The following is a 72,089-nucleotide window of genomic DNA, read 5'->3' on the forward strand; positions in this document are numbered from 1 at the left end:
TGCAGAATAAGAGCCGGAGAACTTTTATTGGGACGTCCATTTTGAGTCGGAGTGACCTCCAGCTTGTGTGGACGTGATGATTTTACAATGCAGGACAAGCCATAGTCTTTTTGATCCTAGCTGTCCTCCTGGTCAAACTGGACGGCCTGGATCACGGATGCAGATTTCGATCTTGTCCTAGATCCCCGCTGACTCTCGTCTTCACAGCCAGGAGACCCTCTGTATGGGGCTTGTGTGGCCGGCGTCTCAGATCTGGCCAAATCCCGGGCGTTTGAAGCGAGCCTCTGAATCACTGTACCAAGTCTCCTCTGATGCCGCTGTATTGATTGGGCTTTACTGAGGAGGCTATAGCCGCCGGCAAGGTTTAGGTAAAGGCCGTGTTTAGTTATTAGAGTCCGTTCTGTGGCCTGTCTTCCACAGCGGGCTTGTGTTTCTCTCTCTCTGTGTATCTCTACTTGTGGTACTTTATTTCAGAAGTGCTGGACCGTCTGTAGAAGCCCTAGGTGTGAAATCATGCAGTCGGCAATCCTGCGAAGAGCATGGTAATCAATCTTTTGATGTATCCCCAACGAACCGAAGAGGACAGGTCTCCAAGTCGCCTCACACGGGAGCTGTCCAGGGATTTCTCCAGCGTTCTCACTCTCTGACTTTCTCTTTCCAGGTTTTCTGATTAATAATCCCCCGTTCCTTGTGCCTGTGAAAGCAGGAATCACAAGCAGGAACTTCCATCTAACGACTCTTTGGTCCGGGCCAAAGCCTCGCAAAGTCTTGCCCTTTCATTTTCTGCCGCTCCAGCTCTCCATCAGCTCGTTACTCTCCCAGCAGGGCCCTGGATGCTTCCAGAAACACTTGAAAAGTGGACCCTGAGGGAAGGAGCCCCAGAGTACCCTGCCGCCCACAGCCGGTCAAACGAGAGGATTCAGAAGCCACTAATCCCCAATGCCATCTCTGTGAATGAAGGTATGAAAAGACCAAGCATCAGAGCCTTGTTTCTGAGGGTTCCTCTGCTGAGTTTCCTCTTGATCACTTCCCTGTCTTTAGCCCGAAGCCCTGGCCACGGATTTGTCCCTTCTTTCTTTTCCAGAAGGAGATGGTACTGAAAGACGAAGGACAATCTCAGTCGTCCTCTCTTGCCTACCCTTCCTCTCCTGCACTCTTAAAAACGACGGTTCTTTTAGGGTTATTTAGTAAAGAAAATGGTTCTATAAGGAAGCATGAACACTTAAAGATCTCATTATGTGGTTAAAGGGCACTTTGCTCTGTGAAAGCCTTCTTCATATTCATGGAAAGTGTGATAAAGGGTTCTGTACGGAGCCAAAAAGAGGTTCCTCTATAGTTACAGTATCAAGCAGAGAACCGCTTTCTAATTGATGCTAAATAGAACCATCTCTAGCACATTCTGTGTCAATCTAAAGAACCATTTCTTCACTCACACACTCACACCAATGGACAGTTTCACATACTCACCCAGTCACTCACACACTCACACCTATGGACAGTCTCACACACACACTCAATCACTCACACACACACATATGGACAGTCTCACACACTCACCCAGTCACTCACACACACACATATATGGACAGTCTCACACACTCACCCAGTCACTCACACACACACACACACATATATGGACAGTCTCACACACTCACCCAGTCACTCACACACACACACACACACACATATGGACAGTCTCACACACTCACCCAGTCACTCACACACACACACACACACATATATGGACAGTTTCACACACTCACCCAGTCACTCACACACACTCACTCAGTCACTCACACACACACACACACACATATGGACAGTTTCACCCACTCACCCAGTCACTCACACACACACACATATATGGACAGTTTCACACACTCACCCAGTCACTCACACACACACACACACACACATATGGACAGTTTCACACACTCACCCAGTCACTCACACACACACATATATGGACAGTTTCACACACTCACCCAGTCACACACACACACACACACATATATGGACAGTTTCACACACTCACCCAGTCACTCTCACACACACACACATATGGACAGTTTCACACACTCTCCCAGTCACTCACACACACACACACACACACACACACACATATATATGGACAGTTTCACACACTCTCCCAGTCACTCACAGTACCATAACTAATACTAATATATAAATCACATTGAGTATAAAGACATCCATAATGTTGCTGTGTACATTTACAGTCTTCTGCATGTCTTGTTTTTCTTTCTCATTATTATTGCTTTCTAAATCTCTCTCTCTCTCTCTCTCTCTCTCTCTCTCTCTCTCTCTCTCTCTCTCTCTCTCTCTGTGTGTGTGTGTGTGTGTGTCTCCAACCACCCCTCTTTCTTTCAGTCTGCAAGTTGCCTCCTCTGGCCGCGGCCTCAAAGGCACAATTCAAAGCTCCGAAGCGGCTGGCAGCGTAGCAAGGGTCCCGGTCCGTGGGGGGGCTCCTCATCTAACGGCAGACACAGGGAGCGTGGGATAGAGCCAGGAGAGCCGGAGGGGTCCGGCCCCACAGGGCTTCAACTACACACACCACGGGGACGAGGAGTCCAAGCTACGGCGGTGGAAATGAGAACACGCTGAAGAAATCAGGCAGAGACGAAGGAGAGGAGGATGGACAGAGGGCAAACCCTCAGCGCTCTTCAGGGAGGGAAGAAAGGAGTCAGTGAGAGACGGAGGAAAAGGCAGAAGAAAACCCCACTGTGATAGAGATGAGTGGAAAGAAGCATGTCTTAGATGACAGAGCTGTCAGACCAGGCCACTGAGACACCCACACTTTCATTCTCCTGCTGCCGCTCGTCTTTAGAAAACCTGCTTCTTCTAGACATGTGCTCTAATGAGACTCTCCGTGTGATAAACCTGGACTGATTCGAACGAGATTATAAGTGACAGCATGTGTTGCCTGTTATAAGTGACAAATACATGTAAAATCAATGTAATAATGCATTAATAACAAGAATGCGATACAATGGTGGAATATGTAACATGTAACATCAGCGATTTTATTAATGTTATTACTTTTATAAAATCATACAGTTAGGGTTAAAATACATACACATCTAGTACTGTAGTCTGTAAAGGTTTTATTTACTATGAAATACACTTAATTAATAATATATTATAATATTAATATTGTAAAATTTAGGTTTATCTGTGCATTTCCCTATTCATTTATTTATTTTTACACTTGTAGTTGTATTATAATTAGTCCAGTGTGGGTGGGGCCATGCATAATTGGTGAAATTGCAATAAACACCTATTTAATTATCCATCATAAATGTAATGCTATTATATACATTTATATACCTTTGTGACTTTCCTCCATGAACAATAAATACATATATATAGAATATTTCAAACAAAAGTATTTAAATATTTAATTATTAAAAATAATTAAAGCAAGACTATGAAATAGGAAAATAACCAGTGTAAGAAAGTCATGCAATATATGGAAATGCATTCATCATTCATTCATTCACTGTCTGTAACCCTTATCCAGTTCAGGGCAGCAGTGGGTCCAGAGTCTACCCAGAATCAGTGAGCGCAAGATGAGAACACACCCTTTCACAGGGCGACACACACTCGGACACATTTTTAATCTCCAGTCCACCTACCAATGTGTGTTTTTGGAGCGTTGGAGGAAACCGGAGCACCTGGAGGAAACCCACGCAGACACAGAGAGAGCACACCACACTCCTCACAGACAGTCACCCGGAGGAAATCCACGCAGACACAGGGAGAACACACCACACTCCTCGCAGACAGTCACCCGGAGGAAACCCACGCAGACACAGGGAGAACACACCACACTCCTCACAGACAGTCACCTGGAGGAAACCCACGCAGACACAGGGAGAACACACCACACTCCTCACAGACAGTCACCTGGAGGAAACCCACGCAGACACAGGGAGAACACACCACTCTCCTCACAGACAGTCACCCAGAGGAAACCCACGCAGACACAGAGAGAACACACCACACTCCTCACAGACAGTCACCCGGAGGAAATCCACGCAGACACAGAGAGAACACACCACACTCCTCACAGACAGTCACCCGGAGGAAATCCACGCAGACACAGGGAGAACACACCACACTCCTCACAGACAGTCACCTGGAGGAAACCCACGCAGACACAGGGAGAACATACCACACTCCTCACAGACAGTCACCCGGAGGAAATCCACGCAGACACAGGGAGAACATACCACACTCCTCACAGACAGTCACCCGGAGGAAATCCACGCAGACACAGGGAGAACACACCACACTCCTCACAGACAGTCACCTGGAGGAAACCCACGCAGACACAGGGAGAACACACCACACTCCTCACAGACAGTCACCCAGAGGAAACCCACGCAGACACAGAGAGAACACACCACACTCCTCACAGACAGTCACCCGGAGGAAATCCACGCAGACACAGGGAGAACACACCACACTCCTCACAGACAGTCACCCGGAGGAAACCCACACAGACACAGGGAGAACACACCACACTCCTCACAGACAGTCACCCGGAGGAAACCCACGCAGACACAGGGAGAACACACCACACTCCTCACAGACAGTCACCTGGAGGAAACCCACGCAGACACAGGGAGAACACACCACACTCCTCACAGACAGTCACCCGGAGGAAACCCACGCAGACACCGAGAGAACACACCACACTCCTCACAGACAGTCACCCGGAGGAAATCCACGCAGACACAGGGAGAACACACCACACTCCTCACAGACAGTCACCTGGAGCAGGACTCGAACCCACAACCTCCAGGACCCCGGAGCTGTGACAGAGACACTAATGTATAAAAGAATAATAAAGTCAGTATGCAAACTACCCACTTGTAATTGGGGGTCCCTATGTTGGGCTAATGTTCTACTCTGGGCTGAAGGTTCAGACAGAGTGAGCAGGGAGTTCTGGAAAGACACAGAGAGCTCATGGAAAACCTGAGATCATCAGTTTTTAAATGCGATATGAAACTTTAAGTAAAGTGAAGGTATCAGAGAACTTCTCTGGAGCTTGTTAGTGGTTGGAGGAAGTTTTGCTTGACATGTTTTGCTTGAAGCTTATTGAGATTTCCGTGTTTACCTGCCTCCGCCGTGCTCCCAAGGCCGAGAGATTAGGCCACTGATCTGGGGGAGTGAATCAATTAAGCTAACACGCATCCACCATCGATCAACAGAAAGCTGCCGGCAAAAATTTCGCTCCCTTCCTATTGTCAAAACGCCCCCCAAATCTCCTAGACCTTGGGGCAGATGGAGACAGTGGACGGTTCTCAGCTCGTGTGCGATCGACTGAGCTCGGAGGAGGCCCAGGGAGGAGCGGAGGTTGAGGTGCGGGCTACAAGCAGAATCAAAGTCTGGCATTACAGAACGACTGCCAACGATTTCTTGCCTTGCCCTTGGGTTAAGGAGCCTTGATGTATGTTACGTTTTCTTGGTTTTCCCACTGTACATCAGTCTGGCTTGTCACAAGCCTGGCGTCATAGATGGACATGTGTCTGTGTTTATGGCAGGAGCAGTCAATGAAGCATTGATTCAGGCGTCTGAAATGAAGGCTTGATGGATGGGTCTGATTCCTCACAACAGACATGAAAAAAAGGCCAAATCACTGCAGTGAGATTTGATTAGATTTTTTTTCTCTCGTCTGCAGCAAATGCAGCATATGGACAGAGTTTGCCGCTCTACTTTTTTTTTTTTTTTTTTTGTAATTACTCAGTGTTGTTCTTAAGTTCCTTCCACAAGTTTTTACACACACAAAGCCTTGTAACACTGGGAGGGTGAGGAGATATGTACTTTGAGATGCGTGACATCTGCAGCTATTTCACAATCGGTGGACAGCCCAATGTTCTGGAAGAGTGTGATCCCCCGTAGGAAACGTTCACGATTGTGTGGAAACATTAATGTGACTAAAATCACCTGCTATAAACAGAAATATTACACATACTTGAATGCGTTGTTTACGCAGTCATGGACGTTAAGCCATACATCCACTAGAGGGCAGCTCAGAGTCAAAAGATTCCGACAACAACAACGAACGCAATGGAGGAGTTGATAATGTAATGTTCCTCACTACGGAAGAGAGGAAGGAGGCGGCGGTGTGAACAGCGGTGGTTTACTTCAACCATGGATTACACATGGCCCCCACATGGTTGCCAGTGGTACTGCGCTCTGTTATGTCCGTATCCGTAAGCTTTCAGAGAAAAGAGTAAAAGACTGAAGACTCTGAACCACTGGGAGAGCAAAGAGTTACTTCATTAAACGGTTATTTTTATAGAACACATAGAAAAGCCCTGTTTGGTCAACGGGTCTGTGAATGACTAGATCTTCATGCCAAGCTTAAGAACTCTTTCTCGAGCTGGTGTTCTTTAAACGAGGAGCTACCCTATCATGTCTCAACGGAAAATCAACATCTTTACAATAACAGCCGCTAATACCCAGCATTTGAAACGGTCCTTTGAAGGTCGTTCTTGGTTCAAAGATGCGATCATCTCATCCATCTCAACCCTTCCTTTGAATTTAGGAGTTCCTTTGAATCTGTGTTCACCTTTTAGACAGACACCAATTAAAAATGCAAAAAAATACAAATTACTAAGATGTTTGGTTTGGTAATTGTTTGGTCACCACTTCAGACACCTGCACTAATTGGAGAGTGGATATGGCAAGCTGTTTGCCGTTTAACGAGAGAGTGTTCTGCCAGTGCTGATGGGAAGGAGGCTAAACGGAAGCTCTCCAAGGAAAACAAATCACTTCTGTGTCTGAGAGGGATTAAGTAAGTATCTGAAAAGTTTCTGAGCTGCCAGGTGGGTCCCTGTAGGGTCAGCCACATCAGCTCTCGTTATTGTTTGCCTTTGGTTTTCTCTGTAAATGTTGAGTTTGGAGCTCTCTAGCTTTCCCTCAGAGAACACAGAGTTACTCAGTGGAGGAGTCACCGATGTCCAGATGGTTGGCTGACACACAAACACACACACATATATACACACACACACACACACACACAGTTGTGTGTGTGGGAGTCCATCATCTGCCATGACCGTAATGACATCATCTTCCCCTGGAGAAGTGTGTCCATCTCCCTAACTCCAACGGTCTGTTGCTCAGACAAAGCACCTGGCCCAGACCTTTTTGATCCGGGAGCACCGCGGGGTTAATAGACTGGAGCTGCTCCTGTCTCGCGCCACTGACCTGAATGCCACACTCACCCCTCATCCGTTTTCTTCCGGCCCTCTGCGGACCCCGGCGGTCATCATGTGAGGCCCCAGCTGGAGAGAGATGGAGAGAAAAAAAAAGCCGGGACCCTGCTGTAAAAGAGTTAAGAGAAAACAGGTCCAATATGAGTCGAGACCATTTCTTTTTAGAAGTGGGAAAAAGCAGCTTTGGTCCAGGTGGTCACTAGAGGACGCTGGTAAAAAAAATTCCATATGTGGTTAGATCATTAAGTTCACCATAGTCAATCTGAAAAAATGAAAACAATGATACATTTATGAGAACATGTATAATTTATGTGAAATAAGACGTTTTTTTTTTTTTAACAGGCAACTGGTGAAAACAGTGCAGCGCTGGGAGCAGGTCTTTGCAGCTCTCGGCGCTTGTAGCAGTAGGTGAAGGAGGCGTGGTGCTGTGTTAAACAGTGTGTTAGAACTCTAATGATGTGAAGATCAACTGTGTTGTTTTCCTTCAGCTGAGCGTTCTATTCTGTCTTCTCCTGTAGAGAGTTCTCACTTTGTTTCTTTCTATTTCACCTCTGGATTTTTCTCCAGAGGATTTCTCAGGCTTGGCGTCAGCTTTCGTTTTATTTTTAAGAGTGCTCAATGCCAACTGTGGGATAGAAGACTAGGCATTGGACTATGAAACTTACACAATCACAAGCATGGGATAGAAGTAAAATCCCCTACTCCTCCATTAGTATTGCGTATTTGTGCAGTAGGACACTTGCATGTTGGAAAATACTGTACCTTTATGTCTCCAGGCTTGGGTGTCCCCCAGGAGTCCCTGTAGGGAGGAATGGTGCCAGACAGGACTGCTGTCCCCGCTGATATTTGTTACACCAGTGCTACATAGCATCAAATGAGGCTCCATTTCACGGCCGGCTGACCTGATTGAATCTTAGAAGAAGGGCTTAGGTTACAATGAGCTGACATGGCCAGTGATGTTCATTATGTTGCCATAACCTCGTAACCCGAGCTAATTTATTCATTTTCTCCTGGCGATCACTCGCCTGGGAGGAGGGGCCTCAAGCATAACCCACCCCCCAAGGCTTTGAATAGAGAACTTGCTGGATTTCTAGGAGAATAATGTGATAGGATTAATCTTTTGCAGCTGTGTTTGATTAGGTTCGCTGAGGAATGTGGCCATCTCTTTTTCCAGAGTGAAGCTGATTGGTTAGATCTGTTCCACATTATTGAAGTGCTGTTTTGTGAGTCTATATGGCACCAAAAAGTTTTTCTCTATTTTTAGGATGTCAAGTTTGTTACAAAAGAGGAACTGTTTTTGGTGCTGCATAGAACCATGTAGAAACACCTATAGCACATTCTCCATCAATCTGAAGAACCCCTTCACAATGCAATGAACTCTTTGATCATGAAAAAGGTCCTGTATGTGTTCAGGGTTCTATATAGAACCATTTCCTTTATAAAGAACCCTTGCAGAACTATCATTCTTAAGTGTGTATATCACCACAATTTTGGACGTAACTTTAAACCTCTTTTACATTGTGTTGTTTATGCCATGGTGGCTGTTTTCATAGTTAAGGGCACTCTCTGCCTCTCCTTATAAAGTTAACAATTTGGAGATATGAGACCAACCCTGACAATTAAAGCTGAATAAATTATAGTTTCATTTGAATTTTATCATGTTTCTGACTTGTTATGAAAAAAAAAAAAAAATATATATATATATATATATATATATATATATCCAGTTCAGGGTGGTTTCAGAACCTATATATTTTTTTTATGGTTATAATCATCATGTTCTGGGTCTTCACACTGGAGAGGTTCTTTGTCTCGACTGGCCTTGGAATGCCTCGATATCGCCCTGGAAGATCTGGCAGGGGCGGTGGCTATGGAGAGGGAGGTCTGGATTTCTCTACTTAGACTGTTTCCCCACGACACAAACCCAGATAAGTGCTAGATGATGGATGGATGGATGGATGGTTATGGACAGCACCAAGAGGGTTCTTCTACTGTTACAATCCCCTGCTTGTTTTTATAGAACGTCCATAAATCTGAGGAGCCTATTTACCATGCAAACGGTTCCAGAGTCATTACTATAGATAAAGAACACCTTGTCATCATTATAGAACAAGTAAAAAATAAATAAACTCATACCTGGACATGGTGTTACAGATCAGAAACCCAGTTGTAGTGTAAGTAATGAAGTTATTACAATATAATTACTTGTAACTGCACAATAATACATTCAAAATAAGACAAAGGCAAGATTTGACATTGTAGACACTTAGAGCCAAACACGAAGGACTAGAACTGGCTTTGACCATGTTTCATTCATGTTTTAATGTTGGCATTTTACATTTTTAACTGTTTTAACCTAAAATACTTTATACTTGTGGAATCACCTGTAAAATCTACTGCTAAAAGCTTTTATTTTGCAGTCTATACAAAGTCTTACTGTTGGGTTTTCTTATGAGCAAAAATTGCATTTCCAAACATGATCCTCTGTTCCATTTATATATCACTTCACTTTGTGCAGAGGAAGACCAGATCAGACCGGCAGAATTAGAGCACCACCTACTGGATGGCTTTAAATCTCCCTTTATACTTCTCCTAAAGTTAAAATCTGGAAAATGGAAATAATGTGGCTGCATCTTGGCAGAAATAGATCCAGAGGAATTGGTTTGGCTTTAAACCTTTCTGTGAGAGCTGTGTGTCCTTCATCCTGAAGTCATGGCCTGTGATATTCTTGTTAATTATTTATTTACTCCCAATGTTGCTAGGAATACTGGTCATCTGTGTTTAAGCCGTTCCATTTTTTTTCTCCCTGATGACAGTCTGACAGACAATTCCAACACCATCACAGTGATAAATGAGAGTCCTGGTTGTGATTTGCTTTTCATTCACCTTGACTCACTGCTTGAGCTGGAGGAAAACGATGAAATGCAGTGCCTTCAGGTTCCTGTCTGGTCAGATCAGTGCTTGGCAACAACGAAGGGGAAAATATAGCAAGAAAAAAGCAATGATTTCAGTTTTCATTTCATTTGTTTTAGCCTGGGCATTGACCCTATTATGGTATTCCTATTGTCTAATATTAAAAACGGTACCATGGACAGCGACAGTGTCTTTGCAAGTTATTGAATACCCATCTGTTATTGCACTGGAACATAAACTCTCTCTTCTATCTGTACATTTACCTGTTTTACACACCACGCTCTGTGAAAAATCACTTAACGTCTACATTGCCTGAAATCAAAGGTATTCCCTCTGGACTTAAAAGACATTCATATCCATGTTCACTGGCATACAACAGGAGCCAACAGTACATACACAAACACGGGCTCTACACCCTGAAGCTCTAGGTATTTGGAAGCAAACCGCAGCGCGAGAGCAGCTGCACATGACCTGCAGACTTGAGAGGTACAGCCCCTCTGAGCTGTGGGGTAGTAATTTTTAATCCGTGACTCCTTGACAGCTCAACATTTTTACAGATGTATAGCACTGATCTCTGCACAGAGGAACATCTGTGGATTGTTAAGATCTGAAATAAATGTAGAGCTTGATTTTCTCCTGTTTTGTAGCGACAGTTCTGGAGTTCTACCAGGTTTGGCATGGCTGCTAAGGGTTCTGGTTTCCCTCAAGCATTGATACGTTTTCAGCTGCAGTTTGAGTTGAAGAAACGCCATATCATTGCTTTACAAAGAAAAACGTGTCTCAGTGTTTGTGGACGTTTCGTTTACTGCATCATTTGAACACAGCAGCTGTCCTTCCCACTGTGTGTAAATCTCATGATGAATGGACGAATGGAAAAGCTCCAAAATAACTCTGAATAAAATCCTTTTGCATTGGCCTCCATTGAAATTTCAGGAGGTTGATTTGTTTCTTTTGTAAATTTACTATTTTGATGGCAACAGTCTCCTTTATCCTCGGCCTTGTTTAATTTCTAAAATATCTCCTGGAAAATAAACAGCTTTTGACTTAACAAATGGCTGCCTGAAAAAGGAGATGAAATAATTGGTTCCTGACCTTTGTACACCATTTTGCACAGAGAGACTCTGAGCACATGAATGGACACACACTCGTACAGACACAGGTCCACTCTTAATGAAGACTTTACAGTGGAGGAAGCTAAGGCCTATTGAGAGGCTGCTGCTGAACTCAAGCTCGTTTGGTGCCGCCACGACTTCTAAGCACCCACACTGCAGTGGAAATGAAACAAAAAGTGTCCTAGATTTGAGCAGAGAGAGGGAGAGAGAGAATGCTGCGATTCAGCTGTAGTTGTGTCATGTTATTTTCCCCCTCTTTTCTTTCTCTCTCTTTCTCTCTCAATGAAAGCATGACATTACTGTTGACATGCTGAGGATTCCAGCCCTAGGAGATTAGAGCTGGTGCCCCAGTGCAGGTAAATATGGCTTAGTCGCTAAGTCCCTTTACGAAAAACTCACATATCACCACCATCACAATTCCAAACAGATCCAAAGTGCCAGGAAAGTTTCTTCCCCTTGTCTCTTGAAGACTCTTGTCTTGTGGCGGTGGTAGAGGTGTCATTTGTAACTTTTCTTAAAAGAGCAATAATTTGATTTGCCTTTATTACCTTGTAATAAGGCTTAAAAAAAGCATTTAATGCCCAGGAAAGGGGTTTTAATCATATCGTTTCCAAGAACAAATGCAAGAACAAAGGAATGGACACAATATATACCCAGAGGTTTGTAGATACCTTTCCTAATGAGGGATTTCAACCATTTTAAGGCACACCCATTGCATATAATCACTTAGAAACAGTTTGAATAATCTCCATAGTCCAAAAGAACAGAAAACTTATGAGCCTGAAGGCGTATTAGAGGTATAAAGCAGTCTAGAATTAGTCTCTGGAGAACCTGAACGGAGTTCTCTGCAGTGATTTAGCTCTTTCCACTAGCTCAGGAATGAGCTGGAGTGATGTTTGTGATCCAGATCTAATTACCCAACACCGATAGCTGACCTCACTAATGCTCTCATGGCAGAACTCAATCACATCCTCACATCTCCCTTGGGCCTCCTTTTTGACTTGTTTTTAGAGCCTTAAACATTACTGATATGTCTATATCACACACCGCAGAGCCGACTATGACTTTAATTTGCCACAAATTAAGGTACACGCTGTCTGTAGGCTGACGTGGGTTTGACCTACTCCACCTTGGTCATCACTACATTAGGGAAATGAGAACAGCTCCTGCTCATCTAATCTGAAACTGACAGTGGGATAATGACTATGGATTTCTCTGTGAGAGTATCATTAGCAAATCATTAGCAAACACGTATGAAGCCATTTGACGGGACGATGAGCAAGAATCTAGATGGCAAAGCGTAGAATAATGCATAGGCACTCTATGGCCTGTTAGTGGGCACATGTTAACACAATATTTCTTCTGAAAATAAAGAAACTAATAAGTTATTACCCCCTTTTTGATTTGCTAACAGCGTAGGAAGTCTTTAGGACAAAGGTAGGAACATTGTGGTGGGGATTTGATTAGATTGAGCATGAGAGCATATTTGAATCACTTCTGAATCACTGATGCTTCTCCAACTCACCCCAATCTTATTCCAGGGAGCTCTGATTCCAGAATTAAGTATTTCTTGTAATTAGCCAAAGTCAAAGGTCTTTGGTGATTGTCTCTGAGGGTCATTCAGTCCATGCTCATCTGTGGAAATGAGGGTTACTTCACAGCAATTCATGCCAAACCACTGCATCAGTTACGTCCACAGTTCAGCTGACTAAGATAGAAATCAAAACCCGAGACCAGGTTGAGATTTGTGACCCCTGTCTGAATACAATTGAAGGTTCTGCATGCTTTGGGAATGCAATTACACTTTGGTATTCATGAAAGCAGCATTATGCTGCTGGCAAGGGCTTGGATGCCATTTGGGTTTGGATTTAATTGGCTGCAAACAAAGGATTAATACAAAAGGAGTCTTGTTTTAACAAACAGAAGAATGTTATTAAGTGCGCCATGACTGGGGAAAGATGCATAAAGCATGGCTCTTACAGACAATGGGAGAAATATGTCGATCTGCTATTGACATTGCGGCAAAACATAATTTAGATTCTGTACAGGCCTGATTCATTTCTTTCTCTCCCTCTCTCCCTCCATGTCGCCAGGTTTCAGTCTCTCTGTGGGTGGAGAGGCATGTGAACATGGAAGAGAGAAAGAGGGAGACTGACAGGAAGGTCACAGGCAGTGGGGATTGGCCCACATTCTGTTGTAGCTTCTCATTGTTCACATTCTCCATTTCCACCGCATGGGAGGCTTGACCTGAAGCTCAGATGTGGATTGCGGTCTTGCTTCATATCCCACACCCCCACCACACACACACACACACACACTTGCCTGGATTTCAAAATGTAATCATAAACACTGCAAACAATGGCAAAGATGTGTGAGTAAGAAGCGACTGTGTCTTTTAAGATGGAGCAGTGTGTGTGAGTAAGAAGCAACTGTATCTTTTAATGTGGAGTTGTGTGTGTGAGTAAGAAGTGACTGTATCTTTTAATGTGGAGCGGTGCGTGTGGGTAAGAAGTGACTATCTTTTAAGGTGGAGTAGTGCGTGTGGGTAAGAAACGATTGTATCTTTTAAGGTGGAGCGGTGTGTGTGGGTAAGAAGCGACTGTATATTTTAATGTGGAGCAGTGTGTGTGAGTAAGAAGCGACTGTCTTTTAAGGTGGAGCGGTGTGTGTTAGTAAGAAGCGACTATCTTTTAAGGTGGAGCGGTGTGTGTGAGTAAGAAGCGACTGTATCTTTTAAGGTGGAGCTGTGTGTGTGAGTAAGAAGCGACTATCTTTTAAGGTGGAGCGGTGTGTGTTAGTAAGAAGTGACTATATCTTTTAAGGTGGAGCAGTGTGTGTGAGTAAGAAGCGACTGTATCTTTTAAGGTGGAGCGGTGTTTGTGAGTAAGAAGCGACTGTATCTTTTAATGTGGAGCAGTGTGTGTGGGTAAGAAGCGACTGTATCTTTTAAGGTGAAGCGGTGTGTGTGAGTAACAAGCGACTGTATATTTTAAGGTGGAGCGGTGTGTGTGAGTAAGAAGCGACTGTATCTTGTTGGTGTCTGAAGTGTAAATTGTCTTTAAGTGTTTATTCACTGTTTGAATTCCCACAGAAACTCATGTGTAACTCGAGCTGTTTAGTTTTGTAGCACTTTCTCTCTGTGTTTACTTTCATGCAGTTAGCACTCTCCTGAATTTAGAGTCAGTTCCACCTTTCAGTTTTATGTGTTCCTATTTTGGAGAAATCAAATGGCCATGAGTTTGATTGATTGCAAGTATCCTCTACTGAGGTCCTGACAGGTAAGGTCAACTTCTGGAGTACAACTTAATCTTTAGTGCTTGGGACCTATTGGCTAAGCCCCATCTACAGGTCCTGGAGCTAAACAGAAAGACCAGACTTTGGGAGTATTTAGAGTGTCGGAGGTAACCAGTAAAAGATGACATTCAGAGCAAGGAATGACATCATTTTGCCTGAAACAAGTCTGCATTTCTGTGTTGTCCCCTCCCGTTCAAGTTCGGTGCAGTGACTGTCAGGTACCATTTCAGAAAGTCCTCTGATTGTATTTACCATGCTGAGCCTTCACTCTTTACTTGGCACTGCCTTCATTGGGATTCGGGACACAGTGGCTTTGCTTCACCAGGTCCCTGTTTGAAATGAGATTTAACTGTGGGGGAGTGTGGGGGGTAAGAAAAACTAAACAAAATGCAAAAGAAAATGTAGTACAGGGCCCTGGCTAAAGCCATGAATAAAACATGAATGCACACAGACCTTCTAAACAAACAACAGGGCATAATTAGTTCTGATTCACTTTTTGGTATTGTTTTTTTTTTTTTTTTTGATGACTTTTCGTGCAACCCACGTCTTCTTCCCTGAAGGCTTGGCCTCCCTCACTTTTTTCTCAGTGGAGATGGACCTTTGTTGGTTTTGCTGGTGCACTTTTCAGGCCCGGTGGCATTTTTTGATCCAAGTCACACAGCTTTCTGGCATTTTTCACCTTTAATTTAATTTAGTTTTTTGAAAACATTAGGTTCAGCCAAAAAAGTTATTCTCCAGTTCTTCCTGAGAATTCCATCTGTGTTCCTTAATATTTACAAACACATCCAAAGGCCTGCAGCCATTAGGACTATCAGGTTATTGGCCATGACTGCCCCTCCATTCCCAATCACTGCTCACATTTACATTACCGAGATGTTTCGCATCCCGACTCCTCCGACTGTACCATGCAGAAAGGTAGAATCACTCATTCAGCTGTCTATGGTGTACAGTATATGACTGATCTTGTTTAAATTAATTGAACATCTGCTTTTGGAGAAGTGCTGAGTTAAGTTTCAGTCAGAAAAAAACATTAATGTGGTGTTGGGAGGAATAGTATCAGAGCATCTTTTAAACTGTATATTCCAGTCCTGAGTTTCTAGTTGTTGGGAAAAAGAAGAGTCTAAAGTCAGCAGACTCAGTACCAAGTGTTGAGTAGAAGATTAAAAAAGCCTTCCAACATTAAGCTGTGATCACTCAGTAGTTTTGGAATCACAGAAACAGCCATCCATATCTAACCTCAGTGTCTGACCTCGGTTTGTGGCCGAATGTCATCAAATCCTCACAGCAATGCTCCACCATCTCGTCAAACGTTTTCCTGGAAGAGTAGAAGCTGAAGAGGATGTAGACACCCTTAATTATAGAAGAAGCACTGCATGACACTCATGTAGGTCTCGATTAATAAGAAACCTATACGTTTCTGGACTTCAGGCCTTAGATCCGCAGTGTCAAGCTTGATTTGGACAAAAGACCCAATCTCTGATGCATTCCTTGGAGCCAGCAGACTGCTGAAGGGTTGAAAGCTTGACAAAAGGCAGTCTATAAGCATTAATGCGGATCCTCCATCTAAAAGTCCTCTTTAAATCATGACTTAACCAAGCATGTATTTCAATTAAAAGGCCTTTCAGCGAGACTTAACGAATCATATGTGACATAAAATTAGTGGCTGACTGCTTCTGTAGACTAAGGGCCCCTGGATTTGTCCTCATGCCTTTTCAGCCTTCAGGAATCTGGACTTTCAAAGAGAAACCAAGGTGACAAGTCAGAGAGCTTTCTTTTTTAGCAGTGTAACTTCGGTAAAATTATTTTGATGGCCCTTAGCAGAGGTGCAGATGCCCACCTTGTGTTTAAATTAAAAGTAAATATCTGTTTCATGTCACATTTTCATAGCTCCATAGTTTACATTTCCTCTTACTTTAAACCAATCACAAACTCTAAATCACATCCTAACCCTAAAGGGTTTGATATGTCTTACCAGTGTTTGGTATGTGACTGGTTCTAGTTGGTTCTCATCAGAGCTCTCTTAGTGTTGAGGAGGATGCCCTTAATAACTGTCCATAGAGGGTTTGTTTGGAGCAAGAGAAAATACAGCAAAGCAAAGCTTAAGTTGTAGGCATTTACAACCCTTCCTGGATTTGTGCAGAGGTTACCATGCAGTCAGATCTGAAGGTGAGTTTGTAGACATTTGATTGCCAGACCCTTCGCTGGATTCCTACAGTGGGTATACAACACAGATAGACATTTTCTGAATGTATCACTCCATGGACACAAATTTAATTCAGTACACTTTTATAAAATTTGCTCTGTTCTGTTTGTGCTGGAAAAAAAGTCCATTGTTTTTACACAGCCCTGGCTCTGTAAATGAGAAACAAATCTAGTGTCTCAGTCCAAACTGCTAGAAGTATTCTCTGACAGAACTATGAAAAGCATGACAAGAAATGAGGATGTTGCTCTATTCCTGCTCCATAGGGGGATAACACTGACTTATTTTTGCTGTTACAGTTACATTACTTAAGGTGGAACTGACTCTAAATTCAGGAGAGTGCTAACTGCATGAAAGTAAACACAGACCGAAACTGCTACAAAACTAAACAACTCGAGTTGCACAGTGAGCTCAAAACCACTAGTGGTGCAGTGTCAATAAATTCACACAAACTCTCTGTTAGGGACCTGAAGAAGAATCACAGAAACAGAGCTGTAAACTGTTGTAGGAGAATGTTACACAGGAGACAATTCAGCTTCTAACTCTGGAGTTTTCAGCTTAGGGTTAGGTTCAGGTTTACATTTATGTTTAGGTGTAAGGTTAGGGTTATGACTAAGGATACAGTTTATGATTAAAGCTAGACTTGGTTTTTGTGACAGGGTTATGATTATGGTATAGGTATGCATTTGAAATTCATAGGAACACCCCCAAAGGGGCGATGTTCCCATGAAAAAAATACTATTTTGTACAAACTTTACAAATCCAGGGCCTATTTATCAGCAGTGTATAAATTCACATTGAGACCATGCCAGTGCAGACCACTAAACCCCACCTGCCCCAATGCTCCCCCACCCCCACACACCCCCCCACACCACCTCCCCCATACACACACAAATGTGCACATAAATTCCCAAGTGTTTGGCAAAGATTTATTCATCATATTAATCACGAAAGATTCTGAAATACCACAGACAGTAATGAAGTCTGAAAATCTCAAATCAAAACCGAACAGAACTTCTACAGAGACTTCAGTAGAGATGTCATTGATGCATCAGTGAAGCATCCAAATCCAGCCATCTAAGTCTGAAGACCCTCAGAAATCTGGACACATGCTGATTGGTATAAGACAGCTAAAGTTGAAAACTGCTTCTTAACTTTGTCTTTCTAGTTTGCAGACGATAGAAAATAAAGGGTTGTTCCAAACTAAAAATGAAGACAACTGTACCCAAGATGCCATGAAAGTACCTTGGGCATATGGTGATATGATATTTTGAATGAGAGAAGTTTGATGAAACAGGCAGGAATTATATATATATATATATATATATACTTGCTAGATTTGCACAAAATTCACTGCATATTTAACAGAAATGACACAAATTAGCATGTTGATTTGCGTTAGCTATACCCCAGCAGATTCCCTCCATGTTTCTCAAAAGTGTATTTTATAGATTGAGTGCTTTATTCTCTTGTAACTGCTGCCTAATTTGCATATTGTTTCTGTAATACTTCAGGTGTTGACTTGAATGTAACTTGACACCTTGCTAGTTTTACTTCAGATATCAGACAGCTGGATCACCACTGATAATGATCACATTGCCTTAGACCATCTCTCCTTGGAGAGGCCAGTCTGGAAAGAAGAAGAAAAAGCCTCTTGGTTTGATGCCATGAAAGGACTGCCTTTAGTTCCATGCAGAAACTTTCAAGAATCAGTTTTGTAAACAGGATCTGAGAAGTTTGAACAAGTATCAACTAAACCTGGAGCAGTGGTTTACAAAGTGAGGGTTTGGCACTATTACAGGGTGGTGCAGCAAGGCCAAAATATGAGATCCAAAATGCAGGTCACTATAATAACACCAGTGTAAATGTGATATTCACATATGTCACCTGGAGAGATAGGGCATGTGTGAGGATGCTGGATGCTAATTTCAGACCCCAGTTCTGTTTTTCATACTGCCTTTGCAAGCAAGATTGCCTCCAAACTTGAACACAACACCTCAACTCATCACTAAGCAACTTGACTCTCTAATTCCTTTCAGATTGGACTGTCTCACTGGGACTCCACCTGTGTTTCAAGGAGTGGCACTCTACAGGAATTCATGGTGAGATTAATCATGTACCTCCACTTTACATGACTGTATGCCACTAATACTGATATAGAATTTGCAGATGACACCACAGTGGTTGGGCTGATTTCAGACACAGAAGAAAGAGGTGGAGAACTTGGAGAGCAGATTCCCAACACCAACACCATGTCACCCAAAACCACAAAGACCAAAATGCTAATAATCAAATTTAGAATGTTAAAGTTAAAGAATCAGCCGTATACTCTTAGTTCTCATGAGGCCACGTGGAGAAGTTGTCCAGCTTCAGTTCCTTGGTTCAACTTCAAATCTCAACAAACCTCACATGGTTTATTGCACTGACCAAGACCACACAGCAATGACTCTATTTCCTGAGTACCCAAGAATGCCGAACTTACACAACTTTGGGTTGTTACCTTCTACTTCTGAGGGAATTTTAATATACTGCACTTCTGTGGGTCTCTTAGCTGTACAAGCTAGCTCTGCTTCACCAGAGCTATAAATGCTCTGAATCAGTTCTGGCTCAGTAACAGCACTCCAGCTTCCTCATCACAGAGGCCGTGGATAGTGTTCAGTCACTCCAGGAAATGCTGTTCTTATGCTGGGGTGGTTATACCCTCTAGCTGATTTTTAGATTTGGGTGTGGTGACTTTAAATTTATCTGCTCCAGAGCATCCCATTGTGTTGACCCATGCTCCTCTGATAAATCTGGACACTCAGTTCACTGTAAAGCAGTTGAATTCACAAATTTAACCCTAGGTGTTGCCGATCACACAGGCATAATCAAACGTCATGACTGGTTCAAGGAGAGACAAAACAAAGTCACATTGAGGATTGTGACCATTTTCAGTCAAAAGTGCAGGCTTTGCTCTGTGTCCACTTAGTTTAATGAGGATAAACAGAGATATCATCATTTAAATGTGATTTTAAAAAAGTGCACAAAACCAGATGAGATAGGTACTGCATTTATTGTAATATCTTATTATTTAATATTATATTTTGTCTTAAGAATCTGGAAATATATATACTGCCTCTACTTCAAGCTGAATACTATAAGGAATTGTGGGAGGTGGAACTTGCTGGAAAACAGAGAGAGAGGGCACTAAAAAAAACAAAGTCAGGCATGGTAAGCATTGTTTAATTTATAAGTTTAAGTATACAACATTGAAATGAAAACATTTCTTGCACAAGTCCTACTGTCTTAAACAAGATTAGCATTTCTCTGTCCTTTAAAGCACATTTGACATGAACCTCTGCCTCCCTCAGAAGAGCAACAGATATGAGATAAGCCAGAGAGAGAGGGAGAGAACAGAGAGAGAGATGGAGGGAGGCTGGCTCTGATCGGATAAGAAAGATAAATCCCTGAGTGATTAGAGACAGCGCCTATGGCCATGGCAAGAGAAAAAGGTCAAGCGCATGCAGGCGTCACGCCGGACACCTAGAGACATTTCCAGCTCAGAGATAGTGGCAGCAGAAAAAAAGAAAGGAAAGAAAAGAAGAGAGGTGTCCTGGGTATGCATGAGGTATCTCTGAACAACCATCTGTTCACTCTCTCTCTCTCACACACACACACACACACACAGACTCTCAGAGTCATTCCAAACACCTGACCTCTCACGAGAACCACACTCTTCATACTCTTTTGAGGCTTTTGATCCATAAACAACCTCCTGCACTCTTGAGCAATTCCATGAAAGAAATGTGTCTTTTTTTTTTTTTTAAAGAAACTCACTATTGATTTTTGAAAGGATTTTTCATTTAAAGGCAATTCTTTGGTTTTCTTTAGGGTTTAATGAAGGAAATGGAAAAACATATTTAAGTATTTATTTTTCTTATGGATCCAAGAATAGTTTATTCCATCACAGCAAAACATCTTACTTTCTATTGAATCAGAAGTAGCTATTCTTTACCTTTGCACCAAAGAACCAAGAACCATAAATAAATGTTCTAAGAATCAAAATAAATTCTAGCTAACTAAGTTGGCAATGTGTGGTATACATCCAATGGGAGGCATTCAATGGGGAACCTTATCAGATTCACCATGAGATGGACCACCTCAGATGGATCCTTTCACTGTGAAGGAGCAGTGGCTCCACTTCAAGCTCCTTTTGGGCAACAGTGTCCCTCACTCTATGTTTTAGAGAGTACCCTGTGTCCCAGCGGAGAAAAGGAAAATCACTTGCATCAAAAACATCCTGTGAGTCTTTGTTTTATAAGACGGTAGGATTGAGAAATTTGGAAAGAGGTATGAGGAGTTTGAACCAAAGCCATCAGTGTCTCAGCTGCTGTTCCTTCTCCTGTCAATCCGCACCGCACTGAGAAGGATGGGTTTAGACAGGAACACGGTGGACATTGGGCAAAATCCACCATATACTCCTTTTCTAAAGCTCGTGTCCCCTTTCTCCAGATAGAAGCGGCTTGTCGTTAAGCCCGGCCAGACGACTTTACCCAATCCCCCCTTTGAAGAAAAGAAAATCCGGAGTAGGCTGGATGCCTGCCGTATCGGTGGGCTGTAAACGAGAAGAGGAAGGAGGCGGAATATAAGATTAAAAGGCAGGGGAAGAAAGAAGACTTCAGCCTCTTCTTTTTAGGGGAACTGAGTTTAACAGTGGAGGATGAGGACAGCTCAGAGAGGATGGGAGGGGAAGGGAGAGGGTTCACCTTCCTTCCTCACGTACGTCCAGGCAGCAAGGGTCCCGTGACCAATCCCATTAACCAGCTTTATTCTCCCAGTTCTTTCTTCTCAAAAGAGCTCAGAGCCAAATGAGAGCATTTATGCCTGCCACAGGGTCTGCTGCTGAGGGTTTCAGGTTGCACACACACTCATAACACCCCCACACACTCACACCTGTTTTGATAAGACTAAAAAGTTTCAGGACACTTTCAGGAATGCTATTCTTAGCAGTGTACCCTTTTCTCTGCAGTGACTTTAAGTACCTTAAGGGGCACATCTTTTTATAAACACAAAACCCCACCATTCAGCATTTGGTTGTGTAGCGACTGCCCTCCCAGGAGGATTGGAACGCCATCCATTAAGTTTGGGATGAGCTAGAGTTGTGTTTGATCTAGGACTAGTCATCCAGCATCAGTGTCTGAAGAGAACATATGGCTTAATGCAATCAAAACCTCACAGCAATCTTTTAAACTGTGGTCTGAGACAATCCTGAGTGCCCCAACCATCTGTCAGGCTAATGTCCAAAGCTTTTGTTATTTTCTCCAGCTGAAATCTGGCAATCCTTTTTTATGACAGTAGTATACAACACTCTTTAAACCTGGGTTTAGAAATTTAAGCTGGGATTACTCTTCTAGTGCAAGCACATGACACAGGATATTTCAGAGAATCAGATTTAGAGTCGAGGAGCTTATGAATAAAAAAAAAGAATCATACTACAGTAATATTTAAGAATATACACCAATCAGCCACAAGATTAACAACACTGAAATATCAGGTGAATAACACTGATGATCTGATGACGGTGGCACCTGACGAGGGGTGGGGTATATTAAATCCAGACACATTTTCTTTGCCACAAAAACAAGAGAATCAGAGCGAAACAAAAGCAGATCTATAAAATAAGGAGGTAAAAATATTAATAAACAAGCAAATAAACATAAGATAGAACTGTGTACCAGCCCCTACCTCTGCACAACCCAAGTTACAGTCTCAGACACATTCAGAAGGGAGCGGTTCTACAGATTAACTCTCGACGAGGCCACAGCTGTTCACTGAAAACTGTTCCAGGTGACGACCTCATGAAGCCGACTGAGAGAACGGTGAGAGTGTGTGAAGCTGTCGTCAAAGCAACAGGGGGCTACTGTGAAGAGTCTAAAGTATAAACCATAGTCTGCTTTCTTTAACACTTTTATTGTTTACTCCATAATTCCACGTGTTGCTTCATAGTTTTAATGTCTTCCACATTCATTTACAATGTAGATGATGTCCAAACTTTTGACGGGTGCTGTTCATCCACAACATGTGGAAAATGGCCCCAAAAAAAAGAAAAACTCCCCGAGTGGGTGTGTCCAAACATTTGACTGGTACTGTATAAAGATACATTTTTAATTCAAGGAGGTGTGCAAAGATATGTCCAAATAAGCTAATGTAAACAACAGTGTACAATACAGAGATGGATCTGCAGCAATTGAATGGTCATGTGGTCCAAATTAAGGATACATCATCAGCAGGGGGGCACTGTGGGGGCTGGGTTCCAGTGTGGTTGTGTCTGAATTCAGCTCAGATGGATAGAGTCAGGACAGAGTCATGGTTTATCAGCTGTTTACAGCGTGGTCAGATCAGAGTAAGATATGATACACATGTGGAAATAATGCAGAGCTCATCTGCTGAGATTCAGAAAAGAAAGAGAACAGGGGTGAATGGAAAAGTGACAGTGCCTCAATCCACGTCAACCACAGCCTCAGAGACACACAGATGCTGCATTTCCCAATTTTCAATTCCTTATTATTTATTTCTATAACACTCTGTAAATTAACTGTCCAGCTCCACTGCGAAATAACACTTCATTTGAGCCTCTGAGCTCTTTCTGGAGCTTCTTTATCTCCACTCTCCCACAGTTGCATCACCGTTTCTGCAGAAAAATCTAACTTTTTTTGGATCCAGCTTGGAACAATTTTCTGGTTTGGGAACCTGTGTGTGCTGGTGGAAATGTGCCAGAAGGTCCTAAATTAGGTTCATGAAGGGCCAGGTGTCGGTCTGATGGTGGTTTCATAAATTGAAGAAGAATCACTGAGTGATAACTCTTTAGCTATCTCACAGCATGAAACGAGTGTGAGTTTCCATGGTGACGTATCCCAGTAAGAAGCGATCTAAAACATTGTAAGGACAAAAAATCCAGGGCTTAAACAAACTAAGGAGAGAGGTTATCTGGCTAAGTGGGAAATCCTGCTTGTGGGGGCTGAAGCTGCGGTGGGCCGCAGGACCCTCTGTGAATGCAGAAGAAGATGAGTAGGTGGCTGTGTCTTATCATAGAGAGCTTAATTACGCCTGGGGCAAAGTGGTAATGCATCGGTACCCTAGAACTGTCATGTCTCAACAACAGCATTCCCCAACACACACACACACACACACATACACACACAGTGGAGAATTTACATTCCTTTCTATATTAATGTGTTGTGAAGCCTCTAACCTTAAACTATTGAAAATCAAGTCCTCCTCTGTCTCTTTTGCAATAAAAGGATCCATTTTGCGTGGGTCTCTTCAGACTTCCTTTAAAGACCCCCTCCGGTGAGAACCAAGTGTTTAACCTCGTTAGCATTACTGCTTTTGCCCCCCCCCCACACACACACACACACACACAATGCCTGGGAGAGCGAGAGACAGCACGTGCTTCCTTTGAGACATGTGAAACCAGTGAATCAACACAGCTCAGCACGCTTGTAGGAGAATGCCAACTGTTCAGATCTGTCACATCAGCTAACAGTACTCTTGATAAAAACATTACATCTGCAGTCTTTTATTTCAATTTTTAATTTCAAAAATCCCATAAGGGATGTTTTTTACTGTTCATTTTCATTTTATGTTTTATGTACTACCACCCCCCCCCTCATTTTCTTTTCCCTCAAGCAAAATCTGTTGTTCTCCAGGGGGCTATTGCAAATAAAAACTTGTCTCATTAAATTAATGGTTAGATCATTTGAAAAATACTGTTCTTGTGAGATCTGAGGACAGGAGGGGCCACCCCATACCAAACCACTCACAGAGCAAGGCCACGCTCGCTTTCTTGGACTCCTGCTCTCAGACGGTGGGGGCAGCACCATTTGTACTTTCCTGTTGAGCATCTCTGATTATTTCCACTTTGAAAACCAACAAAGACCAAGATTTATCAAGGAACACCAAACCTCTCCGCCACAACTGCAGGTGGGTTTCAAAGATGAGCTTTTAGGAACTTGCTGTAGAAATCTGAACCGATACTTCCTTCACTCCATAGTCACAGTAGAAGTTTTAAGTGTGTGTGAATGGAATTATGGGAATGACTACATGCGTTCATCACTGGAATCAGTTCATCCGAGTTCCTGGAGTGTTTCTTTTCCACAACTCATTCCCTCCATCCCACTAATTGGAACATGAAATATGCATGTTCATATCAAAACAGGGCTCCGTGCTATGGCATGAAATATTGACTCTGTCTGCGTGGATTTCCATTGGCTGCTGAGGAGATGAAAGGGGAGTGGGGGGTGACCTAATTGTGACAGTCGTAAAGTCGTAAAGACGCATAATTATGCTCCTCCTCGCCCAAGGACTGTGGATATATCGCGTTTGGAAAGAAAAACACATTGAGGCGTCATCCCCTTTGTTTTTCACCATACCCTCATTAAAAGAATACACTGCTTAATTCACTAATTCTTCCACCCATGTGAGGAAATGGTAGAAAGGGCTTTGGTTTGTGTTCAGAAGCCCCCACTTTCACAGACACACTTATTAAATTTGATATAATACTTCTGAGATTATAATAACTATTGTTTAGCAGAGCATCATATTCCCGGCCAATAAGCAACATCACGAACACAGCGCAACAAAATAGTGCTTCTGTTATTTATTGTGGCTGTGTGTGCACTGATCATGAAAGGAAGAACATCTCACATCTGGAAAACAGTCCCAAATAGTGCCCTACTCCCTACATAGTGCACTTCACAAATGTATAAACTCTACCGTATTGGTGTGTAGTACAAAACTGGAGTGCAGCCAGTGACAGAAAGCCCTTTTTATGAACAAAGGAGAGGGAGAGAACCACCCGATCAGCTGGACCGAAGGTAAACAGACAGTGGACTTTAAGCTGGACAATCTTCAAATAGGTGAATTTCACCATTTTAAGGGTGAAATAGAGAGGGTAATTTTTGGGAAAGAGTTCAGAGCTGGTTCAAAATGTGAGTAAAGTCAACTTTACAGTAAAGAGCACATGAAGTTACAGGGAGAAAATAACAGGGAAAATCAACCAATTCTAAAGTAACAAATAAACAAATAAATGAATAAATAAAATAAGATTACACATCTGGAACAGCAGTCTGAAACAAAGTGTTTTTAAATGCTTCTTCACAGTGGATAATGACTGACAGAGAAAGATCAATAGTTCAATAACTCTGGGCTTGCAACGATAAAAGCTCCATCACTGCGTGTCGTCTTCTAGAGGGTGCCTTTGGAGGACAGTGGTGACATCCACCACACTACACTACACACTCTACACCATATCCTGAGACAAAAGTAAACACTGCTGCCCCCCATGACCTCCATCTGGAAGATTAGGGTTCGATTGCTAGCTCTGAGGAGTCTTGGCTTCCAGCCTGGAGACCCCTGACAGGCTTAAAGTAAGAGGGTCTTGCCTGACTAGGCCTTTTCAAGGACAATTTATTGTTGCTTCCAATGTTCTGGTGACTAGGAAACTGCCCTAAATTTGTCCTGACTGGACGAGTGACGACATGTTGTCTAGGCCCTTTTAACACATTCTCTTACACACACACAAAGCACTCAACCCCCCTGTTGAAGTCTAATCACAGAGTCGAGGGCAACCACATTGATTAGCGAGCGTGCCCATCAAGCGCCAGGATCACGCCGCGTGGTAATTGGCTCTGAACATCAGGGTGTGATAAATATTCATGTGTGTACTTGTGTCACCTCTCTCACTCTCTCAGACTGAAGTGGCTGCACTCTGCAAGGCTCCTTGCTCCAGTCACACACTCAGGACCACAGTGGCTCTTCATACGGATTAGTCCAGGCCAGATCGCACCACAGGGGGGCTCTTGAATGGGCCTGATTTGACAGCCCACCTCATACAGGTTGCCAGGGGACCATATAATATAATTTCAACGTGGGATACCTACTGCTGCAAGCCTTTTCAGGGCATTTGTAATTAGGCTGATTAGGAGTGGCAAAATATGTTCTATAAGAAAAAGTGCTCATTGTTAAATGCACAAATACATACATAGATGTAAAGAAAGCGTGGCATAGGGGGCAGAGCGGATAATGTTACTGCCAGGTCTCGAATGACAGAGTGTATGTGTGTGTGTTATTCCTGATGTTGTTCCTCCCTAAATGTCCAGTTATTCTGGGTGGGCTCTGGACCCACAGTGACCCTGAAACTCTTGCAAACATCTGCCTAATGTTAAAATTGAAATTTAATTTCTTAGAGAATCAATATTATTTTTCCAAACTCATACTCTAGTACTGTACCAGAGATAAAGTCTTCATTTGGAACCAAAAGGTCATGAGGCAAAGCTGCGAGAACTGAATAATGAAGAGGAGAACAAGGAGCATTCCTTGTGGCTTAATTCCTTATACCATCTGGAAAGTGCTGTTAAACAAGGCTGGCGAACACTGGAATTGTCCTCCTTTAGACTATTTACAAAAAAATGAATCCTATTCCTTTGACATGTATAAGTCCTGAGATTCAGAACAATACCAGACCTAGCATTTGTGTTTTCAATAAGGACATATACATACACACAAACATCCATCCATCCATTATCTGTAACCGTTCATCCAGTTAGGGTCGCGGTGGGTCCAGAGCCTACCTGGAATCATTGGGCGCAAAGCGGGAATACACCATGGAGGGGGCACCAGTCCTTCACAGGGCAACACACACTCACACCTACGGTCAATTTTGAGTCGCCAATCAACCTACTAACGTGTGTTTTTGGACTGTGGGAGGAAACCGGAGCACCCGGAGGAAACCCACACGGACACGAGGAGAACACACCACACTCCTCACAGACAGTCACCCGGAGCAGGAAACAAACCCATAACCTCCAGGTCCCTGGAGCTGTGCGACTGCGACACTACCTGCTGCGCCACCGTGCCGCCCTACACACAAACAGACTGAGCCTAAGGTCACAAGGCTCAATGCCAAGTGACAGAGTGGTGTGAAGACCCACCACACACACACACACCTTGGTCGTTTCGAGCCAATAACATTGGGAGAACTAATCAGGAACTGTTCCTTCATCTCACTGATAGCAATGTGGATAAATGCCATCGAATACAAACTGCTATATTCCAATATCAAAGGAGTAGAGGCTGCAGGTGCAGCAAAACACAACCAAACCAAGATGTTCAGAAGGAAAAGCCTTGCAGTGTAGCTAGCACGCTAGCATGGTTTCAACCAATGAGCTCAGTTTTCACTTCCTCTAACATTTCTTCACTTTTTTTTTTTCTGAGATCACTTCTATGTTTAACATTATCTACAACCTACACACTTCCAAACGATCAGAATAAGCACCACATACAAAACAAATGTTTCCCTGTGGAATGCTACATGCTAAGCTACATGTTGGTGTACAGGGCTAATTCCCAGTTACATATTCATTTATTTATTTATTTTAATTGCACAGAAAATAACACAGAGCTAATCAACAACAGACAAATCTGAGGAAGCTCATACACCAGGGAGCCTCGGTCAGAGCTGAGGTGCCTATATAATCTAGGACCAGGTGGTCTTCATCAGCTAATTACCACCTGCCTCTCTCTGATCCCACTCCTCTTGAGCCTTTAGCTTTAGCATTGTCTCCCAAAATCATGGGGAAATCCTGATAATGCACAATGTCCACAAACACCTAAACGTTACAGGTGTCATCACCAACACACAACTCTAAGGTCTCGGGGTCCTGGGTTCAGTCCTTGCCTTGTGTCACAGTCCATGAGGAGTTTAGAAGGTTAGATGGTTATTGATCTTACTGGAAAGACCAGTGGCACAACAACAAGAAAACAATCATTCATGCTGTTTCACATCCCAGTGAGGGGTGGTTTTATGCTCCTCAGCCTGCACTTAGCATTAAACATTGCATCTTTAAGCTCAGTTAAACATCAGCTGGATGTGTGGATGTGTCCCAACGGTATAAGAATATGCTCCAGAAGACATTTCTTTACAGTCTAAAGTTGTACGGCTTTATACCACTCTAGCTGACACTTGACATTGTGCATGATGATCATAAGCTCATGTGCAACTGCTCCAGAGTAGTGACAATGGGTGCGCCTCGAAGACGCAAATGCAAAACACACCAAATTTGTTCATATTTATCAAAATAAGTTGTGATGCTGCTCATTCCCTCATTAATAAGATGTAATATCCTCCCAAAGTGGACTCCCAGAGTGGACACCCAGGTGGGCTCCAGGTGTTTAGACAGTTGAGTATGAACAGGTGTGGATGGGTCAGTGTAAACAGGTGTGAATAGATAACACTCCTCTGACGTCTCACCTCTGTAGGAGCTGGTCTCTGGTTTCTGTGACTCTCGAGGGTCTCAGGTGTCAGTGTCTTTGTATAGGGCTATCTTTCTTGGCCTTTTCTTGACCTGTGCAGAGTATTTGTCATTGGCTTTCTTCTACTTGAAAGGAATCCCATTGTGGACAGTACTTTCTAACAGATGCCATGTGAACACAGCACTTTCTTCCATGACCATTGTGGATATCGTAAACAGTGAGAGGAGGTGGGTCCCAATGATGCTCAGATTAAACCTATAGACCATGAGTAATGACCACAAGGGTCATCAGCCTCCTTGAGTAAAGATACACAATATTAAAAAACTCAGATCTGGGCAAAAACTCTAGATCAGGACATCATTAATATTTCATTGAGTATGACCTCTTTATTTGGTCATTCGCTAGTTGTTGGTAGCTAAGTAAATAGATGTGACCTTCTGTTCGGCTCCTGAAGACCTCAACATTTTAATTGTTTCTACCAAGAAAACCTGACTGGACAGATATCCACTTGATGTTTCTAAAATGTAACTCTATGTGCAGTTGACGCAGCTCTGAACCAGCTCAACTCGAGGGAAGTGGGCTTCATTCTGACAATAACAAATGAACCAAGCCCTCATTTTTCACACATTAATCGGATTAAGGCACAATGATGTGGTTCTGTCCAATCACAGTCATGGTTCTTCAAGATATTCCAATTACACATGTGCTAATTACATTTTGTGATGTACCGTTTTGGTCAGGATCACTTTGAACAGGATCTTCGTTACCCACCACACACAGAGCTGACCACATGGACAGTGCGAATGCTCGACTTTGGATACAACAAAATGCATCATCATCTCATCTTATCAGTGAAACCACAAGCTGCAAAAGACAAGATAACCCCAAGCAGATACATCCCGTCAAACAAGATAAATATGGAAAACGCTCAGCAAGCATCTCTTATTCATCAGAGGCAGAAACAAGCAGCGTGCAGGTGATGGACAAATAATGGATACGGTTGGTAATCTACATATGGATAAATCAGTCAGGAGAAAGTGGGTTGGCTTTTGTTGTCAGATTCAGAGCAGCATCAGCTCTTCTTTGATGCCGTTATGCTTCAGATTTTGTTTCGGAACAAATACTACAGGGAAATTCCAGTGTTGTGAAAGAAGAGGCATCACTGGTGCTATACAGAAGAGTTGGGAATGGGCAAAGTCTGGAGGAAGGAAATAGATAATGGCAAATGGAATCAGGAAGGTGGTGTCCAGACTGCAGTGGCGAAGCTGTAACCATAAATTCCTCACATATGTGTCCACTTTATACATCAATCAGAAAAGATTAAGGCTCTCAAGAGGTGAACAGAATGACGGTGATGCTTTCCTAACAGTGCCCCCTATTGATGAGTGCAATGTATCACGCTGTAAACAGTCAGTTCTGGAAGTTGATGATGGAAACAGAAGAAATGGTTAACGTAAGGATCTCAGCCACTTTGTGATGGTCATAACTTACTTTAGGTCTCATGGGGCATTCTTGGTTAACAATGTAAGGACAACCGGTGACCGCTGACATGTCCACAGAACAGCTACTGTAACATACACTGCTGAACAATGTTACACAGGCTCTGATCAAAAGGAGTCAGAACAATCAAAATCCTATATAAAATCTCCATAACCCTGAATATGTTTATTATATTCTGCTAGACATAAAAAATCAAATGTCTAAGCTGTGAAAAAGCCTGCACAGTGTAACCATGGCAACGTAACCAACCCCACAACAGCTGGTAATTTTTTTGTATATTTTTTTTATATGATATATTTATTTAATTCTACACAGCCATGTAGGTTTTTCCAATAAATTAGATCATACATTTAGTCAAACGTGTTTCATTGCCGCTCCGATTCGACAGACACAGGGGCTACCCTCGAGGAATGGCCAACACTTCCACAGCTGCCCTTTCTTGGCCAAAGCGACCCTGAATATTCAGGACCTGACCCCGAGGAGAGGGATCCTCTTTCACAGTCTCAGGTAAGGCCTATGAATACACAAACCATGATGAGCACAACTCCTCCAGCGCTGTATAAAGGAAGTTTGGAGTTCCAGCTGGAGCCAGACGTGTTACAGAATGAGTCGAGTCCAAGGTATTGTCTTCTCTTTTATTTACAGGGTACAGGGTAGAGTCTATTTCAAACAGAGAAGCTGAGTATGTATTTACAGTGTAATCCAAAGCTTTAGTTTCTTCTTCTTTCGGCATTCTTAATTTTTCATAAAGTCCTGACCTGTGTAAAACATTGCAGTACAGACTATCTGTAGTTTTTGATGTAGAGGTAGTACACCTGTGCATATAGTGTATGTATGTGTGTGTGTTATTCATAAATTATTTATATGCTCATGTCAGATCTGACATTAACCCACATCTTCATTTCAGCATATCTTTGTTCAGTCAAATGAGAATCCCACTTAAATTTTGAAATCCCTGTGTAAATCAGATGCAGAGATGAACCTGAGATGGTTCCTGGTGGTGATAGGGACCAGGGGTCCATACGTCTGCTATGTGCAGAAATATTACCTATGCCAAACCTCTGCTGAACCTTCATGTGGTCTGGGACTGTGTGTGTAACTTTGAGAATAATACGAGTTTAGCTGTTTTTTTATTGTTTTTTTGTTTGTTTGTTTGTTTTTTCAAATGCATTTCTAAGCAACAAACATTTGCCAAAAAACTTTTGTAGCACCTCCATTAAGATTACTCTCTCTCAGACATCAGGAAACACGTTAGGAACTGTTTACTGTGTCTGTTTTCTGTGAGGTACAAAGGTCTTTGGCAACGCTGCTCCTATTACAGTTAGTTAGTTTTATGTTTACACATGGCATTTTTTTAATTAGTGAAATAAATGAGCGACACATTGATGCAGCAGGTAGTGTCTCTGTCACAGCTTGGTTGTAGCTTGAAGTCCTGCTCAGGGTGACTGTGTTTGAGGAGTGTGGTGTGTTCTCTCTGTGTCTGCGTGGGTTTCCTCCGGGTGACTGTCTGTGAGGAGTGTGGTGTGTTCTCTCTGTGTCTGCGTGGGTTTCCTCCGGGTGACTGTCTTTGAGGAGTGTGGTGTGTTCTCCCTGTGTCTGTGTGGGTTTCCTCCGGTTGACTGTGTGTGAGGAGTGTGGTGTGTTCTCTCTGTGTCTGCGTGGGTTTTCTCCGGGTGACAGTGTGTGAGGAGTGTGGTGTGTTCTCTCTGTGTCTGCATGGGTTTCCTCCGGGTGACTGTCTTTGAGGAGTGTGGTATGTTCTCCCTGTGTCTACATGGATTTCCTCCAGGTGAATGTGTGTGAGGAGTGTGGTGTGTTCTCCCTGTGTCTGTGTGGGTTTCCACCGGGTGACTGTCTGTGAGGAGTGTGGTGTGTTCTCCCTGTGTCTGCGTGGGTTTCCTCCGGGTGACTGTCTGTGAGGAGTGTGGTGTGTTCTCCCTTTGTCTGTGTGGGTTCAATCCGGGTGACTGTCTGTGAGGAGTGTGGTGTGTTCTCCCTTTGTCTGTGTGGGTTTCCTCCGGGTGACTGTCTGTGAGGAGTGTGGTGTGTTCTCCCTGTGTCTGCGTGGGTTCCCTCCGGGTGACTGTCTGTGAGGAGTGTGGTGTGTTCTCCCTGTGTCTGCGTGGGTTTCCTCCGGGTGACTGTCTGTGAGGAGTGTGGTGTGTTCTCTCTGTGTCTGCATGGGTTTCCTCCGGGTGACTGTGTGTGAGGAGTGTGGTGTGTTCTCCCTGTGTCTGTGTGGGTTTCCTCCCACGCTACAAAAACACATGTTGGTAGGTGGATTGGAGACTCAAGTAGGTGTGAGGGAATGTGTGAGTGTGTGTTGCACTGTGAAGGACTGGCAGTCCCTCCAGGATGTGTTCCTGCCTTGTGCCCAGTGACTCTGGGTAGGCTCCGGATCCACCGCCGCCCTGAACTGGATAAGGGTTACAGACAATGAATGAATGAATGAAATTAATGAATGAAATATAATATTGTAAATGTAATGGCAGACGCTTGTAGGTGCTCCAAAGGTTTGCCCAAGCCACATTTGAAGTTGCATTTATTTTCTAAAAAATTGTGTACATAGTAGTAGTAGTAGTTGTGTACATTTTTATTGATTGATTGATTGATAAAGAACATCAGAAAATCAGAGCTTTTACTTACAACCAGAAAACCAAAACATAATTGCAGTTTACGTAATGTTACCCAAATCTCCATCAACAAGATATAGCTTTTAAAGGCATTGAATTCTTCAGACGTCTGGTTACCATTATCACCACTGTAAAACGTCCTGATGTGAAGTTTCTCTAGAACAAACTGATATTATTTAATGATACTGAATTTTCCTAACGTTGGTGGAATTCCCCTTCAAGGGCCGTATATTTCCTGTTAACCCTGACACTGTTTATTTCTGTGTGGGTGTGGGTCAGTGATCGAGGCCTGGACGTGCAGCATCTTACTGTGCGTCCTCCGCTGGACGGCAACTCTTCCTCTGGACTGCAAGGATGAGGTCAGCTCTCCATCCCGCTGCATATCTATCTCTCAGGAGCAGCTGCTGGACCGGGTCATCCAGCATGCCGAGCTCATCTCCCGCGTTTCCGAGGAGTCCTGCGCTCTCTTCGTGAGTTTCACCCTTATCACAGCACAAAAACTATAAAACCAGCACAACCAGTGTGTAGAGGGGTGCTCAGGGGGGGGCTCCTGGTGTTTAAATGGACCATGATATTTACTTAGAACACTAAGCAGAGCAGTGCAGCCAGTGGTCTTCATAGCAATGTTCATGATGGTCACATAGTGGTAGATCAGATAGTTTCAGTGCATTGTGTCTCACGTGTAGGGGAAGTCAATGAGCACATGCTCCATTTGGCAATTGCATATTAAACATGCTTCAACCACACACACACACACAGCCTTGGGAAACCATCCCCAGCACTTGGGAAGTAGTCAGGGTTTGGAGACTTGCTCAAGTGCACCTCAGCTGTGGAGGTTGAGGGAGGACACAGTGCTGTTGTTTCACTCCCCTCACCCCCAGGTTTTTGAACTGACAACACTTGGGTCCAGGGCTGCCCAGTTATTACAGAGATTTTACATAAATGTGGACCTTTCATATTTATAATATCATATTGTTTACACTTTACAGACAGTAGAAAAAAACACCACCACATTTTAATGTACGCTGTTAAAGTATAAGACCTTTGCTGCCAATGATTATACATCATTTGTGCCGTCCTGTTTCTGCTTCCCTGCAACATCAAGGGATTCTTTCTCAGAAACTCTGATTTTTTCTTTACATCAAGGTCACTGACCTCTTCTGCTGAAGCTGAAAGAACAAAACCAGCCTCAGCTTGTTGCTGACAACAGTTTTCTTTTGACAGAAAGTTACCAAGAAATCAGTTTAATTACCACTTTAACCTCAGTCTTTCAGCCTATTTATTTCTCCACCACAGAGACGGACAGAACAGAAGAACTGTCTGGAATGTAGAACATATATTAGAAGAAAAATAAAACCTTACGGGAATTATTAAATTGTGCCAAAGTGCTTTCCAAAGGTGAAATGAACAGTGACTTTTCAAATAAATTTATCCAAGAACTTCAAAATATTTTAATTGGAATTAAAACTGTGAAAGCCATTTAATTTATCAAGAAAGTTTATAAAGAACCAAAACTACCTAAAACTACCAATAAAGACTCATCACGCCATGAGTGATGATCTCAGTGAGAAAGTATCCCTCAGTGTCCACAGGGGATTGCTTTCACACAAACAGCAAACAGTGGTCAGACAGTGAGTGCTGGCGAGAGACTGAGGGTGTGTGAAGTGGTGGGAGGTGACAGAAGGGGGCGCTACACTTCACTTCACTAGTGCGGATTCAGCTCTGCTTTTTAGGACTTTCTGTTTTTGAACTGTCTGTGGCAGCCGTTGCATAAACGTTCGGGACTGGCTTCAAAAAATGAGGAAGGGTTGGATTGGAGGAACAGCACTTTCTCCTCCTTCAACATCCATGGCTGAAGTTCCCTTGAGAACGGCACCTTACAACTAATTTCTCCTCATACATTGAGGTGGCTGCCCACTGGTCTGTGTGTGTGTGTGTGTGTGTGTGTGTTTCCTCACTGCTCTAGTGTGCATTATGCTAAACATTTTCACATATATATTTTTTTTTTAGTTTCCAAAGATAAATACAAAAAATAAAAGATAAAAAATACAAAGTTGGCAATATACAATAAATACCATGTTTGGAAAATACCAGCTGTCCTTTTGAATATATTGGTGAGGAATGGACCAATAAGAACAGTCCAATTTGACTTGTAATACATGACTTCCATATGCACTTAAATTAAAATGTACTGTAATTAATTTCCAATTTCTATAAAGCTAGATACTCCCCTTGTCCCCGTATCACAAGCACACATCTAGCCAGTGTGAGTGTCTGTTATACAACACATCTGGGTGGACAGCATTCTCCTCCAATGGCACCGTGTTAGCAGCAGTAGCTGGCTTCATCTCAGTGGAGGCATGAGCTTATCCTCACTACAGACATTGTGTGTGTCTGAAGAAGTCTTAGGTAATGGGGCAATATCAGAAGAACTACCATATGTTTCTAAATTCCACCTGTGCAATATAGTCTGAGGTTTCCTGCGTTATACGCCCCCTACACAACTCCAAATTTATAAATCTATGTGCAATAACAAATGTATATTTCTTAAAGCCGTATTTGCAAGATTCATCTGTGTTTTTCTTTGTGTTTTCTACTGTAAAAGCCTGAATTAATGAGAGGTTAATGTTAATCAGATGGATATAGACAGCCAGATGCACCACAGCAGTTGGAAATTAGCTTCTTAGACAAAGCCGTGGCGGAGAAAATGAATTCTTACTGAGCTGGCAACGGATGCCAAAGAAATCATAATCATAATCTCCTGACAAATGGCAATACTTCCATTTTCATATCTCTAATTAGTGGCGGTGAGCCTTTTTTTTTTTTTTTTTTTTTTTTTTTTTTTTTTCATCTAGACAAACATATAACAAAGACAGGGTGGTGACATGTGGAGGAATAGACAGCATGAATTATCATACATTTTCATATTTTTAGCCAATGATTTCATATATGTGCTTAAAAATATGCTCTGACAGAGAGTGTCACACCATCTTCAGGTATTAGTCCAACGACACAAGACTGGGAGCTTTATATTTTAGCATCCTCACACACCACAATAATAAATGGTCTGGATATATACTGTCAGACTTTTATTAGTAAAAATTAAAAATTAATAAAATATTAACAAATGCATTCAGCTACTTCAAGATGCATTGGTTGGTCCGCGAGGCACACAGTTCTTTATAATCGCCCAAGAATATCATGGAATGGCAGAGCTCCATCCAGTGGCACTGATCCAGATCTAATCCTCAGTAAAGCTAATGCAGCTGAATGCAATCAAAAACCTACACCTACTGGATGCCTGTGTGTCAGAGACTTTTTATTTTTAGTTGTGCATTAATGGTGCTTTTCCACTGCATGGGATCGGGTCAACTTGACTCGGCTCGGCACGGCTCGACTCACTTTTCTCTGGTTGCTTTTCCATTAGCACAGATCCACCACAAAAAGTAGCCGGTGACATCGCAATGACCCGTCTATAACGGGATTCATGAGCTTTGAAAACCATAACAATGGCGGTGATAACATTAGCTTCTGTTTACTTGACGTGGACTTTTTTGGACTGAACACGGCTCTGCGCCCCAATTCTCACAGATCAGGTGATTTTTGTCGGCAGCCGCCCCTGGGATCGTTTAAACCTGTTCAAAAACTCTCAGAGGAATGTCATTAGCTGCTGCTGTGAGTCAGATAAAGACAAATGTGAAAGATGCCGTAACTTCAGAGATTTTCCAAGCAGCAATTTCATGGTGATTGACAGGTCTCTCTGGCCAGTCAGAGCTCTGCAGGGTTTACACCTCACATTTGGTACCTACTTGGTTTGGTTGGAACCGTAAGCAAGCAGGGATTAAAACAGAGCCTGGTTCCAGGTCCAGGACCAGTTTTGGCCAGTGGTGAAGATAAAGAGCCGAGTCGAGTCGAGTAGGTTCCATGCAGTGGAAAAGCAACATAACTGTCTGGTCTTTTTGTGTGTGTTGCAGGAGGAGATGTTTGTGCCGTACTCAAGTAGAGCCTTTAGAAACCAGGGAGGAAGCGCCTGTGCGACCAAGGCCTTCCCCATCCCCAGCTCCACGACTGAGCTCCAGCAGATCTCTGTGAGTAGATGGACACCAGGTGCTTTGTTGTGTTTAATGAGACAGCACATTTGGCTTTTTATCCTGTTACTGGGAGTCACTAGCAAATAATGCTAACAGGACCCCCACAGAGCAGGTGTGATGTGGTGGTGGATCATTCTCAGCACTGCAGTGACACTGACGTGGTGGTGGTGTGTTAGTGTGTGTTGTGCTGGTGTAGATTGGATCAGACACAGCAGTGCTGCTGGAGTTTTTAAACCCCTCAGTGTCTGGACTGAGAACAATCCACCGACCAAAAACATCCAGATAACAGGGTGAAACAAAGTATGCAGAGCAAAAGCTGCACTACAGTCTGTAATTGTAGAAGTGAAGCTGCATTTAGAAACAAGGGGGTTGTACTGGTGTTATGTTATGGGTATGAAATGTACACAGAAACTCAACCAACAGTTGGATAGTTACTGTTGTTTTACTGTTGTTTAAAAAGCCTCTGAATGAATATGAAATGAATATCAGATTAAATTATTGCAGTCAGAAACTCCAAGTGCTTGAAAACAAGTGAGAGTTATTTTCTTTTCTTTCTTCCACCCGCCTCAACCTGGATGATTCACCGAGGGTCTGAGGGTCTGCATTCGCCTAAAGTAAAGCTGTGTAAAACAGTTTAAAAAAAAAGTGCTTTGAACAGCAGCTTACTCTTTAAAACCAATCTCCCGAGCGAGCTCCTGCACTCCACCGAGGCCAAGAGCTCTCCCGTCTCACAGAGGAATCTCATTTCTGCCCGCTGTTGTGTGCTTTACATGATCGGGCCGAGTGGTCACTCTCTATGGACGATGGGCCGTTCTTGAAGGTGTTTAGATGCATTTCTTTCCCGCTGTTCTTCAATTACTTTTGGTTAGAGGAAGGAAAGTGCAAGCGGCCTTTCACCTGATGCAGAGCAGAACACGACTTTCCGAGAGCGTCCTCTGTATCCGGCAGCCCTTCAGCTCCCATCCCGAACCAATCCCGGAGACAGAATGGCTTGGGCTGTGTTTAGCACTCTTACTTTCTTGTTTTTCATGTTTATTTGCCGTATAATGTATCCATTTAACAAGACCCCACCAATTTTTTGATGGATTTCTGTGGGGCATCCGTGTCGGACCGACGGCTGACCTTTCCGATCCTGAACAAATTGCCTCTGCCACTCAAACCTCCTTTCAATTCTCCAAAGCCGGGTGCATCAGATTTCAATATTTAACATCCACTGCCAGTCTCACCTTTTTATTTCACTCTGACTAATGGCTCTGGGCGTCTGAGGTGGACACACTCAGCATTTCTATGGCGCGGACTCCTGCTGGGTTTTTAAAAATCCACCTACGTAAAAATCATTGGAAATGTACTGAATACCTGTTACACAATCGGCACACACCACTGATGGACTGAGCATGACCCCTGCTGTTTCTCTGAGAACTCACTGACTTGTGTTTGGGACTTGTGGTCAGTTGCTTTAAATTTACAGGCTCTCTAATGCCCCCTGCAGGATAAGTGGCTCCTTCACTCTGTGTTAAAGCTGGTTCAGTCCTGGATCGAGCCACTGGTTTACCTTCAGACCACTCTGGATCGCTACGACGATGCGCCAGACACTCTTCTCAATCGCACCAAGTGGGTGTCTGATAAATTGGTCAGCCTGGAGCAAGGGGTGGTGGTCCTGATCCGAAAGGTACTCAAACTACACTCTTCTGAAACAAGTTTAGAGCCTGCATTATGGTACAGTCACACTGTGCTAATTGACATAGGGATGAAGGGAAAAGTTTGACAGCCGTCTGTCATAGGATTCACCTTAAAGACCACCCTTATAAGATAAGATAGGTCTGAGCATAGTTCTGAGACTGCAAGTCTCCCAAAATGATGCCCTGGTTATTCACTGTCCCAGAGATTGTAACATATTCACTCTTGGTGGGTAGGAAGACACCTTTGTCTTTTCTCATTCCTTAGTGTGATGCTAGCCTAGTTCTTGAATTTCCCTTGGGGATCAATAAAATATCTATCTATCTATCTAGCCTAGGTTCGCATGCTTGCTAATGAAACATAATGGACAGTTGGTGTTCTCCTCCAAGTGTCCACAGATGTTTATTTGCAAAGAATTGGCATCTGGCATCATATTTCAGCAGTGAGGCTCTAGATGTAGATGGTGTTATCCACTACTCTAGTCCCTCCCACTGTTTCAATAACAGGATAATATATTCCATGTTGGTTTCCAGATGCTAGACGATGGAATGCTAACTCCGTCTGAGTATGAACCTGAAGTGGTCCCATACGACGTCCAGCCTGAGGTCCTGGAGTCCGTCCTTAGAGACTACACCTTACTCACCTGCTTCAAGAAAGACGCCCACAAGGTGGAGACCTTCCTGAAGCTCCTCAAGTGTCGCCAAAATGACAAACTGAGCTGTGCTCTGTACTAATGTTGCTGAGCTTGAATAAAAACTGATTAGCACATCGTACTAGTTTCTTGAGTGATGTACGTATCTTAGTCTGGCCTTTTTATTGGAAACCTTTTGTAGAGCCATCTAGTGATGTTAGCCATCCTCAAACTTTTAAAAACGGTCACTTTCTGAGCAGAGAAACCACTCCTGTCTGGTTATATTTGGAATGGGAGATGAGTTTCAATCTAGAAATGCTAGGAATGGTCAACTATTTAAATGACATAATAATCCAGTAACAGCTTGGCACTTCTTGGCACCTTCACTCTGTCACTCACACACTCTCATTTTAGAAATGTTTTACAACCAACACAAACATCAACATGTGTGTTTGGACTTTGGGGGAGAATCCAGCAGATAGTACCTAAAGGAAACCCATGCAGACACTGGGAGAACACACCACACACCGTGACCCTAGATCTATGTAGTAAACCAATTTGTTCTTCTGCATCAAGCGTATGCCATAGGAAACATGTAGGTCCGGTGTGGACGTGAACCTATAGGTCACATCCCCAGAAATCTAATTACGTCTCATGACTTTCGGATTTCGACTGTGAACGGTCCGCAGTCAGACGAACATGCATCAAGTTGAACATAGGAGGTAAAGAAATATGATTTCCTCTCCTCCACACTACAGAGACAGGACTGAAACACATTCACCAGCCAAGGTTTCCTCAGGTATTTGTTTGGACATCATGAAACAAATAAAAATGTGTAACAAGGGAAAATTACAGACACTAGCTTGCTATGAGGAGCGGGAACACTTGGGGGAAAAAGTGCTGTACTTGTATTTGTTCCTTTCCTGGCTCCGCATGTAAACTGTGCTGTATTCCAAATAGTGCCCTTGTCACGATTTGCGGAGGGCGGACTGACGGAGATGGACGCACACGCTAAAACACAGTACTTTTAATTAAACAAAATATATAACAAAATAAAGACCGGCAACTACGGAAACAACAAGACATATGAAATGAAATGAGGAAAACGACAGAGACAGACTAGACTTGGAAACTAAATGAAACGATAATGTTGAAAACAATGAAGGAGAAACAGCGGAGACAGACAGACTTGATAACATGACAGAGGTAACAACATGGACCGAAACAGTACAAATGACTGACAAGAGGAAGTGATACAAGGGGACTTAATACTAAACACAGACGAGACGCACTTGAGACTGGTAATGAGAGGGCAGGGTAACAAATGAGACACAGATGAGGAGGCTGAACAAAGGCGGGACTAGGGCGGAGACATGGACAACAACAAACAGAGCCATGTGCTAAGAGAGCACATGGCAGGGAAAACAGACATGACAGGACGAGGGCGTGACATCCCTACTCCCTGCATAGTGCACTTCACAAATTATAAATCTAAAACTACTAGACTACAGCATGGTGTAGTAATGCTGAGGAAGATATTTGTGATTCAGCCCTAGTGTTTTTGTGGTGTAATTTTAGAGTGACGCAGACACACCAACACAGAAATATTAACACTCACAATGATGTAGGGCACTTGCGCAGGCTAGGGTTCAGACTCCAGGCCGAGGCAAAAACAGAAATCCGTCTACAGCAGTTCTGTGGTCAGAAAATGACCAATAGTGTATGAGTTAGAGGATACATTTCTACACTATATCATCTAGAGAGCCCTATAAGACATATGGTGCTCATAAAGCGGTCAGGGAGCAGAAATACAATGTGGAAGCTTCTAATAAAGTGGACAGTGTGAATGCACTGTGGATTTTAACGACAATAACAAATGCTGGCCATAGATACAGCTCTGTTTCCAGCAGGAATTTCTTCTCATTAAAGCCAATCACGATATATAATATATGTTTTTCTCCGTAAAGCAAACCTGGGTCTTCGTTATTTTGTAGATCGAACTGGAAAGAGCACGAAGGAGAGACTGTGGACCGAGTCCCACTGGACAACGATGCGTGCGTTCCCTGAATCTGCATATTTCACCATTGATTTGACTCCCACTTTGTTCTTAACTGGAGTTTGTATTCCTCCTCGCTTCTCCGACTGTTGTTCATTATTTCTCCAGGCCTCTGGTGCCTTCTCACAGATCTTCCCTTCGTTTCTACCAAAGTGGAGCTAGATTCACCTCCGCATTAGTTAGATGAAGGTTTAGATGCAGATACATGTTAGTGGAGAGACCCAGTGGATTTGACTGCGTGTGTGTGTGTGTGTATGCTGTAGGCTTATGAATTAAAAATAAAAATCAACTTAAGACGATGGAAATGTACATTTGCATACCACCAACTCCTGTAGACGAATATCTGTCTGTCCTCAGCCCAGAGGTGAGACCCCCCAATGCTTGAGTTCGGATCGTACTTTATTGTCTTGCATACAGATCTCAGTAAAGCCCCCCTCAGCACTTTGCCCTGTGTATTTCACACTCGTCTCTGGGTCGCGTTTGTATTCAGGGGCTGCACTGTAGAGCCAAATGTTATTTGCAGCCTGTGTGTGCAACATCCAGTAGAATGTTTGCAAATGACGTCAAGTCTCTGCATGGACTGCAGATGGAGGCGGGGGGGGGGGGGGGGGTTATACAGGATTTCTATGAGATGCTTCAGTAAACCCTGTTGTCTGCATTGTTTACTGTTGTTTAAATAATGTCAGCTGAAAAATAATGACGCGCTTGTATCAAGTACAAAGTGTTATTGTATATTTGGGGAAAAAAATGCAAGAAGTTAAAGGTAAAAAAAAAAAAAAAACTGTTGTGTGTCGCACACACACGCACACACAGTTTCACACTCATTCAGTCACACACTGTATGAAACTGTGCACAGGTGTAAGTGTGTGAGTGACCGGGTGAGTGTGTGAGCGACCGGGTGCGTGTGTGAGTGGCCGGGTGAGTATGTGAGAGACCAGGTGAGTGTGTGAGTGACCGGGTGAGTGTGTGAGTGAATGGATGAGTATGTAAGTGACTGGATGAGTGTGTGAGTGACCGGGTGAGTGTACTCACTGAACACCAGAGACTAAAGCTATCATCTGTGTATAATCCCCATTTTTATAAATGTAATGTACAAGAAAATCATGTTAAAGTTAAATTAGGATAAAAAATGGTTTCCAAACACATTTGAAGTCTTTCTGTTAGTTTTAGAAAACATTCACTGTAGGTTTTGACCTAACAATGATGACATGTGGATAGCCAAGTCGCTGCCATGCTAACTTTAGCCTTTAGCTTGTGATACTCCTCCAACAGATGAAATGAGTGGGATGAGATTCAGTTTTGAAGCAGTCTATTATTTTGGCCCAGTGTTGATGATGTGGCTCTCTTAGACACAGGATGTGGACATGGTCTTTAGCATTCTAGCCATAGCATTAGCGATCTGACCTAACCCTATCCCTAACTTGACTTCAATGTTGGTCCTAAATCTAATTCTACCCTTAATTTAATATAAATCCTAACACATTACTAATCAGCTGAAAGCTTAACAATTCTAAGCCTTTGGGAGGTAAGGTATGACACAGTGGACCACCACAAGAAAGTGCGCTCATCATTTTCAATGTCAGTGGACTTTACTTAAAAGACATCATCTTGTGGAACAGTCTCGACAAGCGCTCGACTGCGACGACGCCCTTGAGTCCAACGCAAATAAACAAATATTATCTGAATCTGTGATTTGTTTGTGACAAGTTGCCGCTGGCCACGGCCGCGTGACCTTCCAGTTGGCGGACAATCCATTAAAAAGTCCATTCCCAGCCGAGCATCCTTCAGTGAGGAGCAATGCCAGAGTCGTAATTCAAACTCTTCACACTGCGTCCTTGCTCCGTTGAAGAGGAGCCTGTGCTACAGCAGGCAGGACAGGCCTCTGATGAATGAGTGAGTATATGGATAAATATGGAGCATTGTTCATCGTCAAGCCTCACAAACAGCGATTATATTTTTTATTATATTGTTTATTTCATATAATATGGGACTTCATGCTGAAACAAAAGAACAGTGGAAGGCACAATGGAGTGGTGTCACGCCTTCGTCCTGTCAGTCTGTTGTCCCCGCCATGTGCTTTATTTGCACATGGCTATGTTTTGTTTATATCCTTGTCTCCGCCCTCGTCCCGCCTCCTCGTCCGTGTCATGTGTTAACCCGTCCTTCTCGTTATCTGTCTCAGGTGCGTCTCGTTTGTGTGAGTACTTAAGCCCTCTTGTTTCACGTCCTGTTTGTCGTTCATTTCACTTCATTATGTATTGTTCTCCGGTCTTGTCATGTCGCGTCGTTTATCTCTCGTTTCTAGTCAAGTCATGTTTGTTTCCTAGTTTTGTCGTTTAGTGTATTTTCTGTCTCAGTATTTTATGTCCTCGTCTTGTAGTTCCCTTTGTAGTTTGCCTGTGTTTTGTTATATCTTTGGTTATTAAATATATCCCGTGTTTTAGCGAATGCGTCCGCCTCCTTCAATCCGCCCCTCGCTCCTGACAGAATGAACGACCCACTAAAGGACGCAGCTAGCACGGACTATTTTCTCAACGAGGCGTTCAGGAGAGTACAGGAGTTTCTAGCGGCAAAGGTGGGCGATCAACCTGCTGCCCTGCAATCTCATATGGGAGTTCCCCCCGAGTTTGAGGGGACTTCAAACGTTGAGGGTTTTCTGCTCCAATGCCGCTTATACTTTGACTATCTGACTGTTCCTGCGCCACACGAATTTATTAAGGTAATGTTCATGAGATCTCTTCTTAAAGGGATAGCACTGCAGTGGGCTGATCGCGTGCTGAGAGAGAGAGGCCTGCAGATTTCGGTGGAGACTTTCAGAGATCTATTGAGAGCCAGATTCTCCCGATCGGCTCTCGAGGTCAGCTCCGCAGGACCCTCTGTTCCCGAGGATTGCCCCCTCAGGTCCGGGGAAATTTTTGGGGGGGCGTTAAGGGTAGGGGCTGTTAGCCTCACCTCCGTACCTCTGAGGCCTGAGGCTAACAGGGGCGCACCTCGAGGTGATCTAATGGGTGCGCCTGTGAAACCCCCTAAACCCTTTACAGCTCCAGCGCGAGCCCGGCGAGCAGCACAAACCCCTGTCCTCGAGAGCGCGGCGCGCGGCTCTCCTGTCTTTGTGAGCGCGACGCGCGCCTCTCCTGCCTCCTTGGACGTCGTCGCAGGTTCCCCTGCCTCCTTGGACGTCGTCGCAGGTTCCCCTGCCTCCGTGGACGTCGTCGCAGGTTCCCCTGCCTCCGTGGACGACGTCGCAGGTTCCCCTGCCTCCGTGGACGACGTCGCAGGTTCCCCTGCCTCCGTGGACGACGTCGCAGGTTCCCCTGCCTCCGTGGACGACGTCGCAGGTTCCCCTGCCTCCGTGGACGACGTCGCAGGTTCCCCTGCCTCCGTGGACGACGTCGCAGGTTCCCCTGCCTCCGTGGACGACGTCGCAGGTTCCCCTGCCTCCGTGGACGACGTCGCAGGGCTTCCTGTCTCGGTGATGGCGGCACCCGCCGCTCCTGTCTCGGTGATGGCGGCACCCGCCGCTCCTGTCTCGGTGATGGCGGCACCCGCCGCTCCTGTCTCGGTGATGGCGGCACCCGCCGCTCCTGTCTCGGTGATGGCGGCACCCGCCGCTCCAGTGTCCGTGATGGCGGCACCCGCCGCTCCAGTGTCCGTGATGGCGGCACCCGCCGCTCCAGTGTCCGTGATGGCGGCACCCGCCGCTCCAGTGTCCGTGATGGCGGCACCCGCCGCTCCTCTCCCGTTGATGGCGGCACCCGCCGCTCCTGTCCCGTTGATGGCGGCACCCGCCGCTCCTGTCCCGTTGATGGCGGCACCCGCCGCTCCAGTGTCCGTGATGGCGGCACCCGCCGCTCCAGTGTCCGTGATGGCGGCACCCGCCGCTCCAGTGTCCGTGATGGCGGCACCCGCCGCTCCAGTGTCCGTGATGGCGGCACCCGCCGCTCCAGTGTCCGTGATGGCGGCACCCGCCGCTCCAGTGTCCGTGATGGCGGCACCCGCCGCTCCAGTGTCCGTGATGGCGGCACCCGCCGCTCCTGTCCCCGTGACGGCGGCTACGGCCGCTCCTGTCCCCGTGACGGTGGCTACGGCCGCTCCTGTCCCCGTGACGGTGGCTACGGCCGCTCCTGTCCCCGTGACGGTGGCTACGGCCTCTCCTGTCCCCGTGACGGTGGCTACGGCCTCTCCTGTCCCCGTGACGGTGGCTACGGCCTCTCCTGTCCCCGTGACTGTGGCTACGGCCTCCCCTGCCCATGTCCGTAGGTCGGCCCGAAGGACTTCAGGGCCGATCCCCAGAACTGTGCCTAGGCTGGTTCCTCAGACTGCCACACAGACATTAGCCAGTCCTGGGCACCCCCCTGTTATTTTGGTTCCCTTGTCAGTCCCTGTCCTGGTTCCCGTCTCTGTCCTTGTCCCTGTACCCGTGTCTGCCTTTGTCTCTGTCCCTGTCCCGGTCACTGTGTTTGTGTCAGTCCCTGTAAATGTCCTTGTACCTGTTCCCCTACCAAGTCCAGTCCAGTCTCCTGTCAGCCCTGTCCAGTCTCTGTTTCAGACCCCTGTCCAGTCTCAAGTCCCGTCTCCTGTCCAGTCCCCGTTCCAACCCTCGGTCCTGTCTCAAGTCCCGTCTCCTGTCCAGTCCCCTGTCAGTCCTGTCCAGTCCCTGTTTCAACCCTCTGTCTTGTCTCACGTCCAGTTCCCGTATCAGTCCAATGTCCAGTCACCTGTCTTGTCTCCGGTCCAGTTTCCCTTTCAATCCCCTGTCCAGTCTCCAGTCCCGTCTCCGTTTCAGTCTAGTGTCATGTCACCTGTCCTGTCTTCTGTCCAGTCTAATGTTCCTATCCTGTCCAGTGTCTTGTCACCAGTCTCTGCTCCCGTTCAGTCTCAGCACTCAGTCCTGTCATCAGTCCCGTCTCCATTCCAGTCCCCTGTCCTGTCACCTGTCCATGTCCAGTCTTCTGTCCCCAAACGTGTCCAGTCTCCGTATCCGTCCCACGTTCAGTCCCCTGTCTTGTCTCCAGTCCAGTCTCCCGTCAATTCCCATGTGTCCACTCCTGTCCTGTCCAGTCCGTTCTCGTCTCTTGTGGCTCCCCTTAGTCAGTCTCCTGTCATGTCCCATGTCCCGTCTCGTATAGTCGGTCCTGTCGTGTCCCCAGCTCCTGTGTCAGTTCCCGTCCTGTCCTGAGTCCTGTCACCCGTTGGTTTGTTGTCCTGTCTTGTTTTCCGTGCCCTCTCCAGTGCCTGCTCCTGGGGGGTTTAGGAGTACGCGCCCGGGAGTTGCGCGTTCTTGGGGGGGGCATCTGTCACGCCTTCGTCCTGTCAGTCTGTTGTCCCCGCCATGTGCTTTATTTGCACATGGCTATGTTTTGTTTATATCCTTGTCTCCGCCCTCGTCCCGCCTCCTCGTCCGTGTCATGTGTTAACCCGTCCTTCTCGTTATCTGTCTCAGGTGCGTCTCGTTTGTGTGAGTACTTAAGCCCTCTTGTTTCACGTCCTGTTTGTCGTTCATTTCACTTCATTATGTATTGTTCTCCGGTCTTGTCATGTCGCGTCGTTTATCTCTCGTTTCTAGTCAAGTCATGTTTGTTTCCTAGTTTTGTCGTTTAGTGTATTTTCTGTCTCAGTATTTTATGTCCTCGTCTTGTAGTTCCCTTTGTAGTTTGCCTGTGTTTTGTTATATCTTTGGTTATTAAATATATCCCGTGTTTTAGCGAATGCGTCCGCCTCCTTCAATCCGCCCCTCGCTCCTGACAAGTGGGGAAAACATGAAGAGTGCAACAGGGATCTCAAGGCTCAGTCTTGTGCTAAGATCTCTAGAAATTCTTTCATATTTTACTAAAAAGAGCACTCAGCATATTCCTATCATTTCTAGTTTATGACTGTAGTTAATTTAGGAAACTCCTGTCCACTGGAGGCGCAGTTTCACTAAATTCACTCAAACTCTGTTACATACTTGATACAAACCGGATTCCAAAAAAGTTGGGACACTAAACAAATTGTGAATAAAAACTGAATGCAATGATGTGGAGATGGCAAATGTCAATATTTTATTCGTAATAGAACATAGATGACAGATCAAAAGTTTAATCTGAGTAAATGTAACATTTTAAAGGAAAAATATGTTGATTCAAAATTTCACAGTGTCAACAAATCCCAAAAAAGTTGGGACAAGTAGCAATAAGTGACTGGAAAATTAAATTGAGCATATAACAAACAGCTGGAAGACCAATTAACACTAATTAGGTTAATTGACAACATGATTGGCTACAAAAAGAGCTTCTCAGAGTGTCAGTGTCTCTCTGAAGCCAAGATGGTAAGAGGATCACCAATTCCACCATTGTTGCGCAGAAAGATAGTGCAGCGATACCAGAATGGTGTTACCCAGCGTAAAATAGCAAAGACTTTTAAGTTATCATCATCAACCTTGCATAACATCATCAAATGATTCAGAGAGTCTGAAACAATTGCTGTGCGTAAGGGTCAAGGCCGTAAAACTCTACTGGATGCTCGTGATCTCCGGGCCCTTAAACATCACTGCACCTCAAACAGGAATGCCACTGTCAAGGAAATAACAGAATGGGCTCAGGAATACTTCCAGAAAGCATTGTCAGTGAATACAATCCAGACGTTTGCACTGGGCCAGGGGTCTTTTAAAATGGAGTGTGGCAAAATGGAAGACTGTTCTGTGGTCAGATGAGTCTCGATTTGAAGTTCTATATGGAACACTGGGACGCCATGTCATCCGGACCAAAGAGGACAAGGATAACCCAAGTTGTTATCAACGCTCCGTTCAGAAGCCTGCATCACTGATGGTATGGGGCTGCATGAGTGCTTGTGGCATGGGCAGCTTGCATGTCTGGAAAGGCACCATTAATGCAGAGAACTATGTTCAGGTTCTAGAACAACATATGCTCCCATCTAGACGTCATCTCTTTCAGGGAAGACCCTGCTTTTTTCAAGAAGATAATGCCAGACCACATTCTGCAGCAATCACAACATCATGGCTACGTAGGAGAAGGATCCGGGTGCTGAAATGGCAGCCTGCAGTCCAGATCTTTCACCTATAGAGAACATTTGGCGCATCATAAAGAGGAAAGTGCGACAAAGAAGGCCCAAAAGGATTTAGATTAGAACAGTTAGAGGCCTGTATTAGACATGAATGGGAGAACATTCCTATTTCTAAACTTGAGAAATGGGTCTCCTCTGTCTCCAGATGTCTGTTGAGTGTTGTAAGAAGAAGGGGGGATGCCACACAGTGGTAAAAATTGGCCTTGTCCCAAACTTTTTGGGGATTTGTTGATGCCATGAAATTTTGAATCAACATATTTTCCTTTAAAATGTTACATTTACTCAGATTAAACTTTTGATCTGTCATCTATGTTCTATTACGAATACAATATTGACATTTGCCATCTCCACATCATTGCATTCAGTTTTTATTCACAATTTGTTTAGTGTCCCAACTTTTTTGGAATCCGGTTTGTACTTAAGAGCTGTAGAAACAGTGTTGTAATCTGTTAGTGACAGTGTAACAACACAAAACCCTGCTGTATCTAATCTTTAAGGTTTACAGTTATGTTTAGAGTCAGGGATGGGCTTAAACTGCAAAAACTCCAATGAAAAGCATTCCCAGTATATTTTATGTGCTCATGTGTAACTCGAGCTGTTTAGTTTTGTAGCACTTTCGCTCTGTGTTTACTTTCATGCACTCTCCTGAATTCAGAGTCAGTAACACCTTAAGTAATGTAACTGTAACAGCAAAAATAAGTCAGTGTTACCCCATATGGAGCAGGAATAGAGTAACATCCTCATCTCGGTTGGTACTTTTCAATGTTCAGTGTCTCTCCACCATCTAAAAGCCTCCAGATACTGTTTCTTTACTGTGGCTCAGAGAGAGAGACTTGTGCCAAATCTTCAGACACTTTATTTGTTCCAATTTACTGAGCCAGGGGTTGATACAAGCACTGGACCTTTTTCCAGCGCAAGAGCAGCAAATGTTGAAGAAAGCTTCACTGATTTTAATAAAGAAGTGTATTGGATTAAAATCATAAACATTTTTAGCTCATTGCTAAGTGTCAGCTAGCTGAGTATAGAGAACTGAGTTATGAAGCAGTGGAACTGCGTCTTCTACAGTTATGAAGCACCATCCTGTACGTTTGGGACGAGTTGGAGTGGCATTTGTGATCCACTAATTCCACTGAACTAATTCACCAACATTAATAATGTGTTTGTAGCTGCCATCAAAGCCTCAGAGCATCAATACCCCTCATACTAGAAGATAAGCTGAATTAGGAGGTGTCCATACGATACTGGCTGTATTCTTTATAGGGCAAATTATGGGACAGTAGGTGGAGTCTACACAGATATAGCCCCCATAAAATGAATATTAATTTAGAGTATATGTTTGTAACATGTTCATGTTGTTTACTAAAGTCACTAGGACCCACCAGCTCCATGACCCTGGACAGTAGTTCCAGCCCTATACTCCAGGGGGCAGTAGAACACTGTGGTAAAGCTTCATATTGACCCTGAGGTTCTGCTTTCCATTTATCATGGAGACAGAAGGAAAAAAATGGCCCTCTATTGCTGCAAGTATAGACCACCTGCAAGTCTCAGAAACCAGAAATATGTAAATGGTTACACTGTGGAACGTTGATGGATAACATAAGTGGACACAAGGAATTCCTTCTGTGTTTTATTGTACATTCAGGCATGAAACTCTTCTAGTATTCAAGATTTCTGTGTGAAAACTAATAAACATCCATTGTTTCTACAGTCACTGTCCATTACATCAGCTCCACTCAGCGTGCAGGTGCAGTTTGTAGTGTTATAATTACAGAATGTAGTCAATATGTTGCTCTGCAGACCTTGTTACCCCCTTTCCCCCTGTTCCTCAGCGCTCAGGACCCCCACAGAGCAGGTGTGATGTGGTGGTGATTTATTCTCAGCGCTGCAGTGACACTGACGTGGTGGTGGTGTGTTAGTGTGTGTTGTGCTGGTGTAGAGTGGATCAGACACAGCAGTGCTGCTGGAGTTTTTAAACCCTGTGTCCACTCTCTGTCCACTCTGTGAGACACTCCTCCCTCGTTGGTCCACCTTGTAGATGTAAAGTCAGAGACAGTAGCTCATCTGTCGCTGCACAGTGTGTGTCAGTCATCCTCTAGTCCTTCATCAGTGACACAGGACACTGTCGCCTGGATGTTTTTGGTCGGTGGACTGTTCTCAGTCCAGACACTGAGGGGTTTAAAATTTCCAGCAGCACTGTTGTGTCTGATCCACTGGCACCAGCACAACACACACTAAACATAATGGCTATGTTTAAAATAGTTTTAGCACAAACTCTCTGATACAATTTCACACACTTCACACCTGTGGACAGCCAAGCCACATAGCATCTGTGTTTGGACTAAGGGAGGAAACCAGAGCACCCAGAGGAAACCCACACAGACACAGGAATAACACACTAAACTCCTCAAAGACAGGGACCTGAGGCAAGGACTGAACCCCCGAGCCCCTGGAGCTGTAGGGGGCACTATCTGCTGTACTTTCCCTGTTTATGATTTGTGAATCCTGGTACCTTCTGAGCACAGCTGATGTATGGTTACTTCTACACCTGTGGCCTTCAAACCAATCCTAATCTCAAAAACCGGTGACTCCCTCCTGTGTCCACTCCATGTAATAGCTGATGCGTGGTGAAAGGACTGGTGTGGACTAGCTGTCACTGAACTGTTCGAGTGGATGCTGGGCATTGGTGTATGTTGAGGCCTATCCCTAATGTTCTCTAATAATGGTAGAGTGCCTTCAGGGTCTAACAGCACTATTTTAAGTGCTAGTATCATGAATGTGTTAAGGTCCATAGCTCAAGGTCAGGTTTTGGAAAGGGATGGTACAAAGAGGGCCACTGTAGGGTTCTTACAGGTAACATTTTGTCATAGCATGAACCTTATCCACCCGTCAGACAACGTCAATGTCATTCTTCTCCCAGTTCCTCTTATCAGGAGGCATAAATCATCCGTGGCTGTCATGGCCAGTGGAGCATGGGTATGTAGTGAATGTCTTGTGGGCAGGATGTGGTGGTGGGCCTGGTGTCAGCAGTGTCAGCGTGTCAACGTGGGCTTCCTGCGTCCTAATCATTTCAACATGGATGAACGGCCAGACTGGGCTTGGGATTGAAACCGCCACCAACACCCCTCCTCCCTCTGCTGGGGTCTATCAAGGGACCAGACTCTGTGTAAGTCCCCACAAAGCCCCCCCTTAAACCCAACAACCAGCCCCCAACCCTCCACTTTCCGCTCCCTGGGCTTCAGAGCCATAAATATTAAAGATCAGCTATAAGTGAGTGGAGGGGAGGCGAGGAGAGGGGAGGAGGGTGGTGATAGGGAGTGGATGATTTCACAGTCTGACTATTATAACCTGGGGTGAAGAAGGCTGTGTTTGGTGGGGTGGAGGCAGGGTGGAGAAAGGTAAAATTGAGATGAAAGCAGATACTGGAAGCCATGTCCTGGAAGGTTCCCTGCGTGGAATAGAGACAGGGCAAAGCTGTGGACACCTGCTCGTCTAACATTCCTGAAATGAAGGACATTAATAAGTGGATTGTCCCCTAGTTGCTAAGGTATTAGCCTCCACTCCTCTGGGAAGGATTTGCACTAGTTGTAGGATTATTGCAGTGAGGATTTGATGGATGAAAGTCTCATAACTTCAGTCCATTCTGTACCTGTTTGTAAAATTGTAAATGGTAGAATAATAGTCATTTTAAAGAACACTGCCAAACTTTTTAGCACAACCATGTTTATCTCATCCATTTTTGTTGATAGAAATGTATCAAAACTCTGTCAAAATCTTCTAGAATGCATCTTTCAGGCAGCTTTCAGACAAATATGTGATAATTGTTCAGCTTGGTCCATGCTACCTGTTGCCATACGCTTCCATTACTTCTTAGCAATATTAGCCTCGCCGCTCTAGTCCAGAATTAAAGAAGCAAACTTCAGACTTTAAACATGTCTCGACTGGCTGTTTACATTCGAGGAAAGTTGAGCTTAACTTTACCCCACAGCATCTCTGCTCAGGCTCCCTCCTAGACTTTCTGGTCTCGCACCATGGCCTGAGGTCAAGACCTTATGCCCTCAGGTTCTCCACAACTTCCATCTGTCAAACTGCACCGTTATACAGACGGTCCACCAAGCCCTGATCTAGACGTTAAGTGCCACCAGCAGGCCCCAACTCTGCCCCTTTGCTGCTCAAGGCTATAGGCAATTTAATCAAATCAAGTGGCCTTTATTGATGTTCCTTAATGAAACATTCCAAGTAATTCTGAAGCATTTGCACTGGTTCATTTTCCATTAAATTTTCACACAGCGTAAAGGACACCTGCTGTGTTCAAATGATGTAGTAAACTACAAATCCAAATAAAAGTAAATGCATGCTTTTACTTGGAGATTGATGATATGATACAAGTGGTCCACACTTGTGTCTTACCATAACAGCCATAAAACTGTGGTTGGAAGAGCCTTATGAATAGCAAAGCACTGGAGGGAGGGATCTGAACCAAAAATGCAGCCCCAAGGCCGAGGCGCCTGAATGGGGCATTGGCGCACTCGACTCCCCTGCCTAATCCACGGCCTCCCTGGGGGCCATCTGAGGCGAGCTCTCTGGATGTGTTGGGGGGAGGGGGAGAGGTCAAAGTGTTAGTGAGGTCAGGCCTCTGGATAACTATTCCAATGTGTGCAGAGATGTCAGACGAAGCGAGTCGATGTGTAACAACAGTGTTAGGTTTCACTGAGTGGTTCGAGTGGAGCGAAGGAGAGCTGCAGTACCTGGAGTACCACCAAGGTCCAGATGGTCAAATACTAACGGTGTTGGTTTGAGGGGGAAGAAAAATGCATGAAGAAATTTTGTTCTTTGACACTGGATATCCAAACCTTTTATTTGCAATTATACAAGAATGCCATAAGAAATTCCATGTCAACTGGATACTGTGGTCCCAAAAGTATTTGGATATTTGGATTAGCTCTTACTTGTGTAAAATGGGACATATTCTTCCACTCTTTCCCCCTCATCTCCACAGTGGAACACAGTTCTGTTTCTTAATGAAACGTCTGAGACCTGCTTTGGTCCAAACCCCACGAGCCCCACAGCAGTGTTCTCCCCCTGTGTAAACAGCCCCTGTTCAGAACTCCCGCTTTCAGCACCTGTTCCTTTAAATGATAATGAGCCGCTCGCTGTTCACCCCGACCCCGAGCGCACAGCAGTGAGGAGCGAGGAGCAGAAGCTCTGGTTTTTAGCTGTTTTCGCTCAGTTCTCTTTCTTCTCCATTTTTACTAAGTCTGTAAACAAAGACACCCATGAGATTTCACAGTGAAATAAAACAAGTGATGGCATGCTATATTTGTCAATGGATATTTTTTTTTTAAATGTCCACCGTTCATATTTAAGGTGGAGTTTGAAGGCTGTAGATGTCTCAAATAGTTTTAATGTTACCGAAGTTTAAACTGGAGTTACATTTATTTTTAAAAGCTTGATACCTTCAATTCCACCCATCATTCCAGGTATTGATTATAAAGCACAGTGTCCTGTGAGCATTTACTGTAACAGCAGGCAGAAAGAAAGACAGTGAAAACCTGCTGCACACCCTGGAGCACTCTGGATGGAGATATGGTAAACAGTCCTCACTGGCAGTGTCCAGTGCAGGAGAGGATTTATACATGGAGGAAATGAGGCCATCGCTCAGATGCTGGCCGTTTTGCTGCAGGCCAGTTGAGAAGACCTCATCAATCCCAGCTGGCGAGAGCCACGACATTCCCACGCCACAGTGAGGTTCCTAAGTAATGATCCAGGTGGCTGCTTCCATCATGGAGCCTGAACAACGCTGGCCCGACAGTTTTGAGACACCTGCTCATCCAACGTTTCTTGGACCCTACTTTTCTACAGTAGCGGCTTCTACTCTAGGCTGTAGACTATTGATGCTATGGATTTGATGGTACTCAGCCATGAGAAGCCACTCCAACTCATCCCACTTCTCGACAGTTGAGTAGTCGCTGGATTGGTGTAGAGACATGTCCATACAATCTCTACCTAACTCAACAAAGATGCCATTGGACAGACCGCATGCTTTGCTGCTGTACCTAAAGGCGCTGGTCAAATGAAAGCAGTGGACCATAGTTTGAAGACTCCTGTTCTATGGCATCTCTCAAAGAAAAATTTGTAGCACATTTATTTTAAGGAGTGAAGCATTATACGCACAACCACGGTCCATGGACCTCAAATGCAGCTGAATTCACTAACCCCAACAGTGTTGAAAACTTCTTGTGGATTATCTGTGAATAACATTACTACAAACCATTTGTTATTCCTATCAGTAATTACCTCCAAAAGTTCACAGGCATACATTATCCCCCGTGTGGGCTGGGCTGTGGGCAGCGGCGGTTCAGGACCACATTGGTGTAGGTCAAATCCATGGCCTTCTTCCATGAGGTCTGCATCTTTTATTAATGCCAACCATTTTTTGGACGTTAGCGAGGTCAGGCCTTGATTGAATCGTTTTTCAAGGCCGTTTTTCAACCTCACCTTGTGTACAATCTGTGTTTCTGCTTCCTCTTTTTTTTTTTTTACCTCATATCTTAGCAACCGCCTCAAGACATGCCTCGGAATCATCAGCGAAATAATTCTGCACCAATTACGACTTTAACACTTGACCCCAGGAAGGTTTAGTGAAAGATCTCGCTGAAAGTGGAGATAATGGAAGTCTGTAACACAGGCTGCTGGAGAGGACAACAATACGATCTGAAAGAGTTATTTTTCTTTGTTTCTTTGTTCTTCATGTGTTTGTTTGCTGGGAACGTTCAATCTGTCATCAGCTCCCGGGTGCAGTCAGCAGCTGTCAGTATACAGAAGTGGTTGTGTATTTTTTTGGCATTCTTTTAGATGCAAAATCAAGTTAGATGTGGCTCAGTGTGCATTGCTCTAAAAGAAGTCCGATGTATGGTCAGGGATTTCACTCAAGTCCAAAGTCGTTTATCACATTTTCAAATAAGGAACATGTTTATCAGACATTTAATGTAAATAGAAGAAGAAAAAAAAACTTCATGTAACATGTGTTAAACAGCCGTAGGGCGTAGCCTGGGATTTGTGATCAAACACAGGCCATGAAACATCTTCAACTTCAGCATGAACGAGGGTTAGGGCAGTGAGCTGTTCAGTGAGAATGCAGCAATGCACTGATGTTGTGACATCACAAAAACAGTGAAAACACGTGGTGTTCTAGAGTAGAAAAATCCATTGCACATTTATAACTTTAATCAGCAGGAGCTGGAGGAGACTGAGGAGACGGATGTATGCATGTGTGTGTGTGAGACATCACCTATTGTATAGGAGTGTACAGTGTGACATTTGATCACATCCTACACCTAGATTTCCACGATTATGGGCCCTTTAAAGCAACCAAAAGTGAGCATCAGGGTCTGGAGCTCAACTTGGAATCAGTTTCATTTCCTCCTCTGGCTTCTTCAGAGGAATCTCCGGGCTGACTTGCCCATGAAGCGTTGGAATATAAATGTCCGGACAGCGGAAAGGGAGTATATTTGTGTGCCTTTTAGGCAGAGACTGTGTTTGTCTTAGACTGGGGGCTGTAGATGGAAAATTAAAAAAAAACGAGTGCATCCCCATCCTCCACCTCACTCCACTCAGGAAGCCATGCCATAGACTTCAAATGTAATAATTTCCTTTTCAGGACTGAGGGATTATCCTGCAGTATACGGCTTTCATTCCACCCACCCCCCTCCCTCCCAGTCTCTAAAGAAAAGAACACAGAAACGAAAGAAAAAGAGGGTCTCAGGCAGATGCTAAAATCAGCCGGGACCTCTCACCACTGATCCCAAATGAGTTTCCCCGTTCCGGGCCCTCCGGAGGGACACCGGCTTCAGAAAGGAGGCAATACCATCGACAACAGAAGGGGGCAAATCACCAGTAGTTCTATAATTACTGACTGTAGTTTGTCTGTTTCTCTGCATGCTTCTTTAACCCTCTTTCAATGGTCAGGATGCCTATAGGACCCCCATGAGTGGATCAGACACAGCAGTGCTGCTGGAGGTTTTAAACCCCTCCAGCCAACAGCGTCCTGTGTCACTGATGAAGGACTAGAGGACGAGTGACACACACTGTGCAGCGACAGATGAGCTACTGTCTCTGACTTTACATCTACAAGGTGGATCAACGAGGGAGGAGTGTCTCACAGAGTGGACAGAGAGTGCTCCAGCAGCACTGCTGTGTCTGATCCAGAATGATCCACCACCACATCACACCTGCTCTGTGGGGGGCCTGAGCGCTGAGGAACAGGGGGGATGTGGGTAATAAAGTATGCAGAGCAGCAGATGGACTACAGTATGTAATTGTAGAACAACAGAGTGAGTAGGGCACAATGGGGGCCTCCAGAGGAAAAAAAAAATTTGGATGCCTCTGTTCCAAGTGGTGTCTTAATTTCTGAATCTTGAGAAATAACATAATAATAGACTGTGTTTAAAAAGTATGTCCCTTCAAAACACGTGCATCCCACATTAGCCGATATTACAGCAGCAGCTCGGTGGAGAAATAGCAGTACGTCTCAGAACAGGCTAAAAGCCTTGTCAGGTTTTATTCACCAGATAATATTCTCTCTTTTAGACCCTAAGATCTCCATTCTTCCAAAGCCTCAGACATCAGCGAGGGTGAAGCTCGTCTTGTCCCCGAATCCATCCTGACAGGAACAATAGCTCCAGCAATCGCCGAACCTGAAGCGTTCAAACAGCGAGTCTCAGCTTTTCAAGATTTATTTATTTCTTTAAAGATTCCCAGCCACTCCGCATCAGGCTCTTTAATTGAAGCGGACACAGAGCTGACGGGAAGATCCGAAGCCTCTGACAGTTTGTATCAAATGAAACAAGCCCTTTCCCAGCGACAAAAAAGACGAAGGAGAAATGAAGAGTTATGGCACACATCCAGCTCTGCTCACAAAGACACCGCAGATGAGCAAAGACACAATTTATTCAAGCATCTAGTGGCAATGTCTTTGAATAAAGGCCTCATACATGAAATTAGAACATATTTGATTAGCGAGGCTTTCTTCTCAGAGCTTTGGGAGGAAACAATTCCTCCAATGTCTGCTCGGGGTCTTTGAGAAACAGGGAAATGCACCTGATCACAAAGATGTGGCTGGACTCTACTCTCTGTTTGGTCCCTGGTCAGTTTTTCACGTCTCAAAACCCCATCTCTAATAGGAACGGCGGGCTTCGTAAACCACAACAACGGCGGCGGTAACGTTAAGCGGTGTTTACTCATGGTGTTTGCATGTTGCTTGTTGCAGCGTCCAGCTCTCGCTGGATTCTTTCGTCGGCCACCGATCCAAGAAGCGTTTGAACCTCTTCAAAAGACCACGGCGTCATTTTACGAGCTGCCGTCGTGAGTCGGATAAAAACAAACGTGATCTCTGCTGCAGCTGGAGATTTTACAGATGGAGAGTTGGTGCTGGTCGTCTGCGTTGCGTGGCGTAGAGTGACGACTCTCTCTGGACGATCAGCGCTCTGCAAGGTTTACACGCCACGGTTTAGTCCCTACTCGACTCGCTCTGAACCACGAGAGAACAGCCACTAAACAAGAACCCGCTTCCAGAAACAGGACCTGATTCACCTGGTGGAGGAGGGGAACAGACGAGTCGGGTCATTCATTCATTATCTGTCGCGGTGGGTCCAGAGCCTACCTGGAATCATTGTGCGCAAGGCGGGAACACACCCTGGAGGGGGCGCCAGTCCTTCACAGGGCAACACACACACACACACACACACACATTCACTCACACCTACGGACGCTTTTGAGTCGCCAATCCACCTGCAACATGTGTTTTTGGACTGTGGGAGGAAACCGGAGCACCCGGAGGAAACCCACGCAGACACAGGGAGAACACACCACACTCCTCACAGACAGTCACCCGGAGGAAAACCATGCAGACACAGAGAGAACACATCAACTCCTCACAGACAGTCACCCAGAGCGGAAATCGAACCCACAACCTCCAGGCCCCTGGAGCTGTGTGACTGCGACACTACCTGCTGCGCCACCGTGCCGCCCCGAGTCAAGTCAAATGGAGTGAAATAGGGGAAAAGAGCCAAATGTAACCAGTGAGTGGAAGTGGAGGACACACACACAAAGATTACAAATTCAGACATTACCTCAGTAGCAAGCAAAGCCAGGAGTGGATAAGACACACACACAGAGGTATAACTTTACCCACAGATCTTTTAAGGTCACAAGGCTGCTGTAACTTTGGATCCTGAACTGTTTAACAACAAAATGTCCAGGTTTAAATCTTTGTCAGAAGCTAGAGAAGCACTGAGGATCCTAACTAATAATTTATAATCATAAATAGACTTCACCAATGCTCTTGTAACAGTGCAATCACATCTTCAGACCAATGTTCCACCGTTGAGAGTAGTCCAGAGACATGGACACAGTTTAAAGATTACTGCCGTTCAGTGGTACAGGAATCCAATACAAAGTCTTATTACAGTGGCCTGTTTTGTGTGAGTGTGTGTGTAAAATGCTAGGTCAAGATATTGTGGGGGATAAAATATGTTCACACACTTCCATTGTAGGATGGTGTTGTCCTTAAGGGGATATAAATATTCTCATTCACAAAAGTCATTACATTTTAGGGTCAAGATGTGCTAAGGTGAGAGTTAGGGTTAGTGTTTAAGGGTTGGGATTAGAGTTTAGAAATAAGGCTCAGGATAGGGGATAGAGTTATGGTAGAAGTTATGGTTAAGGTCAGGGTAAGTCTCCACAAAATGAATGAAAGCCTACGTAATGTCCTTTGAAAACATAGAAACATGGTGTGTGTGTGTGTGTGTGTGTGTAAGAGTGTTCTGGCCTAACTGCCTGTGGAGGGGAGGTGTACCGCAGGCCCCAGCATGCAGCCGTCTGATAAAAAGCCAGACAGTAAATCAGAGAGTGAGAGGAACGACCAGAGCATGCGGTAGCAGAGCAGTCACTCCAGCTGCACCTCTCACACTGCCACCGCCAGCTGCCACCGAAGCTAACGGCTAACACACACAAACACGCGTCCCCTACAAACCCCAACAGCCATCAAGCTAACCGCCTTAATGTTTGCATCGTCTAAACTAGCTGACTCACTCAGGGGTAGCGGGACTACCCCTTGATCATACACACACAATGTGCACTAATAAAATGCTAAAGCAATGCCATACAGCACCTTCAGTCTGACTCACTAATGGTTACATTAACATAAGGCTATGTAAAATGACTGATATACAATATATATACTGATATTTACAATATAAATGATATATGCATCTACATAAATACACAGCTTTCAGCAGTAGTGTAACTGAAACTCACTCATGGTTAGCAAGACTTGCTTTAATAATATATGGCTATGTTAATATATATATAAACAAAATAAACACAACCTACTATCTCACAGCAGTGTTTTTTTTTGTTTGTTTTTTGTTTTTTTTTTCAATTGTGGCACATTGTTAGCAACACTCGCCTAGCTAATACATAGAAACATTAGGTATGTACATTAAACACCTTTAGTCTGGCTCACTGCCTAGCTTATCAAGCATGTTACTTATGGAAGCCCATTTCCGCCACATAAACAAAGCAGTAATTCACCAAAATTTTTCCATTAATATCTAAGATGTCAATCTTTGTTTTTTGAGATAACATCTCAATATATAGACTTACATATTAATGGAAAATAAATTGGCTTTTTTAATTACCATTAAATGCGGTGAAAATTGGCTTCCATATGTTATTATATGAAAAGAAAGAGTTGCTAAGTTACTAAAAGGATTCATACTTGATTAGACAGACTAGTTGTGCTAATGAATAGAAACAAAATAAACACAATACCTTCTGTATGACTCTGTATGACAGTATGATTAGCAAGGCAGTGGTGTGTAGCTGATGATTGGACTAGCCTCACTAGCACTAAACAATACATTAAATACTAGCTTTCAGCGGCGCTGAAATAAAATTCTAAGGCAGCTATCTGATAGCATGCCTAGCTTCCCTGTAAAAATATTCTAGCATTTAGCAGTTATGTAATGGTATATTTGACTCACTAGGCTCATTTTATTTAGCCTAACTAGCACATAGTTATGGAAAATAATCTGCAAGTTATATGTATTTATTTTCAGTAGCTGTGTAGCTCATGAGTGACCCATGCTAAGAAAGACTAGCATACCTAGCATGTAGCAACATAAAGGATATACTAGTTGTCAGCAGATGTTTATTTGTAATGTAAGGTTGTTTTTGTTGCTTGTTTATAAAAAGCATATTGTAAAAGTAGTGGGGAGTGATAATTATTTTGTGGGGCATTTCCTCTTTAAATATCCCACAGTGTTGAATTTGTATAAGACACATCTCACAATTGGGAGACATCAGGCAGCGTCGCCAAAATAAGTAAATACGTTCTTGTATTTGTAATACTTCCCAGCTCTCAACCAACTGTCACCGTCTCTCCTTTCAGTCACTGACAGAGAAGATGGACGCTGACAAATTCTCCGTAAACTGTCCAACTGCTTCACAAAATCCTCTGCCAAATGTTCCTGTGTTTCCTCTCCTCTTTAGTGTCTCAGAATTGTTTGTTTCAAAACTGTGTTTCTGTTTCATTGAACAAAGCAAAGTCAAACAGATCAAAATGAAATCCATGTTGTCTTTTGTGCTGCAGATTTCAAACAATACACATGGCATCGATGCTTATAGATCTAGAGCTTGCCTTGTGTTAGTTCTGTGCTGCCTGCAAAAGCTTTGGGACGCGGAGTTTACCATAATATTTTATTCCTGTATCTTTAAAAACTGTTTATTTGTTATTGCTTAATAAACTTAACATGAAAAGCATGTGTTTCAGTACAGAAGAGGTTTTGATTTTGCTTTTTCATCTTCACAAAAGTGGAGTGAAGCTCTACCTTTGGGAATAAAACCATACCCTGTGTTTTTTTAATCCATGCTAGTGGTGTCAGTGCTCATCAGCACTCGGAACTCTCGACTCCTGGAAGTTCCTGTAGGTCGCAAGAGTTTCAAGAAGTGCTTTTAACAATAGTTTGGGTTTGAAAATCATTATAGAAATCATTATTTATGCAAAAACTGATCTACTTCCTGAGGAAGGATCTTTGATGAATATGAAATGGAGCATTGTGAAGTGTACCCAGAGTGTTAGCAAATGGCTCCTTTATGTCAGCAGACACTTAATTGAAAAGTGAATGTGAAAATCAAACATCCGAAAAGGAAGAGAGCTTTAGAAGAGTTTTTTTTTTTAATTTTTTTATTATTTTTTTTTTTTAATACCCGCAGAACTCCACAGTAGGAATGTAGGCAGAGTGTACAGTGGTGTTTTGCACTAGAACAAGTCTGTGTCTTAAGCCCAGATTTCCAGAAACAAGGACGCATATGAGGAAAAGGTGCTGCCCAGATACATTACCATTTATTTTGACTATTACTGAAGTGTGTTGAGCTGCTAGTGAGGAATAAGGGTAAGATGCCCTGTTCTAAACAAAAACCCAAAATGTGTACATGCACAATAACGGAGGATTTAAACCATTTCTACATTATAACTGGTTGTTGTAGTCATTCCTTAAATCCCCAACAAACTATCCTCTTCAAATCCGTAGAAGAATTACAGAAACAGTGCTGTAAACTGCTGTAGGGCAATGTTAGACAGGAAACAATCCGGCTTTTTGAGCTTAGGGTTAGAGCCAGGTTTAAGTCTGACTTCTCATGCCCAAAGCAGCTATCAGTAATTCAAGTGAAAGTCCACAAAGAGCTAAATATATTTCATACACATACAAATCCTAGGAAGGTTCTTTCTTGTCAAATAGTAATTCATGCTGAGATAAAGCTGGATCAAGGGTATTCATATATTAGCATGCTAGCTGATTCTGCTAGCTCAGGTTATTGGTTCTAGTCTGAGAGCAAGTAAACTTACTAGATTTTAGCTTGGTCATAGTTCTAGCTACACTCTTGATGAGGATTATGTCTTCACAAACGTAGGAACTGGGAATGATTTTGGTTTAAATGTTGCCTACCTACAGAGTTGCCTATGTAGGCAACAGGGAACAAGGGAGCACATTGCTTTGAGACACAGCCTAAAAATAGCCTCCCTAAATACTCTGCATTTCCTCTTACTTTTGTTTCACATATTGCCAACTGAACATCCATGTTTCCATGCTTCCCATCACTTTGCCAAGACACCTTATCAGTTTTGGACAGCAGGCAAACAGGATGGGAGGGGGGGCTAGACTTTCAAAATTGAAGCAGACTTAGGGGAATCTATGGCATCCCTCCAAAGGACCTTTCAATAGACGCATTCTTCAAAGAATATTTCTGGTTAATGAAATGTGTTACCCTTCAAAAGAACCTCTGTATAATCTTAAGGTCCTAGCAAAGGTTTTCTCAGATTGTGGCTTTGCGAGCTTAAAATATATTTAAGAATATTTTTAAGACTTTAGTGAAGGTCACTGCCACTACAGGGCCTCTCCCCACAGTAGGGTCTATGGGTCTTCGGGTGTCCAGCAGGTCTGGACCTTCTCTGTGTGGAGCAAATACAAGGGATCACGGCCTGGCCCCTGTCCAGATGTACAGCAGCAGCAGGGATTGTTTGCTTCTTTTGCTCTTGCTCTGTAAGGGCTTAAGAATCAAGCCAAAACAGCTTGCAGGGGGGATAGTGGACGAAAAGAAAAAAATAGAAGAAAGAAAAACAGTTACTTGAGTATGTATTCCCAACAAAGATTTGCTCGCATGCTTTGAGTATTGACTTTTTAGAGATGTCAGGGTCAGCAAAATGCCGGTTAACTGACCTTAAATAGGTTCTGGTTGGGATTGGGTCGATTGTTTTCACACAGAAAATAGGGCCCTGTTTAGTAAGTAACAAATCCTGTCTTCCTTAAGTTCTGCGGTCTATGGTCAGAACCTGAGCATCAGTAAAGAACTAGATAACGTCTTGCCCAAAAGTCAAAGAGATATACCTCTAAAAATATATGGTTCATGATTTTTGGAGAACAGTATTTGAAAATGTGCAGTGGAAAATGTGTAAGGGTTTTTCCTTAAACTGACCAGTCTATGGCTTTCAAATGTTATTCCTTCGGTCAGAACTATTCAAGTCATAGCTTGGCCAAATCCGTCTAACAGAGGTAAGATCTACACCTTTGTGATTCCTCGGGGCTGTGGTGGTGTAGTGCTTTGAACGTTGGATGAGAATGGTATAAGAATCCAATGTTTCTGAGCAGGAAAGAGGCTTGAGAATCCTGGCAGCTCCAGATATATAGACGATAGCGATTCATAGCTCATTGCACTCCTGGGCTTTTGTAAAAGCTGGATGACAAACGCAGGCTGTCTGCAGATGGAGAAGTGTGTGCTCCTTTGTGATTCACTAAATTTTTTTAACTACTGACAGAGAGCTCTGTGAACGAGCCATGACACAGTCAGAAATATCTCGCTACTTTGGAGAAGAGAAAGTTGATTTTCTTTGCTGCAATTGATACGCTCCCCGCTGTAAAAAATATTAATAATTACTAAGACGGATACCATGGAAAGTGTCTTATCTCCAAGGAGCTAATATTAGAACACGCATCAGCAGGACGTCCTGGAAATGAGGGGGATGTGTTGGCGATATTCCGTTTGGTTTTGGTCTAAATTAATGATTGATGAAGTGGCGTTTTCCAAAAATTGAACGTTCTTCATTGAGAGTCTAGCTAATACGACTCTGAACGTAACACATTTTCCCAGAGGCGGAATTGAGGCTGGAGTTTGAGTTGAGTTGGATCTAACGTCGTGAAGTCTGGAGATTAGGAAGGGTATATCTCAGTAACAGGAACAAATGCCTTTTTACTGATTTTTTATTTTTTATTTTTTTGAAAAAGAAATGCCCATGGTTTCAGTTTTCAGGATCCTTTATGAGAATGTGTATTGTACAAGATTTCAGCAATTATTTATTATTTAAACTGACCCTTATTTACATTAAAATTAACCAATGAAATTCTGTCAAGTCCATCTTCTACAATGTTGATTCTTATAAGCTGATTGTGAACATGAAATATGTATTAGGATTAAAATCTACTGTCAAGCTATTTTTGTTTAAACTTAGCATATGTTTTTATCATTGTTTGATTTTGAAACAGGGCGGCACAAGGGGGAGTGTCTGGTTTTGTGGGTTCAAGTCCCGCTCCCGGTGACTGTCTGTGAGGAGTGTGGTGTGTTCTCCCTGTGTCTGCATGGGTTTCCTCCGGGTGACTGTCTGTGAGGAGTGTGGTGTGTTCTCCCTGTGTCTGCGTGGGTTTCCTCCGGGTGACTGTCTGTGAGGAGTGTGGTGTGTTCTCCCTGTGTCTGCGTGGGTTTCCTCCGGGTGACTGTCTGTGAGGAGTGTGGTGTGTTCTCCCCGTGTCTGTGTGGGTTTCCTCCGGGTGACTGTCTGTGAGGAGTGTGGTGTGTTCTCCCCGTGTCTGTGTGGGTTTCCTCCGGGTGACTGTCTGTGAGGAGTGTGGTGTGTTCTCCCTGTGTCTGTGTGGGTTTCCTCCGCGTGACTGTCTGTGAGGAGTGTGATGTGTTCTCCCTGTGTCTGCATGGGTTTCCTCCCGGTGACTGTCTGTGAGGAGTGTGGTGTGTTCTCCCTGTGTCTGCATGGGTTTCCTCCAGGTGATTTTTTGTGAGGAGTGTGGTGTTTTCTCCCCGTGTCTGCATGGGTTTCCTCCGGGTGACTGTCTGTGAGGAGTGTGGCGTGTTCTCCCCGTGTCTGCATGGGTTTCCTCCGCGTGACTGTCTGTGAGGACTGTGATGTGTTCTCCCTGTGTCTGCATGGGTTTCCTCCAGGTGATTGTTTGTGAGGAGTGTGGTGTGTTCTCCCCGTGTCTGCATGGGTTTCCTCCGCGTGACTGTCTGTGAGGAGTGTGATGTGTTCTCCCTGTGTCTGCATGGGTTTCCTCCGGGTGACTGTCTGTGAGGAGTGTGGTGTGTTCTCTCTGTGTCTGCATGGGTTTCCTCCAGATGATTGTTTGTGAGGAGTGTGGTGTGTTCTCCCCGTGTCTGCGTGGGTTTCCTCCGGGTGCTTTGGTTTCCAAAACAAACTGGAGACTCAAGTGTCCATAAGTGTGAGTGTGTGAGTGAATGTCTGTCGCCCTGTGAAGGACTGGCACCCCCTCCAGGGTTTGTTCCTGTCTTGCACCCAGTGATTCTGGGTAGGTTCCTGACCCATTGCCGCCCTGAACTGGATAAAGCTTACAGACAATGAATGAAAGAAAGAAACTGAAACAGAGGAACTCAAGTGTAGGCAGATTTGATGGAATTTTTTGGCTACATAATTATGAAAGTTTTACAAATTGGACACAATGTAATTATGATGTAGTTATATGCTACAATTTAAAACTCGTAGCATGTAGCAGAATAAATGACACAGTGCAATTAAGCAACGCATTTACTTATTTTAACTGGAGAAATGTGCAGAAATCACTGTGTTATTACAGTGTATTGATATTATATACATAACTGTCCCCATGGCATTTAAAAGTGCACGGAAACTGTGGCCTAACAAGTGGGAAAAGTGATGCAGCATCATCCTTACAGCATCTAAACTTAGCTTCTGTTCGACTTCCAACTGTGAAGATGTGGCTAATGTGGGTCGAGTCATCTGGAAATTACAGGACAAAGTTCTGAGACATCGTGATCACTAATGCAGCGGCATATCGAGAACACTGGCCGTCAATACTAAAAATAAAATGATCAGCGGGGGAGGAGAGCAGATAGATCATCCACCCTGCGTCCTGAGGGAGACAGCAAAACTGCTGTAGCTCTGGTTTTAGAAGTTAATGTCTATTTATAGAGAAATAAAGCCAAACGTAAAATACAAAATACTTCAGACAAAGCCAGAAAGCACTAAAGTACGACAATGAAATATAACAATGACCCAGTGGTCTAGAGTTCGCCCTATCTTCAGGGATCACTGGTTAAGTCCCTGGTGTTACACATTTCTCTCTTTCTCTCATCACATGCCAGTGTCAACCAGCACAGGCATCTCTCAGCTGATGTGGCAGACCTGGGCAGTGGCGTTCTCCAGTTTGTGGGGCCGTTGATATCATGTGTACAGTCAGGAAAATAAAAATAAGTGTCACTGCGGTTGCTTTTAGTACAGGCCTAACACTCCTGAGCCAGTCACAGCTGCGGCACAGAGCCAGCACAAATACAGCAGCTCAGTCCTTTTAATTGTTTTGTGAATGTTTAACACCTGCTTATCAGTTTATATTTCTACTTATACCTGCTGCATGTGTGTGATTATAGTTGCATTTGTGTGTTTCCCATGTTTGTTTATTCTCTGTGATGTTACGTCAGGAGTGTCCTTGGCTGGGTGCCTCTTTCGGCTTAATTTGGGAACATTAATGTAACTTATTCTCAAAAATATCCCCCTCTTCTTTATGTAACGTACCTTTAAGTAACACAACTGGACTCTAACACCACTGCTGTACATTTAAAAGGTAGATTACATAGTTTGTACCTTTAGTGACAGTAATGCATCCGGACCAGAGGCGATTGCTCTAAGACTGCAAGTGAAGCTCAGCTTCCCCTAAAATGTAAAAATAATAAGTGATCAAATATATACTGTTGTGTGTACACGTCATTGAATAAATATGCACTACAACGCGCTCAACTTTTGTTCAGAATCAGCTTCTTATCACTGGTAAAGACGCGGCTTTCCTCTCAATCATTCCCGCAGCTTCACAGTGCTTTAAACAGTGAGAACGCTGAGCATCACAGAGTTCAATAGCGAAGCAGCGAAATGCAGCGAAACGAGACGTGTCATTGGATAAATGCTGGGCTTTGTCCCGCCCATCGGACGCTCAACGTCTCTGGGGGTCTATGGGGCAGTGGGCTGGCCTCGGCTGGCCCAGACGCTCAGCTTCTGCGTGATGATTGGATGATCTGTCTGAGGCTGAATCCCTTTTTGATTGACAGCGAAATGAGCGAATCAGCGATCCTTTGTTGTAAAGATCTGTGGGAGCATTACATTTTCATTCTGTTCTGAGTTGAACCGGATACTTTTAATCCTCTTAGCGGCATTTTCTTTGTTAAAAACGACTAGTGACAAATCGAGCTTCTATTTCTGGTGGGTTTTTTGTAGCTGCTTGTGTTTGGAGACTGACTTCTATCACTCTTTCTGACTTCTATCACAGTTTCTGTCCAGTGGGTGCTGCTGAGCCCCTCCACCATCAGAAAGCACTCACCGGGGGACACACTTCACATGGGCCAAGGCCGTTTAAGCAGCCTAGCTCTGCTGGCCATTGAGAGGACACTAGTCAAGTCGCTGGAAAAGACGCCTTGTTGGTACGACAGGGTCACAGATCATTTTCTTGAAAAGGAACGGAGGGTAGAATTTACATATAAATAAACCGACACATTTTATGATGTAGGCCGACATTGAGCTTCCCCTCCTTGAAAGATCAGCATCCGCCACTGGTCCATACTATACCTTATTTCTGAGAGTGTAGGTGTCAGGTCTGGTGACCACAGGCTGGAGTGTGTCTACTCATAAGCATCCCGTTCATTTGGTGATGATTTATTAAAGCTATAAGTGGCTGGGTTTGATCATTAAAGACCTGCATGAGACACATGAAACATCCTGATAACGTCCAGCACCTCATCAACAGGGTCAGCATCAAGAGCTTGTGTTTCAGCTTGTACACTACTGCCTTCCCACTATTTCTTTAGGAAACTGCTAATTTCAGCAATAAAGATGGACGAGGGCAAATGGAGTCCATTCCGTTCTGGTGCTGAAGGCTTCCAAAGCAACTCCTCAGCGCTGGAAGTCTGGAGAACCAGGAGAGTGTTCCAGCGTCAAATCTGGGACACTTGGAACCAATTAAAAGCTCAGAGTCCTGCCAGTTTCCTCCCTCCTCTTTCCTTTCTCTCAGCTTTTTTCATCTGTTTCTCTCTCTATCCACTTGGCTCCATGTGTAAGCTTCCTTCCACTTGCTATTTCTGGAAGGACAAGTGGGAGTGTGGGCGCCGCAGCCTCATCGTGTCCCCCGCGGAGGGATTAAGGGGCAAGTTCACCTGTGAAGGAGTCAAACTTTTGTTTACTCTCAGTCAAGCCTCCTTTCTTATGTTCTGGGACTGGTCACGTTATTAAATACATTTGTAGATCATTTTTCATCCACCATGTACTTCACTTCCTCATAGGTCAGTTTCAGACCATAGGGCTGCTGTTGTCCAGATGTGTTTTTGGGGATGGATCATTCCAGAGAGCTGTGCCAGAGCAGCGGTAGTTTACTTAGGGCTGGGCCAAGTATTTCAGTGCTGACAATGACACGCTTATAGGATGTGAGTAGTCCACTGATGAGGATAGGGCACCCCAGGGTGCTGTGTGGCTTCGTCAGGGGTGCTGTCAAATATATTCTGATGTTGCTAAAATATAAATAAAATTGATAGTCACAAAACTATCATGAAAACACCACTACAACGTCAGAGCAGTGATGTCACCAGGAATATAGCGACAGATGGGTCAGAATAGTTTCAGCTCCACAGCATTTACAACCAGTGTCAAAGTTAAAAGTGTGTGTGTGTGGTACTCTAAGCCCTTGAAAACAAACCTGTCACAACTCCTCGTATCAGTGCTCACTCCCCTCAGCTTCAATTCGCAATGAACTAACAGTGTCTGACTGAGGGGGCTGTGGTCTTTTTGATCGTGTTGCCCCCAAGTCATAAAGTCAGAACATTTTGAGAATAGAGTCAGAATATTTAGAGAAAAAATTATAAATAGTCCGACTCTATCTCAGCATTGAAACATTATCCAGTTTAGTCAGTATTTTCCATGAGGTGGTGGAGAGGGACAGTGGGTTTGTGGAGGACACAATCAAAAACACTTTATTTTGCTCGAGCAAATACAACATTCAAATGATCTGATGTCAGTTTTATTTTAAAGAAAGAATGCTTCCAAAAAGTATGTGCGATTACAGCTGCTGGTGCCTTGCTGTGTTTGTGTGTGTTTTGGCTGTCAGACGGATGCTGAGTGTACTTTTTAATTCAAGGATGAGGTGACATTAGTGCCATGATTGAAAAAGGATGAGAAATGCTGCCAGCAATTGGCTAAAGTCTAACTATGTAGCGGAAAGGTGGACCTGCTGGCATCATTAATAAGTTATTAGGTATATTCCAATATATCTTTTTTTTCATACCACATATTTCCATCATGAGGCCTGGCAACACTTCCTGCAGTCTCCTACACCGACGGGCAATGGACAGCAGAGGGCAGTAAAAGCCCTCTAACAGCACAGCTCTCCACAAATCCCATACTGGCAAGTAGACGCCAGTGTAAATATTTATCAGGAAAGAAAACTAGTAGCCCTCATTAAGAAAGTGTCAAGTTTAATAACAAGTCATGTGTTTAGGAGGTAGGATTACATCCTTCGCTTTAATTTATGACCAACACGTCCATCTAAAATATTCCCCGAACTCTTCCAGATGTTGCTCAACTCCCAATAACTGCAGCGTCACAGAGGCATCAGAGTGAATCACTTCAACTGACCACACGTTCCTGAGCTGCTTGGGCCAGGCACCGTAGCCACTCTCACAGCACTGGGGTCTGTTAGTATTCTGGTGATGCATGATAGGGTTTGGTGAAATGAATGAAAAGTATGAGAACTACATGGTACTCACATGTCTTGACCCACTCCAGAACTGCTTTAAACATTATTCATTCATTGCGGAGGTGGGTCTGGAGTGTACCTGGAATCACTGGGTGCAAGGCAAGAACACACCCTTCACAGGGCGACACACACTCACACCTATGGACACTTTTGAGTCTCCAGTCCAGATACCATGTGTTTTTGGAGCGTGGGTGGAAACCGGAGCACCCGGAGGAAACCCACACAGACACAGGGAGAACACACCACACTCCTCACAGACAGTCACCCGGAGGAAACCTACACAGACACAGAGACAAGTTTAAACCAGTTAAAGTGGTCTAAAACTAAACTAAAACTGAGCTAACAGTCTGAAAATGAATTAAACCAGGTTTAAAATATTCTACAACAATGTAGGTACAACATAGCCTAAATACAGACTATAACCAATGTGAATCAGGCTCAACATAGCCTAAAGACAGTGTACACACACTAAAAGAAACATATAGCATCAGATTTCTCTTTAGCAGCCATCTTGTCTGCTGCTTTTAAGCCCTATTGGCCCCACCTCCAATTGCCTCTCCAAGGCTCTGATTGGTCAGATGGTCCTGGCATAATTAGCAGGTACAGCTGTGGAGAGAGAGAGAGAGACAATTTGCCAATTTTTTTTTTAATAAAATTGTGAATTTTGTGATTTTATTAAATGTAATTATATTTTTTAGAAAGCTACTCAACTCCCTCATCATTAAATGTTTAAAAGCTCAGTTTGTACCGAGACATGTCTGAACGGGGAGGAGCTGTGTTCCCTGGAATGATGAAGCCCCATCATGTAGAAATAATCACCCATCACCTGCACCTTATCTCATCTCACTAATGTTCTTATAAATGGATGCCATCAAATCCCCCCAGTCATGTTCCTACATGTATTGATTCTGTGTTATTGTGGGTCTTATGAACAAATGGATTGTGCTTCGCTGGAACAGACCGTCATCACGGGCTCAGCTGAGGTCAGTGGGGGGTCAGGATTCATCTGCTGGTGGGATACATTAGTTATTTTGGAACTAGAAGCAAACTCTGACACAGATGGTGAATCTGGCATTGCTTCAATCAGAGGTCAATGGACAGTACTTCCATCTCTCTCTCCATCTCTCCGCCTCGGCGTGCCAACCAAGCCAAACATGGCGCCGTTGTTTAGGGCTGGGTGTGCTCTCCACAGCCCCGCCCTGAGCTCTAATTGCTCCAGAACTCCATTTTTCTTCCCAAACTGCAATTAGAGATAAGCAGGGGTCTCGATGGGGAGCGTAGATAAAGCCGTCCGTATCTGGCATCAGCCTAATTGTCACAAACAGTCCGTCTATTTTTCCTCACTCCCCTGGCCCTCCATCCCCACCCCCCCCCACCACCACCACCAAACGCAGCATGTTCTGGGGGAGGGGAGGGGGGCATATGTTTATGTGACAGCTCATTTGGGCCCTTTTGATGTCCCAGCCAACAATTTTTAGACAGTTATTCTAGCAATCTGTATTTGGAGAAATTGTTTAAATGTTGGAATTTGTTCTTATGTGTGTGTGTGCGGTTGGGGGGTGTTTGGGCAGGGGGTGGGTGGGGGGTCTCTGGCGAAGGCATGATGAACTTTGCTGATATGTCATCCTTGAACTCAAAATATTTTCTAAACAAGTGAAGCATCAAGAAATTGACGTCACCTTTCCCAAGATTCCCAGATGACTCCATGTTTGAGCCAAAAGTCCAAAGCACAGCTCCAAAACAGTAAAATTCATTCATTCACCGTCTGTAAGTGCTCCTT

At 44.0% G+C, this 72,089-nt stretch overlaps 1 protein-coding gene and 2 long non-coding RNA genes across 3 annotated transcripts in view; 2 read left to right on the plus strand and 1 right to left on the minus strand.

Moving 5' to 3' along the window:
• LOC136710033 (uncharacterized) overlaps window positions 1–3,131 on the plus strand; it is an 11,294-nt gene extending 8,163 nt beyond the window's left edge. The window contains exons 2-3 of the long non-coding RNA XR_010804558.1: window positions 826–960; window positions 2,389–3,131. This is a non-coding gene — a long non-coding RNA (uncharacterized lncRNA). The remainder of the gene's footprint in view (window positions 1–825; window positions 961–2,388) is intronic.
• Window positions 3,132–31,158: 28,027 nt separating this feature from the next.
• On the plus strand, window positions 31,159–39,689 carry smtla (somatolactin alpha). The gene is made up of 5 exons (XM_066685049.1): window positions 31,159–31,174; window positions 33,467–33,657; window positions 37,162–37,275; window positions 38,768–38,947; window positions 39,489–39,689. Exons 1-5 carry the CDS (start codon window positions 31,159–31,161, stop codon window positions 39,687–39,689), a joined length of 702 nt encoding a protein of 233 aa, XP_066541146.1.
• A 30,360-nt stretch (window positions 39,690–70,049) lies between these two features.
• On the minus strand, window positions 70,050–70,823 carry LOC136709238 (uncharacterized). The gene is made up of 3 exons (XR_010804473.1): window positions 70,777–70,823; window positions 70,389–70,585; window positions 70,050–70,256 (listed from the first exon to the last, which is right to left on the minus strand). It is a non-coding gene; the product is annotated as an uncharacterized lncRNA (long non-coding RNA).
• Window positions 70,824–72,089: the final 1,266 nt, after the last annotated feature.

The sequence above is a fragment of the Hoplias malabaricus genome, chromosome 11 (assembly GCF_029633855.1).
Source record: "Hoplias malabaricus isolate fHopMal1 chromosome 11, fHopMal1.hap1, whole genome shotgun sequence".
Taxonomy (NCBI): domain Eukaryota; kingdom Metazoa; phylum Chordata; class Actinopteri; order Characiformes; family Erythrinidae; genus Hoplias; species Hoplias malabaricus.

What these genes read in the sequence shown, in the direction of transcription:
- smtla (XM_066685049.1), top strand. An exon ending in AGGAGTCCTGCGCTCTCTTC is followed by an intron (nt 33,658 to 37,161) that starts GTGAGTTTCACC and finishes TGTGTGTTGCAG; the next exon opens with GAGGAGATGTTTGTGCCGTA. An exon ending in TGGTGGTCCTGATCCGAAAG is followed by an intron (nt 38,948 to 39,488) that starts GTACTCAAACTA and finishes GTTGGTTTCCAG; the next exon opens with ATGCTAGACGATGGAATGCT.